Below are 72,089 nucleotides of genomic sequence, written 5' to 3'. Positions count from 1 at the left end.
TTTATTTTTTTTTACCGTACGCGTACGGTGCGCGTACTTTTTTTTTTTTTTTTTAAAAAAACACTAAAAATCAATAAACACATTACAAGGTCCTTGAGAGACTACAATTATTATTATTGACTTACCATATTCACTGAAAAAATATTTATTCATTTGTTTTTTTTAAAAATAGTTTTAAAAAAGTTTGTAGTTTTCGAAAATTTTCTATATCTATCTGGAAAAAAAGAAAAAAGTATTAATATTTTTAAAACATTTTATAATACAGTACACATATTTACATTTTTTTCCATAAAATATTTTTGCCTTATTTTTGCTGTTTTCAGAATATATTGCATTTCACTATAAATTGTGAAAGCAATTGCATTCATCATTTTACAGCGGGCAAAAAAAAATAACAATCACAAAGATTGTATTAAAAAAGCCCTGATTCTTTTTTTACTTAAACTTAACATTATAGAAATGCATAATATTCTAAAAAAATATCATCTAATACCAATACTTATTTCTTTAAAATACCGTCTGATATGTTTGTTTCAGAAGTATAATCACAATATTATATCTCAAATAACTCCAAAATACATCTGATTTCATTTCCTTTAGACCAAATAGTAATTTTAAAATTCTTTTTTGATTAAATTTCCAATGGTAATCCAATAAAATTCTAAAGTTTTATTTGTACAGATCTCACCGATTCTCTGTAACAATTCCTTTATTGTATTTAAATATAGTACTACATTTCTTTTCACAATAGTCACAAAACAAAATTTCTATGCCAATTTGAATGCACACTAACTGCTCTTTTTTTTGGGCAAGTGAAAATCACTTTTACAAACTGTCACATTATGAATCCACTTTTCAGATTTTTTAAAAAGCCCATGTCCAGACTGCTACACTACAGCAAGGGCAACCAGCCTTAGTGATGCTGAATGTATTTGCATTACAGACTGAAACCTGAAAACCCCACTCGCTTGTAAATACTGTGCATGACTATACATGGCAAGCACATGGGTGTGTGCTAAGACTCTGCTTCTTCCCCCAAAAATTCGCTCCCCCTTTCCATCTAATGCAACTGTGAAATCACCAGAGCAAGACGCAATAAATCTCTGCCTATAATTCCTCTCTGCACACAGAGTCATGTTTTCACATTAGTCCCAAAACGAAATTTCTTTGCCAATTTGAAAGCACACTTACTGCTCTTTTTTTTTCGGGGCAAGTGAAAATCACTTTTACAGACTGACACATTATGAAACCACCATGTGTAACTACAACAAAAACAATTTCCATTTCTATTATTCATTTCTTAAGTTACCACATACATCCCCTCTCAAACTGTAAACTCACCTTTAAAATTAGTTAGTTGTGAAAGAAATGTGACACTCAAACAGCAGATTATCAGAGCCAGGATCTCTGTTGTGTTCACCTCTCTCCTCTCAGCAGAACCAGATAATGGCAAAATTTCCCTCTATTTTTCCACACATATACTTGTAAGTTTCAAATCTCAGTGCTTCCCCCTTTTTTTCAAATGTAATCACACATTTCTATTGGTTGAAAACCAACCCTTTTCCAAAAGTACCCTTCCCCCAACTTGACTTCTGCCTAGTACCCTTCCCCCAACTTGACTTCTGCCTGCTACCATAGCAACAGCTCATGGAACACTGCTGTGTTGAGTTAGGTCAGAAGTTCGCCAAACAATGTTTCAATTCCACAGAGCAAGAGTGCTTGACTTTTCAAACCTAACAGCAAATCCATAGTACTGTTCTTTGGTTACACATTTTTTTTTACCAATACAAAACATGCTTCTATTAATTTACACATACAGCCTAGTTTTTATTCTAGAATGGTATGAAACAGCCAATCAGTTCTTTTTGTTTTGAAAAAAATATGTATGCCTCCATTTCCAAACTGTCTTTCTTTTCATATTGCCATTCTACTGAAAGACACCTCCTGAGTGCATCCAGTTCTCCTTTGAAGATGTTCACAGTGTGGATTGTAGGGCACAGCTATGTCTTCTGGAGTGAAAAGTTTGCAGAGAAAACAGGTATGGTGAGAGACCTTGCTTTGCCAAATGTAGACATTAAATGGATTGGTCAGAGAGGGTTAAAGTGGCACCAATTGATGCCATTGGTGAAATCCTTCATTCAAATCCAACACCCTGACCTCATAATAGTGCACTGTGGTGGCAATGACCTAGGCACTTTGACTGGGGTAGGTCTGGAAATGCTTATGAAGGACACCTTTGCACAACTGTTTACACTTTTCCTTAAAACTGCCTTTGTGTTTTCCAACATATGCCAAAGGCAAAAATGGAACTGGTCCAATCATTTCTGTCCACAGATTGACAAAGCAAGAAAGCACGTCAACAAATCTGTTTCTGCTTTCCTCCGTGACTATGGTATGGGTGCCATTTACCACAACAACTTGCGTTATGACATGCAAGACATTTATAGAGGAGATGGTGTGCACTTCAATGATGAAGGGAACAGAGTCTTCCTCTTGAACCTTAGACTCTGCATTGGTACTTACTTGTAGGTACCACTAAAAAAATGACTTCATAAACACAACAGCTCTTTTTAGAGCTCCCTAATTTCTAAACTCTTAAATCTGCTTTTCATTTATTTTTTTTTATTTTTTTTACCGTACGCTTACCGTAAGCTTACCGTACGCGTACCCCGTGATTTTTTTTAAAATCAATAAATGTTTTTTTTGTACTTTTCTGTCCTTCTTTGACCCCCTTACAAATGTTAGGGGGTCTGTAACTCTCCTCATTGCCCCCTTTCCTTGTTTTCACTCTTTTTTTTCAGAGTGAAATACACAAAATGGCGGCCGCCGCTTCCTGGTTTCGGCCGATTCGAATGTTTACTAAGATCTAAGAGCCAATCAGAATCGCGCTCGCGCACGCCACCGTACGCTTACCGTAAGCGTACGGTAAGCGTACCGTAAGCGGGCTCAGATATATATATTGATTTAAAGGCTATTTTCTCAGAATCTACTGAACAGATTTACACCAAACCTACAAAAGGCACTTCCTTGACCTAGGGACTACCTCTCTGCCAAATTTTGAGTAATTCTGTTCAGCCGTTCGGGCTGTAGCTCGTTCTAAAGGTCCTATGGAAAAATGCATGGGAAAAACGCGTTTTGGGACCCCCCTTTTATCTCAGCCCCCGCTTGACGGATCCCCCCGAGACTTTCAGGGTAGGAGCGGAGCGTAGCGCCCCACCTATTTTGAGAAATTCGCGAGGATTCGTCGACCGGCGCCAAAGTTATTCAAAATAGAATGTTGAGGTTTTCCTATGGAAACGTGGTCCTAACTATAACTACCTACTGGCGACCGCCAGTAGGTAATATATATATATATATTAGGGGTGGGCGGAATTTGCGAAAGTGACTTTTGCAAATTATCGCGAAAATGTTAAAAAATCTCCGCAAACACGCGGAAATATCGCGAAGATGCGGAAGATTTTTTCCCGCCCGTTCGCGGTATTTTCTGCGTGGTCGCGGCTCGCCAACTTACCCATGTGGTTGCTTGCGGGCGTGGCTATCTTGTTTTCACTCTTCTCGCGGTGCATGATCGCGAGAAGAAAGATGTGATCGCGCGACCAATGACATTACTGCGGGCGCGAACTGTCGCGAGACAGCGCATATGGCTACCAACAATCCAACATCTCGTGGAGAACGCGACCGGATCGGGAAAACTTGTCGGCGAACGCGGGGATTCAGGTAAGGCGATCGTGCGCGCGCGAGAATGTATTATTTTACAGCGCGAGCAAGAAACAAATTATCGCTAAGCTGCGGAATGCGTAAATTTTGACATTTTCGCGCTCTTCGCGGAACGCGAAAAGGTCAAATTATCGCAATTTCCGCGAGCGGAATGGAAATTTAGCCCAGGCCTAATATATATATATATATATATATATATATATATATATTATCTACTGGCGGCCGCCAGTAGATAGATATAGTTAGGACCGTGTTTCCATAGGAAATCTCAAAATTCTATTTTGAATAACTTTGGCGCCGGTTGACGAATCTTCGCGAAATTTTCAAATCTAATGGGGCGCTCCGGTCAGCTCCTACCCTGAAAGTCTCGGGAGGATTCGTCAAGCGGGGGCCGAGAAAAAAGGGGGGGTCCCAAAACGCGTTTTCCCCATGCATTTTCCCATAGGACCTTTAGTCGAAGGTACAGCCCGAACGGCTGAACAGAATGAACTTGAAATTTGGCAGAGAGGTAGTCCTCAGGTCAGGGATGTGCCTTTTGCATATATGGAGTCAATCTGTTCAGTAGTTTCTGAGAAAATTGCAGTTAAAAGCACATATATATCTATAGCCGCGCACCGTGCGCGCACCTTGCGCGCACCGTGCGCGCACCCTTACGTGCGCAAGCGTAATTCTGATTGGTCGTTACATGTCAGTCAACGCTCGAATCGGTCGAAATCAGGAAGTGTCGGCCGCCATTTTGTTTGTTTTTAGTGCGAGAGTGGCAAAGGAAGGTGGCGAACGAAGAAAAGGGGGCAGGGTAGAGAGTTCCTGACCCCCTAGCCTTTGTCAGGGGGTCCCTGAAGGACCCAGAAGGCAGAAATAAACATTAAATTTTTTATTTTTTTTAATCGCGGGGGTGCGCGCACCGTGCGCGCACGGTGAAAAACCATAAAAAAAAAATACATTTTAATACGTAGGTTATTGTAAAATAAATATATAAAAAAAAATAATACATACATAACTTAGCATTTAAAAAAACGTACAAATTCACTGAAAAAACCATAGGTTTCACACACGTTATAGTTAGGAATTAGCATTTAAAAAACCTTGCAAATTCACTTAAAAAACCATAGGTTTCACACATGTTATAGTTAGGTGGATATTTCACTCGTAAAAAACCAATGAAATTCCCCCGTTATAGTTAATTCAGATAACTATAACTCGCGCGACCGCCACTCTATCACAAGTATGACGTCATCAGTGATGTCAAGAGTGATGCAACTGACCATGTCATGAGTGATGTAATATGTGACGTCATGAACAGACTATTGCGGGCGCGCGAGTTATAGTTATCTGAATTAACTATAACGGGGGAATTTCATTGGTTTTTTACAAGTGAAATATCCACCTAACTATAACATGTGTGAAACCTATGGTTTTTTAAGTGAATTTGCAAGGTTTTTTAAATGCTAATTCCTAACTATAAAGTGTGTGAAACCTATGTTTTTTTCAGTGAATATATATATATATATATATAAATTACCTACTGGCGGTCGCCAGTAGGTAGTTATAGTTAGGACCCTGTTTCCATAGGAAAACCGCAACATTCTATTTTGAATAACTTTGGCGCCAGTCGACGATTCCTCGCGAAATTTTCAAAATATGTGGGGCGCTGCGCTCCGCTCCTACCCTGAAAGTCTCGGGGGGATTCGTCAAGCGGGGGCTGAGATAAAAGGGGGGTCCCAAAACGCGTTTTTCCCATGCATTTTTCCATAGGACCTTTAGACACAGCTACAGCCCGAACGGCTGAACAGAGTTCCTTGAAATTTGGCAGAGAGGTAGTCTACAGGTCAAGGAAGTGCCTTTTGTAGGTTTGGTGTAAATCTGTTCAGTAGATTCTGAGAAAATAGCCTTTAAATCAATATATATATCTGAGCCAGCTTACGGTGCGCTTACGGTGCGCTTACCGTACGCGTACGGTGACGTGCGCGAGCGCGATTCTGATTGGCTGTTAGATCTTAGTAAACATTCGAATCGCTCGAAACCAGGAAGCGGCGGCCGCCATTTTCTCTCTCGGACTCTGAGGGGGGGATGAAAAACAAAGAGAATAAACATGTAAAGGGACTGTTTAGACAGCTTCCAACCACCTAGGCTTGCTAAATGTGTCCCCAAAGAACCCCCAAGGCCAAAAAATTCATTTTAATTTTTTTACGCAAATTCGCCGATTACGCTTACCGTACGCGTACGTTAAAAAAATGTATTAAAAAAAATAAATATCCACAATCTCCCCACCCCGTGTGCAAATGGTGCCCGTAGGGCACCATTTGTCAATGGCATATAACATCTAATTTAAACTGTATATAAATATTTATCTTTCACAACGAAGCGCATAATATGTCCACCACGTGCGCACGGTGCACGAAGCGCATCGAGCGTACATGGCCCATCCACGGCACTAACTGCGTTAAGTGGGCGCGCACGCCACGAATGGCGTAAAGTAACTTAGCATTTAAAAAACCGTACAAATTCACTGAAAAAACCATAGGTTTCACACACGTTATAGTTAGGAATTAGCATTTAAAAAACCTTGCAAATTCACTGAAAAAAACCATAGGTTTCACACATGTTATAGTTAGCTGGACATTTCACTCGTAAAAAACCAATGAAATCCCCCTGTTATAGTTAGTGCAGGCAACTATAACTCACGCGACCGCAATCCTCTGCTGATGACATATGTGTCTTTATGAAAAAAAAATATTTGTAATATATGTATAGCTAAAATTTAATGGAAGAAGACATGGGCAAATAAGTGTCTAAATACAGTATTAGCATCAGCAGAGGATTGCGGTCGCGTGAGTTATAGTTGCCTGCACTAACTATAACGGGGGAATTTCATTGGTTTTTTACGAGTGAAATGTCCAGCTAACTATAACATGTGTGAAACCTATGGTTTTTTCAGTGAATATATATATATATGTACTGTTAGAACTGGGGGTCTCTAGTTGGCTGAGGTAGGTACCTTAGTCCAAATAGGGACCCTTGCTTCTAGTCAGGGAAAGGAGGGACACACTCTCATATAGCCCCTGCTCACCCCCCTATAGCTTGGCCAGGCTTATCTCCAAGGTAATGTGTAAAGTATTTGCAATCACACTCCCGGTAACACAGTGATAACACCACAAATTGACACCACACAGGTTTTATAAAAGCAGCTGTATCTTTATCAAAAAGGGATACGATGAGACCAAACAATAAAAATCAAACACATGCGTATTCGTAATATTTCACTTTGCCGGTTATTAGGCCAACAATTCACTTGTAGGTTCTTGCGGTATTAATGAGCAGTTCGCGATGATCTAATGCAGTCCTAATGCAATGCTATGCAATTCGTAATGCAGTTCGTAACATAGAAATAAGACAGTCCTTAATGCAAGAATAATGCAGTTCGTAATGCAAGAATGATGCGGTATGTAATGCAAAAATAAGGCAGTTCGTAATGCAAGAATCAGGCAGTTCGTAATGCAGCAATGATGAGGTTCGTAATGCAAGAATCAGGCAGTTCGTAATGCAGCAGTAATGCTATAAGCCAATCTGCGCGGTCAACTCGGGCACCACTAGGCCCCAAAAATAGAGACAATGGTAGTACACTTCACGAGGCAGCACCGGTGCTGCTGGGCAGGTACGGGCCGCTCGGGGGCTCAGCGGGTCTAAGGCGGTGCGGCAGGAGAGAGATTGGAGCACTCCGGTACTCCTCCTGCACGCCTCCCCAGGGGGGTGCGCTGCCTCGCTCTCTCTCTTCGCTCATCGGATGTCCTGCTGGGCGGCCCCAGGGACATTCAGCAACGTTGCTAGGCGACGCTGTAGCAGGACGGGTTACGGCGCTGCCTTCTCCTTCGTTGACGATCTTGGGCAGATTCCTCTTGGCGAACAGCAATCATGATCCCTTTCGCCTTACAGATTCCTGAGCTCCAAGGAATCTTTTAACACGTTGCGGCTCAGGCCGGCGGCGGGGATCCTCACTCACAGCCTCAGTTACGATGTTGGCTCGAGCCACAAACAGTAATGCAGCAGCGGGGACGATGTTTCCTGCTGCGGGGGCAATGTGGTCACCGGGCACTTTGGAAACAGTCCCACAGACCACACAGCAGTTTCAGGCATGCAAAAAGCACACGCACACAGCGTCGCTGAGACACGGTCCTTAGTTTCATGTAAGCCTTTAGCAAGTTGTGGCTTGGGCCAGCGGCGGCGATCTTTACTCAGCCTATGTTACGATGACGGCTCGGGCCATAAACAGTAATGCAGCAGCGTGGACAATGTTTCACGCTGCGGGGGCAATGTGGTCACGGAGCACTTCGTAAACAGCACCACGGACCACACGGCAGTCTCAGGTGTGCAAAAAGCACACGCGCACAGCATCGGGAGCAATGCAGTCATGGGGCACTTTGTAAACAGCACCACAGACTACACGGCAGTCTCAGGCGTGCAAAAAGCACACACACACAGCGTCGCTGAAACACACTTGGAAACTTTTATGTTCCAGAGTTTCCACAACAGGGAGCAAGCTCTCCTCCGGCACTTGGAGACAAGTTACTTCAGGACACAGCACACAGCAAAGACCTCTCAAGCAGTGGGACAAAGCACACAGGATCTGAGCCTGGTCCAAACCAGTTCTGGGTGTCTTCCTGCCAGTGCACACCTTCTTCCTTTGATAGTGGGGGTCTGGTCCCAGACACTCTGCAGGAGGTGGAGCCATTCCTTCGTGGCACCAGCACAGGCCTCTTCCCATCAAAGGGGCTACTCCTCCCCCTACACCAAATGCAGGCCAGCCTGTGTTGTCTAACCTACTCTTCTCTGGTGTCAGGACACCCCCAGACATTGTCACATTCAAACCCAGACAGTTAATGCACAACCAGGCAGAGAGACACAGGATGGTTAGGACAAGAAACCAGCCACTTTTTAAAAGTGTGGTTTCTGAACACACAATTTAAAAACCATCTTCATAGAAAGATGTGTTATCAAATTCTGAATCCAGGCACACTAAACTTCACCTCTCCATCATATGCCAATCAGAAGATATGCTGGAAGCATGTGACACAGCATTCCCCATTCTGGCCTATGGGCAAGATGGCCTTGCAACATGGAAAAACGAATTTGACAGTTTATCACTGTCAGGACATGTTACACACCTCAGTACACGTCCTACCTTTCACATACACTGCACCCTGCCCAGGGGGGTACCTTGAGCCTACTATAGGGGTGTGTGATGTGCATAAAAAGGGAATGCTAAGGCCTGGCAAGTGGGTGCACTTGTCAGGACAAAAAGGCAGTTTAGCCCCTTCACTGCGGTGCAAATTCCGCCGTGGTGCGGGGAGGCTAGGGTGTGGGCGTGGCGCTGCGGTGCTCATGATGGCTCCTGGCCGTCATAAATCACGGTGGTAGTGTGCTCATGACGGCCGGGAGCCGTCCGAACTCCGCCCACTAATTCTCCCACACAGGCAGGGAATGAACACCGCGTGGGAAGAAACGCTACATTCAGACGGCTCTCGGCCATCATGAGCACATGCCTACCGTGACTGGTCATGAGCACCGAAGAGGCTAACACATAGTGCACTTTACTAGGGACTTTACTAGTAGACAAACATACCAATTATGGACAACCAATTACCATAACCCTTTATACAGGGTGCACTTGCACTTTGACACTGATCAGCAGTGGCAAAGTGCCCAAAGCATCTAAGTTGGCAATACAATGTCAGAAAAAAAGTCTAGGAGGAAGGCAAAAAGTTCAAGGAACTTTAGCCAGAAAAGGGCAAAGTCCAACATGTATATATATATATATATATATATATATATATATATATATATATATATATATATATATATATATATATTTATATATATATTACCTACTGGCGGTCGTCAGTAGCTAGATATAGTTAGGACCTATTTTCCATAGGAAATCCGCAACATTCTATTTGGAATAACTTTGGTGCCGATTGACGAATCTTCGCGAAATTTTCAAATTTTTGGGCCAGCTCCGGTCCGCTCCTATCCTGAAAGTTTCACAGTGATTCGTTAAGCGGGGGCCGAGAAAAAAGGGGGGTCCCAAAACGCATTTTCCCCATGCAATTTCCCATAGGACCTTTAGCCGCAGCTACAGCCCGAACTGCTGAACGGAATTACACAAAATTTGGCAAAGAGGTAGTGCTTAGTTCAGACTTGTGCCTTTTGCTTAAATGGTGTAAATCCGTTCAGTAGTTCCTGAGAAAATGACATTTAAAAGTACATATATCTCTATGGCCTCGGAGGATCCGCGCACCCTATGCGCACCCAGCGTGCACGAACTGTATTCTAATTGGCTGTCAACACTCCAAATCAGGGAGTGTTGGCAGCCATCTTGTGCCTCGGTAGAACCGAGGCACAAGAAACCTAAAAAACAAACGCGAGAAACGCAAAAAGGGGGCAGGGTAGAAACACCCTGACCCCCTAGGCCTGCTCAGGGGGTCCCACAAGGACCCCCAGAGCCAAAATAAGCATTTTAAAAAAAAACAAATCGGCAAGATTCGCGCACCCAGCACGAATTTCAGCCGGAAAAAAAAAAAATGAAGCGCGGGCTCCCGGGCTTCTTTGGTAATTGGCCCCCGGAGGGGCAAATACCGGGGGCAATAGTTATGTAAAGGGGGGCCCAGAGGGGCCCCCCAGCCCCGGGAACTGCCACCCCCGGGGCTTTATTTAATTATGTGCGGGGGGCTCTCAGGCCCCCCCAGCCCCAGGGACCGCCACCCCCCAGGGCTTATTTCAATTGTGTGGGGGGGCTGTCAGGCCCTCCCAGCCCCAGGGACCGCCACCCCCGGGGCTTTTTAATATTTGTTGGGGGGGCTCTCAAGCCCCCCCAGCCCCGGGGACCGCCACCCCCCAGGGTTTGAAAAAATTTGTTGTGGGGGGCTCTCAGGCCCCCCCCTGCCCCGGGGACCGCCACCCCCGGGGCAACTTCAAAATGTGGGAGGGGGGCCACGCGGCCCTCTGCCTGGAGCCTTGTATAGGCCCTGGGGACTGCCACCCCCCAGGGCCGGGTCCTGCAGTGTCCCGGGGTGCCCACCCCGGGACACTGTAGTTTGCAATGACAGGGCGGGAGCCTCGCGGCTCCCGCCCTGTCATTGCAAACCGCTTTGCTTCATTGAAGCGAGAGCAGGGAAACCTGCTCTCGTTTCAATGAAGCAAAGCAGATTGCTTTTCCACATGGGAAGCAGCATTTTAGCTGCTCCCCATGTGGAAAAGCAATGCCGGCTCCCGCAGGACGCGGGGAGCCGGCTGGGACCGTGGGGGATTGGGGACCCCCCACAGCCCCCAACAAAGTAGGCCAGCCCAGGGGGATGGGGTCCCCAGGGCTAGTAGTAGCCCGGGAGGGGGGCCATGCGGCCCCCCTCCTTAATTGTTTTAAAAAAATGCAACAAAAAAAAAACTGACCTGGGGGATGGGGTCCCCGGGGCCATAAGCGGCCACAGGACGGGTCCCCGGGGCAAATTATGGCCTCAGGAGGGGGGGTACACGCAGCCCCCTTCCCGATTTTTTTTAAGAACAAATTGGGGGCAGGCCCTGGGGAATGGGGTCCCCATGGCCAATACATTAGAATAGGAAGGGGGGCTACACAGCCCCCTTCTAAAAAAAAAAAAAAAAAAGACGGGATCGGGCCGGAGGCCACGCTCCCTCCTTGCACTATTCTGCAAACGCGCCCCCTGGCACGTTTGCAGAGGGGGAACTAATTCCACTTGAATACTGGGGGTCCCTGGAGGTCAACTAGCCCACCAGGAACCTCCAGTATGGGCCAGGGGGCTACCTTGCAGAGAGGTGTTATGAGGCCACGGCCCTTTTTACACCTTTCTGCAACGCAGCTCTGTGGCGCTTACTGGAGGTACCTGGTGGGCTAGTTGGCCGCCAGGTGACCTCAGGATTCAAGGGGAGTAAATCACCCAACTTAAAACACGCCACGGGGCACGTTTGCACAGTGGTGAAGGTAGGGGGCGGGGCCTGAGTGATATGTGTGCAAACACGCCCTGTGGCGCGTTTTAAGTTGGGGAATTCATTCCTCTTCAATCCAGAAGTCCCCTAGGGGCCAACTAGCCCACCAGGTACCTCCACTAAGCGCCACGGAGCTGCGTTGCAGAGTGTTGTAAAAAGGGGTGTGGTCTCGGAACACTTCTCTGCAACGCTGCTCCCTGGCACATACTGGAGGTACCTGGTGGGCTAGTTGGCCACCAGGGGACCTCAGGATTCACGGGGACTTAATTCCCCAACTTAAAACACACCACGGGGCGTGTTTGCACAGTGGTGAAGGTAGGGGGCGGGGCCTGAGGTGATATGTGTGCAAGCACGCCCTGTGGCGCGTTTTAAGTTGGGGAATTAATTCCTCTTCAATTCAGAGGTCCCCTAGGGACCAACTAGCCCACCAGGTACCTCCAGTAAGCGCCACGGAGCTGCGTTGCAGAGTGTTGTAAAAAGGGGCGTGGCCTCTGAACACCTCTCTGCAAAGCAGCTCCCTGGCGCATACTGGAGGTACCTGGTGGGCTAGTTGGCCCCCAGGGCACCGCAGGATTGAAGAGGAATTAATTCCCCAACTTAAAACGCGCCACAGGGCGTGTTTGCACACGTCACCTCAGGTCCCGCCCCCTTCCTTCACCATTGTACAAATATTCCTCTAAAATCAGCCGAACTACGAATTCCGATTTACTCACCTGTTATCAGGAGAGAACCCAGTGCTGCATCTTTTTGCCCAGCACTGACCCTGAAAAGTAATTCTAAGCGTACTTACCAGTAACTTGTATTTCCTTCCATAGGAATCCATTGTGTGGTTTTCAGCAGAAAAGTTTCTAAGGGTCTATTTTCACAAACTAAAAATATTCCTAAAAAATCGTCTGTATGACTTAAACACATTCTTTCAACTGTTTACAGGAGATTCACTAGTGCTGAATCCAGTATCCACCACTGAGTAAGAAAAAGTAACGATAACACTACTTACCTGCTAAGGGAATTTTCTGCCATAGGATAACATTGGTGATTCTATTTGAAAATATTTCTGTCAACTTTTAAAATACAATAATATTCCTTAAAAATCACTACTGTAACCAAAACGCTTTTACTCAACTGTTAACAGGAGATGTCCAAGGACTGAATCTAGGATCCAGTCCTGTGGTTAGAAAAGTAATCCATAAAGTAACTAATTGCATTTGACTAGAAATTCAAATTGAGCTCAATGACCGTGTCATGAATGATGTAATATGTGACATCATCAGAAGTGGATTGCGGGCGCGTGAGATGTAGTTAGTACAACTAACTATATCGGAGGAATTTCAATGGTTTTGTTCGAGTGAAACGTCCAGCTAACTATAACACCCCTAAAACCTATTGTTTTTTTCAGTGAATTTCTAAGGTTTTTTAAATGCCAATTCCTAACTATGTCAGGCCTGAAACCTATGTTTTTTTCAGTGAATATATATATATATATATATATATATATATATATATACATATACCAACAATTTTTCTCCCAGGTTGAAAGAAAAAGCAGGGTCACACTCCAGCGAGTTGAATAATTCTTAATGTTTTATTCAAAATTCATTCCACAGGTTTCGAGATGCAAAAGAAAAACCAACGCGTTTCGTCAGCGTCCGCTGACTTGCTCACGGTTAAATCTCTAAACTAAATCAGGTGATTTAGTTTAGAGATTTAACCGTGAGCAAGTCAGCGGACGCTGACGAAACGCGTTGGTTTTTCTTTTGCATCTCGAAACCTGTGGAATGAATTTTGAATAAAACATTAAGAATTATTCAACTCGCTGGAGTGCGACCCTGCTTTTTCTTTCAACCTGGGAGAAAAATTGTTGGTATATTAGCGGTTGTCCAAGCCGCAAGGGTACCGCACCTTCAACTTGAGCGCCCTTAATCCGGAACCGTTGGACCCCTTTGGATAAATATATATATATATATATATATATATATATATATATATATATATATATATGTGTTTATATATCTATATATCTCCAAACACTTCCGGCACACAAAATCATCGAGCCAGACTTCGACACCGCCATTCCAGTAATCAAATAAGCTTTATTTTTCCGTTATCCTGGCTGTAACTTGTTTTGGCAGGATCCCCCGCCTTGTTCACACAGCAAGCTAGCATACAGCGATAGCTTTTAAGTTAATACAAAAACGGCCTGTCATATGATGTCATAGACATAGACAACATGCTTTTTAAATACTCATACTATGTTTTTCGTTAAACAGGTTTCATAATTTCTTTCATCATAATGCTTTCGTTATTTACACATGTTCTGAATTATTATCAGTCATATATTTTTATACTTCATTTCAATTTTTTAATTTTTCAATTTTATATTATTTTTAAATGTTTTCATTTTTGTTGGATTCTGTGTATTCTTATACCAAAGTCTAAATGTGTTACTTATGCGTAAATTAAATGCCTATTTGTGTCAAACAAAACCTCATGTGTAAGACCAAATCTTTTATGTACCTCATACTAGGGCCCACTGCTGTGTCTACATCAATTTCTTTTATGAGTATAAATTGCATTTGCCTTGTGTCCTGCATTTAAAGTGCAAGTGCTCAGATTGTCAATAGGTTTGTAAAGACTATTATTGCCTCAAAGTGTGCAAATATGCAATTGAAATGCAAAAAGTGCTGAGTGCAAGAGCTTTTCCTTCCAGCTGGTAATCTAGATTGTCAATGACACTGAGACACAGTGTCTATTCCATATGAAGTACTCATTTTTCATTTTCCGAAGTCTCAAAGTGCACATGCTTCCGTGCAAATTGGATTTTTAAATAAAGTGCAAATGCTTTTACCTTAGAATCAATAAAATACACAAACCAACTTATTGCTTCATAATGCTTATTTAAAAATGGTTGTCTCGTGTATACTAAAGTGCAAGTGCTTCCGTGCAATATCGCAAACTAAGGTGCAATTATAGGACAGAAAAAGTACTTCTGGGATTTGGTAAAGTGCAAGTGCTTTAGACCAATTTTAAATGCTGTATGTCAGTATAGTGTGATTTTTGTTACAAATAGCATTAGCATCCTCACATATATGTTCAACTTTCATAGGACTGACTACCTCATATACTTCTTAAGAAGATGAAGAACAAGGTGGTCTAATCCTAAAATTAAATTACTTGCATAAAATATTTTCTCCATCATTGTGGTAAATTACATCAAACATTAAAATAGTATACAGGCATACTTGGCATAAATCAAACAAATATTACATCTCATAGATTTAATTTCTCTAATATTGGGTTAATTATCATCATATTAATCTCGCTCGAGGTGGACATGCATGTCCTCATCAGAATTTAGGCCTCTAGGTGTTTTGCAATCAAACATGAGTATTTATCGAGATTCTAGCTGCCTAAGCTTGCCTTCACGGTTTCCACCTCGTCTGCTTTTGGGGACTGAATCTACTACAAAGTACGTCAGTTCTTCTATTTTTCCTGCATGACATCATTGATATGTTGGGCTACATGGAATGACTTGTCTCCGTTTTTCACTGCCCGGAGATGCTGCAGGACCCTAACATGAACCATCTGAATGGTACTCGACAAAGTAAGTGTGTAAGCAAGTTGGGGCATGACCACAAGGCAACGTGGAGGCACCTTCAGGTACAAAACTTTGATTGTGCAGTATGCAGCAGATGTATGGGTTATCGTGCTATGCTAATGCTTCCCAGAAAAAGGAACAGTGGGATGATATGCTATCAGCGCATGATTAAAGAACAGTGAGGAACTTTTTCCTGTCATCACTGAGATGTAAAAACGGTACGATGACTGTAATGTACTTGGATCAATGACATGCTATGATGGCGGCGATACAATCTGGAAGGACGATTGTGTAATGGTGGTCCTTTCTTTCATTCCACTGCTGGGGAGCTGATCAGAGTATTTAACCAACTGCATATAAATTAATTGTTTCACAAGGGGTATTTGAGAAAGGCTTGATGCAGAAACGCGTCATGCCCAGTGCAAATCAAATGAACATTGAACCCGCAAGAGTGCTCCGGTTATGTTCTTGGTGGAGGGACTTTGATGTATTATATATATATATATATATTTATATAAAAAAAATTTCACTGAAAAAAACAAAGGTTAAAGTAACGTCATAGTTGAATTTTTTAAGATTTCATCTCTAAAAACCACTGAAATTCATAAGTTAGAGTTAGAGTTATCTCACGTAACTACAACTCGTGCCCTAAGGTAACTATAAGTTGACATGCATTTTTCTCACAAGCTACAAGTAATATCTAATTATGAAACACTGAATGCACTGTCGATTATTGGTACACTTTGGAGACTCTGAAGAAAGACTGTGAGCTGGTAGATTAAGGGACTGATTATGACTACGGTGGTCCGATGGACTGCCGTAGCCACGTGGAGGTGTGGGCACTGCCACACCGGTGGTTCGACTGCCCTATTAAGAGCAGGGCAGATGGACTACCATAGGATCACTGATCCCACCAGTGTTCTGCGATTCCTGGCGTCTTGCAGCAGTCTGAGGCACCCAAAATGTTGGCAGTGCCGCTGCGGTACCACCAAGCATATTATGAGTTTCTTCACTGACACTGTTTTCATGCCAGTGAGCACATCAAGAAAAGTGTGATGGTGACGAAACTAAGGGGGCCCTACAGGGTCCCTTGTTGCCTCAGGGGTAGGGGCTTCTTGCAGGGGGCACAACATGTGCCCCCCTGCATGCACCCTCAATTCCTGCACGGCATGGACTTAACAGTCCATTCAATGCAGGAACAGCCTTTGGTGGTCATTCTTCGCTGCTTTTCTAAGGCTCACTTATGAGCCTTAGAACTGCATCGCTGTAGAATCGCCAAAGGACCTCCTGCCAGACCAGGAGAAAACTCCTAATCTGCCAAGCAGTGGAGTATGGCGGTGTGAGAGTGGGGCACTGGCATAGCGGCCGGCTCTCACACCGCCAAACTCTTAATCAGGCCCTTAGTCTTTCTTTTGTGGTTTCCTTTAAGAACAGTGAATGAAATTGACAAGCCTGTTTATGATTAAGGCTCATTGAGGGCGCACAAATGCATAAGAGGAATCGATGTGCCTGCTGCATTTTGTGATTTGAAATGAGTGTTCAGAATCAGGCATACAGTGTTTTCATGGTTCATGAAAATAGTCTGTTGTTAGCGGGTGTCTTTTTCCCACACGCTGGTGATGCCATGTGAGGGTCTGAGGCTTTCTCAATGGAAACTTTGTGTTGGGATGCTGTAAAAAAGTAAGCATGACCCACAAGCAGTTTTGGAAGCTGTTCGAACAAGAAATTGCAGAGAAGATACTGGTAAAGGTGACATGAGATCATATTGGTTCTTCCAGTGGATTCAATGGAATGAGGCAGTGTTAGACCTGGCATCCTTGGCGTGGGTTCCCTTATCTTTTTACCTCTCTGCCTCCTGTATTTTTGCTGTGTGTTGGATTTAGTTTTTGCTAGTCTAGAAGATTTGGGCCCTTTGTCACTGCTGATCAGTGCCAAAGGGCAAGTGTTCTCTCTGTAAATTGTGTTTATGGATTGGTGTTTCTGAATTCATCGAACCCGCACTGTCATAAGGAACCAAAACCTCAGCGCCACCATGACATCACCTACCCGACAACAGTGTGGAACCAACGCCTTACCGCCACTGCATCACAGTTAGGAACCCAATGCTTTACCTCACCTGTGGTCGTAAGGAACCAACGCTGCCTTGCGCCAACAAAGCACCACCTCCCAGACACTGTTCACCATGTTTAATTTCATTGTTTGCCAAAGTTCTGTTCTTTGGGGTCTGGGTGACTCAGAGCCTGATGCCGCGCACCTCACAGGACTTTGGGATTTTCATCTGTCACTACGTCGTAATAGTTCTAGGCGGAGTTATTTGTTGCTACAAGCTTTATTTGTGTGAATAACCTATTTTTGGTGATATCTGAATATAATTATTGTGGATTTTTGTTGTTTTCCTGTTTGGTTTAGATAAAGGATTCCTATTTTTCTAAACTGGTGTGGTGGCCATTTGCAGTGTTTTCACTGTGTTATTGTATGTGTGCACAAATGCTTTACACACTGCCTCTGAGATAAGCCTGCCTGCTTGTGCCAAGCTGCCAAGGGGGTGAGCAGAGGTTGTCTAAGGGCGTAACTCCCTTACCCTGACTAGAAGCAAGAGCCCCTACTTGGACAAAGGTGCAAACCATTGCCAACTAGAGACCGTCCACTACTAACAGGCAGGATATAGATTGCAATAATTGAGTTAACAGTGATGGCACACAGCATCAAATGGTTAATGACATTATTACTATGCACATTGTATTGACATGAAAATCAGTGACTGTAAGCACTTACATGTGTACTGTTTGATATTTCTCACAGCCAGCAAGTAATCTCTAATTATAAAGCACTGAATGCACTGTCAATCATTGGTATTGGGCCTTTGCCCCAAAGCATCCTGGTATGAGCAGTTCTTACACAGAAAATGACACACGAGTGAGTATGCTGTAAGTCGAATTATCACTATAATTTCAAAACCAAGTGGGTTGATTGAATGGCTAAGAAACTTGAACTTACAGCATACCCACTCGGGTGTCATTTTCTGTGTAGGAACTGCTCATACGAGGATGCTTTGGGGCAGAGGCCCAATACGGCGCTCCCACTGGGGCGGAATCTACTAATAAACCAGGAGTCCTACATGAAGTTTGCTGTATTTTTCCCTTATGGCTTGTGAACAAGGACTTCCGTCTGAAACGCGTTAAGCCAGTACGATGATGATTGAATTGGGTGAGCTGTTGCTGCTGCTGTCCCCACACATAGAGGTTAACCTTTCGAGTGGGCGCCCCCACAAGGTTAACCTTTTTTGCTGGAAGTATAACGGATGGCTCAGTTATGGGGGCGAACCGCCCTGTCTATACTGATCTGTGGCACTTGGAAAGCTGAACGTTGACAACAGAACGGAAGGCTCATGTTTGGTGGACATATTATTGTCAGCGTCAGCAGTTTCTTAGCCATTCAACCAACCCACTTGGTTTTAAAATTATGGTGATACTTGGACTTACGTCATACCCACTCAGGTGTCATTTTCTGTGTAGGAACTGCTCATACCAGAATGCTTTGGTGCAGAGGCCCAATACGGCACGCCCACTGGGGTGGGATCTACTAATAAAGAAGGAGTCCTACATGAAGTTTGCTATATTTTGCTCTATATTTTGCTCTTATGGCTTGTGATCAAGGACTTCCGTCTGAAACACGTTAAGCCGGTACGATGATGATTGAATAGAGTGAGCTGTTGCTGCTGCTGTCCCCACACATAGAGGTTAACCTTTTGAGTGGGCGCCCCCACAAGGGTAACCTTTATTTGCTGGATATATATACATATATATATACATATATATATATATATATATATATATATATATATATATATATATATATATATATATATATATATATATATATATATCTATATATATATATATATATATATATATATATGAATCAACAACACAGTCCTTGGTGGGGGGAGCACTGTCCAGCTGATGCTCACAGCAAGAAAAGGGCCATATCTTGCCAAAATATGTACAGCAAACTGAAAAAATACACCTGGCACTCTCCTAGGCTGATACAACCCTTTATTTAGACTATCACTCTCCTCCTCCTACGCGTTTCAAACATCAAGTTATTGATCAAGAACTTGATATGCCACGTATATTTTTTCAGTTTGCACCAAGTGAAAAAAGCACTGTTTCTGAACCAAGAGCTAACGTTCTACTAAATTGGGTGCAATTCCGTCCAGCCATTCAGGCTGTGGTTGTGTCAAAAATCCCTATGAGAATTAACATAGGAAATACACTTTTTTTCATGCGCAACAAGAATCATCTGCACACTTTTTTGGAAGCATCCCATGCTGCAACCACACCACAGAACAGCTTCAACAACTCCACTGGCTCCCAGACAACAATCGAATCACCTTCAAGCTCTTCTCACATTCCTACAAAGCTCTCCACGACGTAGGACCAGCAAACCTGAACCAATGCCGCTAATTCCACGTTCCCACCAGACAACTTTGCTCCACCCAACTTGCCCTGGCCACCGTCCCACAGATCAACAAGACCAGAGTCCTACCTCGCATCCAAGACCTGGAACACCCTGGCCCTCCAACTCAGGCAATACCTGTCACTAACCCAATTCAGGAAGGATGTCAAGACCTGGCTCTTCAACTAAACCTCCATGCCCAGACGGATCAGCAGCCTTCCCTCCTCCGTGCCTTGAGACCCTCATGGGTGAGTGGCCATGCTACACAAACTCCTGATTGATTGATTCATCAAATGTCACCAAAGATATAGGGAAGTCAAAAAACACTTTTCCTACTGATAGTCCTAACTATAACTAACCCTAGGTGGGAAACTCCGTTCCAACAGTGGAGTTTGTGGAGTTTTGCCAACTCCACACTCTGACGGGAGTGCAAAGTTGGTGAAAAAAGTCAGACTCTGCCACGTGGCTGAGTTTCTCCCCTGCCACCCACCCCTAACTTTATTCTGTCCCTGCCCGAGTCCTCCCCTTACCTGGATCTTGGCGCAAGGCATTGTCCATACCCGGGCTGCCTCCTCGGCGCAGGAGAATTCTTCTTCTACTCCAGTGGGCTGTGAAAGTGAAACCCCTTCCTGCAGGACTCGCATGCGCGCGCATGCGCAGTCCTCGCGATTCCTGCAGGAAGGGGATTCCATTTTACAGCCAGCCAGGACTGGAAGAAGAATCCTGCACTGAGGAGGCAGCCCGGAGTCAGTAAGGATCACCGACAGAGGTAAGTTGAGGTCTGGCCTAGGGTGGAGCGGAATTCCACTGAGTTTTTAGGCAACTCTGCAGAATATATATATATATCTCAACAAACATCTCAACAAACAGTTCCCCGAATCATAGAGAAGGAATTGGCGCACAAACAGGGTATCAGTGAGGCTTCTTTATTGCATTTTAGCATCACAACATCACCATTTGCAAGTAGGAAAAGACGTCCATTATATATATATATATATATATATATATATATATATATATATATATATATATATATATATATATATATATATATATATGTAGCTGTGATATGGATTTAAAGGTTGCTCAAACGAATAGCAAGATTAGATTCATGGAAATGGGCTACATGAAAAAGTGCATAGAAGCAGCGATCAGGGAAAGCAATATATTCTCTAGGAAGAGACTCCACTCAAAACAGACAAAGGCTGAGGAATCAAAGGCACAGGTTGCAGAAGCCTTTAGGTTTATTTTAAGATACAATAAACAGTAAAGGGCTATCAGGAACATTATAAAGAGAAACTGACCCAGTTATAGGTCATCTACTTCCCAACAGACCAGCCATAACGTACAGCAGCACACCTTCTATGAAGGAAATGATCCAGGTGGCCAATTGAAGGGCACATTAGCCAAAGAAAAGGGGTTCCCCAGATGCAAAGTGTGTAAGGGTTGCCAATACGGGGCCAGCAGAACCTCCTATAAAACGACCTTCAGTGAACAAGACAGGACCATCAACAAGGCATTAACATGCAAATCGGACTATGTGATCTATGTGCTGGAGTGCCCTTGTGGCCTGCGATATGTGGGCAGTACAATACTGCAGGGGCACAAGAGGGTACTCCAGCACCTAAGGGCGATCAGGAACAGCGACCAGTCCTATCCGGTGGCACGACATTTCAATGAAGTACATGATGGAGATCCCAAAGATCTAGACTCCATACCTCCCAACAAAAGCGGGGGTGATGGGGAAAAAGCCCTAAGACAAATCGAAATGCATTACATTCTAGATTTACACACATCCGGGAGGTTTGAACGCAACAGAGGACTTATACACATGTCTGTAGTGCCGAGTAGGAAGAAGATAAATAAATAGGAGCTAAGAAACGAATAAAAACTTTACATCGTCAAACTTAAAGATATTAAAAACATTGGGGTTTGCTACTGCAGCCGCCAACTAAATCCCGCTTTTTAGAACACACATGGGTTAGTGAGGTTTTAAATACATTTTGTAAGTAGTTAAGGAGGTAGCACATAGCACTTTTTTGCACTAGCACAAGTCACTTTGAGTTGCACGGTTTACAAAACTGAGGTTTACATCATAAGTACTGTATACGCACTAGCACTTTTTTTAGTGCTGCAAGTTAATGATATTCATATCATCAACAAGTTGAGGGTATTTATACCTGGACAATCTAAACAAACAGCGATAAAAAAGAAAAAAATATATTTTTAATCTAAATTAGATGTTACTTGCCTTTTTATTCAACACAGTACTGTATTGGTTTTATGGTTTTAAGATCACTGGGATAACATTATTCTGATATTTATACCCATATAGTTTTATGTATTTTTAAACCTGCAAGCAACTCCCATGCAAACCATGAAATCTGTTGTTTATGTCTATTGTTAAACCTGGCTACTTGATTGCACATGTCATTTTAAGAACAAGAAAAATGTTTCAAAAAAATGGTTTAAAAGGAGCCTACCTACCATGATGCGCATCATGTGATCAAGACCATTTCAGGGTCGAAACGCGTCATGGCTGTCGAGGTCTTCAAGAGCTGAAATAAAGATTTTGTAACTAGCAACGAATTGTGGTCCATGCTCAATTTTCTGGTTGAAACCGGCGAGGCAAAGGTGACGAATCCTCGCGAAATTGTCAAAACTAATGGGGCGCTCCGCTCAGCTCCTACCCTGAAAGTCTCGGGGGGATTCGTCAAGCGGGGGCTGAGAAAAAAGGGGGGTCCCAAAACGCGTTTTCCCCATGCATTTTCCCATAGGACCTTTAGTCGAAGGTACAACCCGAACGGCTGAACAGAATTACTTGAAATTTGGCAAAGAGGTAGTCCTCAGGTCAGGGATTTGCCATTTGCATATATGGAGTCAATCTGTTCAGTAGTTCCTGAGAAAATTGCAGTTAAAGTACATAAATATCTATAGCCGCGCACCGTGCGTGCACCGTGGCGCACGGTGCGCGCACCTTAACGTGTGCAATCGTAATTCTGATTGGTGGTTACATGTCAGTCAACGTTCGAATCGGTCGAAATCAGGAAGTGTCGGACGCCATTTTGTTTGTTTTGAGTGCGAGAGTGAAAAAGGAAGGTGGCGAACGTGAAAAGGGGGCAGGGTAGAGAGTTCCTGACCCCCTAGCCTTTGTCAGGGTGTCCCTGAAGGACCCCGAAGGCAGAAAAAAACATTTTCATTTTTTTTAAAAAAATCGCTGGGTGCGCGCACTGTGCGCGCACCGTGCGCGCACCGTGAAAAACCATAGAAAATAAAAAAAATAAAAATTTTAATACGTAGTTTATTGTAATATAAATATATAAAAAATATAATAATAATAACATAACTTAGCATTTAAAAAAACGTAGAAATTCACTGAAAAAACATTCTATTTGGAATAACTTTGGCGCCGAGTGACGAATCTTCGCGAAATTTTCAAAATAGGTGGGGCGCTCCGCTCTGCTCCTTCCCTGAAAGTCTCGGGGGATTCGTCAAGCGGGGGCTGAGAAAAAGGGGGGGTCCCAAAACGCGTTTTCCCCATGCATTTTTCCATAGGACCTTTAGTCCAAGCTACAGCCCGAACGGCTGAACAGAATTACTTGAAATTTGGCAGAGAGGTAGTCCTCAGTTCAGGGATGTGCCTTTTGCAGGTCTGGTGTAAATCTATTCATTAGTTCCTGAGAAAATTGCAGTTAAAAGCATATATATATCTATAAGCGCGCACAGTGCGCGTACGGTAAGCATACCGTACGCGCACGGTGACGTGCGCGAGCGCAATTCTGATTGGTTGTTAGATGTCAGTAAACATTTGAATCGGTCGAAATCAGGAAGTGTCGGCCGCCATTTTGTCTCTCGCAGTCTGAGGCAATGAAAAACAAAGGGCGAAAACTTGAGAAGGGGGCAGGATGGACAGGTCCTGACCTCCTAGCTTTTGTCAGGGGGTCACTGAAGGACCCCCAAGGGTAAAAAAAAAAAAAATATTTGGGCAAAAAATCACGGGGAGCGCGCACCGTGCGCGTACGGTACGCGCACGGTGAAAAAACTTTAAAAAAAAATACATAACTTAGCATTTAAAAAACCGTACAAATTCACTGAAAAAACCATAGGTTTCACACACGTTATAGTTAGGAATTAGCTCACGCGACCGCAATCCTCTGCTGATGACGTCAGATATTACATCACTGATGACATATGTGTCTTTCTGAAAAAAAAATATTTGTAATATATGTATAGCTAAAAATTAATGGAAGAAGACATGGGTAAATAAGTGTCTAAATACAGTGATGTAATATCTGACGTCATCAGCAGAGGATTGCGGTCGCGTGAGTTATAGTTGCCTGCACTAACTATAACGGGGGAATTTCAATGGTTTTTCACGAGTGAAATTTCCAGCTAACTATAACATGTGTGAAACCTATGGTTTTTTCAGTGAATTTGCAAGGTTTTTTAAATGCTAATTCCTAACTATAACGTGTGTGAATATATATATATATATATATATATATATATATATATATATATATATATATATATATATATATCCCAAAAAAAAAACTGCTGTGCTTAGCGGCTCACCAATCCCACGATGTTGGTGCCGGTTCAACGGTTACAGCAACTGAAATTATTTCCCAAAAATAGCTTCAAACGTCCTTCCACTGAAGGTGATAAAGCAAAGGAACGGCACACCAGGAGAATGTACAAGTTTTTATTGTACACAAACAACAAGACAACGCGTTTCGGCTTTAAGCCTTTTTCGAGTGAAATAAAATAGGCAAATTCCTCTAGAAATAGGCACCATTGTTTTCAAAGTGACTGAAAACATAGAAGACATACTATGATCGTGTACGGAGCTTCGATCTTTCAATCAACAATAAATTTCAACAATAGATTCGATTCTTTGCCATGATCTTTGGTATTAGTCCTGATTGTAAACATTAGCCAAAATTAATTGTTAATGCGATTAGATCGTGCAAAGTTGTGCTTTTAAACAAATGTGCATTTCGTCATGTACAATAAAGTTTTTTGGTTAGATGTGCAACCGCTCCGTTGCTATGTCTAAAATTGGTCATTTTTCATTTGTGCGAGCGTAAATGCCATGATTAGGCACTATTGACAATCCTGAATGACCATGTGCAATATACATAACGGATTGAGTTTCGGACACTCCTCTGCCATACTAATGATAAAATACCGTGTATGCGAGTGCTTGCCCTCTCAACAAAAATACAATCTGCAAATATGGGACCGCTCCGTTAGTATGTCTAAGTTTAACCCTATTTCATTTATACAAGCGTAGATGCCATGAAGAAGCAGCATTGACAATCTTGGATGACCATGTGTAATATACATAACAGATTTTGAATTAGGGACCGTACTCTGCCATACTAATGATAAAATACCATATATGCGAGTTATTGTCCTATCAACATGAGTACAATCTGTAATTATGCCATCAATGGTTATACATTCTTTGAGATTTGTAGCGCGACATATGACAATTACACATGTCAAAAAAGGAAATTATAGGTAATGTACCATGATAATAATACTATTTGAAAATCACATTTGAATTTTCAAATTTTCAAATTTTACAGCGCGATATATGATAATTATCCATATCAAAGAAATAAATTATAGGTAATGTACCGATGGAATAATGATCATAGTGACAATAATGGGTAATGTACCCACCATCTTGGCCATGATGTCACCTATGTGTTGTCTGTCTGCCTACTAATTCTCTTGGATATCCCAGGGGAAAGCCACTACAAAGTGATGTGCCTGAGGTGTGATAAGTGATATCTGAACTGTTTAAGTGCTAGTAGTGCTCATTAAGTGAAATGGACAGGATATTTGTGTTAGTCAAAACATCCCAATAAAAGCGCAATTTTGCGGAGAGAATTGTATATTTTCTTATTAAAGGATATGTACTCCTAGATGTTTCTTAGCCCTATTCTACAGGGAAAGCTAAGGGATAACTACTGTCCTAATTTCAATTAAAATCAGTGATACAGTGCAAATAATAATAATGAAAAGGAGAACAAGATACTACTGCTATGTCTGATTCAGCCTATGTGAGTGGCCAATTCTTCACCACTATTGAGACCATTTGGGGTTTTTGTGTTTAATTCAATTATATATCTGGATTCTTTTACTCTCAAATTACGCTCCCGATCTCCTCCCCGGACATGTGGCAAAATCCGGTCAATACCGAAAAAACGCAAGAGTTTGTTATCGCTCTTGTGTTTGTGTGCAAAATGGCGGGCTACTGGGTAATTACCATCTCGAATAGTTATTGCCCGTAAATGCTGAAAAATACGTGTTTTCAATGGTAATTTGGTGCTACCAATATAGTAATACCCGCATGGGCATTCCAAAGCATAGATGGTGTAGTCACTGTTGCAATTGATAATTTTCGTGATCTTCTTGGTTACCCCAGTTTTAGTTTGGTACTTAGTACGATTCACGCCATTTTTGCATGTCTTACATGATCCACATGTAGTGAATCCATTAGGGAGATTTAACCAGTTAAGGCCCACTGCTTCTTGAGGATAGCTGTGAACCAGAGAATCTCTAAGGGATTTAGCTCTCCTATATGTTATTTTGGGACTGTGGCCAACATGCTTGCCAATTATGGGGTCTGCTGTAAGTAAGCCCCAATGTGCCTTCATAAGCTTTCTGAAATCTGATGCCCCTTTACTGAATGTAGTTATCATTCTAGGTATTTTGTCATTCTTTTTGATGGGGTCTGATTCTTGTTTGGATAGATCTTTAAAACGTAGTTCCCTCTGTGTAATGCCTTTGAGTTTGTTTTTGGCCTTTTGCAAGGTTTTGGTGCCATAACCTCTGATTTTAAATCTATTTACCATTTTGGTTTGCTCTGCAATGTAGTTCTCGGTTGTGTTACAATTACGACGGGCCCGTAGCATCTCCCCATAGGGGATGCTTTCAATGAGTGGAACGGGATGATTGCTTGACCCATGTAGGATGGTGTTCCCTGCTGTTTCCTTTCTGTGGAGACGTGTTGTTATTTTACTATCCACTATCTGTATGCAAATGTCCAAAAATTCACAGTAATTTTTGCTAAGTTTGTATGTAAATTTGAGATTAAGATCATTTATTTCCAATTTGCGTATAAATTGCATGGCCTGTTCAACAGGACCATCCCAAATTAGAAATAAATCGTCAATGTATCTTATCCAAATGAGTATGTGATCAGTATATTGTTCATTATCTTCGGTTCAGACAATTTGCTCCTCCCACCAGCCTAGGAACAAGTTCGCTAGGCTGGGGGCAAAGCAAGTGCCCATCGCCGTCCCTGAGCATTGACGATAAACACTTTTCTCAAATAGAAAGATATTTTCTTCTAAGCAATATAGCATCATGACTTCTAGCATTGCATTATGTTCCCACATTGTGATGTGTCTACTTTTGAGAAAGTGCATGCATGCTTCTACACCTTTTTTTTGGTCAATACATGTATATAGGGAGCATACATCAAGTGCGATCATTGTGAAATTGTCCTCCCATTGCACATCGTAAATTCTTTTAAAAAAATCTGTGCTGTCCTTGCAATAAGACCTCAAATTAATTGTCAATGCTGCTTCTTCATGGCATCTACGCTTGTATAAATGAAATATGGTTAAACTTAGACATACTAACGGAGCGGTCCCATATTTGCAGATTGTATTTTTGTTGAGAGGGCAAGAACTCGCATACACGGTATTTTATCATTAGTATGGCAGAGGAGTGTCCGAAACTCAATCCGTTATGTATAATGCACATGGTCATTCAGGATTGTCAATAGTGCTTAATCATGGCATTTACGCTCGCACAAATGAAAAATGACCAATTTTAGACTAAGCAACGGAGCGGTTGCACATCTAACCAAAAAACGTTATTGTACATGACGAAATGCACATTTGTTTAAAAGCACAACTTTGCACGATCTAATCGCATTAACAATTAATTTTGGCTAATGTTTACAATCAGGACTAATACCAAAGATTATGGCAAAGAATTGAATCTATTGTTGAAATTTAATGTTGATTGAAAGATCGAAGCTCTCTACACGATCATAGTATGTCTTCTATGTTTTCCGTCACTTTGAAAACAATGGTGCCTATTTCTAGAGGAATTTGCCTATTTTATTTCACTCGAAAAAGGCTTAAAGCCGAAACGCGTCGTCTTGTTGTTTGTGTACAATAAAAACTTGTACATTCTCCTGGTGTGCCGTTCCTTTCCTTTATCACCTTCGGTGGAAGGACGTTTGAAGCTATTTTTGGGATATATATATATATATATATATATATATAGATATAGATATAGATATATAGATATAGAGTGAGAGAGAGAGAGAGAGAGGAGAGAGAAGGAGAGAGATAGCGAGAGAGAGAGAGTGAGAGAGAGAGAGACAGAGAGAGAGAGAGACAGAGAAGAGAGATGGAAATGGAGATATATTGAACACAAATATTACAATGTTGATCTAGTTTAAATAACGGCAAAAGCTGCAAAGCAATGAGTGGAAACATGCATGGATAAACATGTTGGTAATTTAGCTCAACCCCATCACCTTTCTTTACAGACTGACCAACATGATATACAGAAAAATATCTGAGAACAATTCTTCAACCCATATTGATGAACAGAAAAAAACTGTATGTAGTATGAAACATATGAGCATTCACAGAACAAATAAGATTGGGTACCTCTAAAGAGTCAGCTGAAGCATACTGACAACTTAACATTACAAGAACTTCTCGTTAGGTGGCCTATGGCATAACAGCCCTACAGCCACGGTGAAATGTAGTTGGGTACAGAGATTTGGTAAAAGCTAATCAACATACCTGGATAGTTAATAATAATTTATTTAGCATGTTTGTATAGTGCTGCTACACTGTACAGTATTATCACAAATTGCCTCAAATCTACAATTACAATTCATTGGCTAAAGTATGTTAGAACATTATGACAAAAATGCAAGGCAAGATGGCGTCCCACCCACGATGCTCCGCCGGATGGACCCCTAACAATGGCATTCCTATCCCCCGTGCACCCTTGAAATAAAATCATACGCACGCGGAGAGTCTGTCAAATCAAGCGGACCCTCTATCTACAAATTAACCTTACCTTCATCGATCTACACGATCTGCGAGAGCGAATAGAATCCAATCAACCATGGAAGCAAGCTCTCCTGCCAGTGTGTTCTGATGAAGGCTTCTCGGATCTGGCATCCCTGATACTTCCAGCCCTGCGGCGAGATTTCCTGGCCCCGCCGCCATGTAATCGGAAACTATCGGGGATCTATACTTTCCTGCCGCCCTCGAAGCAAGCTCCCCTGGTGTGTCAGCTACATGAGCAGTGCACCAGCTTCCCCACAACCTGCAATGCTTACAGGATACATTGTGGCAGCAAGAGACATTTTATCATACAAGTAAGGATGGCTTGGCGGGGGGCAAAAAAGCGCAAAGGCAAAACTTTACAGTGCCCTAATCCAGCAATCTCCACAGCGCCGCAGCCCACCCCTGCAACGGCGACTGCCGAAAATCGTCAAAAAGGGCTTGACTTACGTGGGGCTGAGAACAAGGGGGGGGAGAGAGGTGAGAAGGGGGAGAAAGGAGAGAAAAATGAAAGCACAGGCAAGACGGACAAACCAGAAATGTCCAAAAAAGCACAGATGAAAGTGCCCAGGGACCCTGGCAACAGCCAACCATTAATCACCAGCAGCTTTGGTCCATGCGGGGAAGTGGGACACAAGGCTCAGGATGAAGCTCAGGAAGAGGCAAAAAAAGGGGGATTGATAGCGAATAGTGAACCTGAATCTGATGAGCTAGTAGCTCCCTCCAATTTAACATGTAAGGACATAGTACGCTCTGATCTTCATTCTACCCCAATCTCCAGCCTGGAAGCCAACCATGAAGTAAATACAAGGATAACCCACAGCCTGGGCTCCCCTGAGGACCTACAAAAGCATAATGACAACTTAGGGGAAAAAGCAGAAGCTACTAGCTGCAAACCTTTTACCAGCAAAAAGGTCCCTGGTGAAGGAACGCAAACAGTGACTGATAAATCCCTTTGTCCCTTACTTAAGACGCCTGACAATATGGCAAAGTTTTACTCCTTAACGTATTGGTGGGGGCCACGACTCAAAACTCGCAGACATGCGGTGTTGCAATTCTAACATCCAATCGCTCTTTACAATTTAGCCGCACACTAGTGGATCAGTTCAGGAGGTGGGTATCACTGAATGCCGTAGGAATAATGAATCTCCAATCACGATATGCTCCATTTATGGCAGCAACTTAGACGATCCAACAGTGCTCCATCATATTAATAATGAATTAGCTGCCTGGCCGCTTCCGATAATAATCTGCGGGGACCTCAATATTTCCTGCTGACAAGAATATAAGTATAGAATCAGGTTGGGTATATAGTGGCCGCAAACCAAAAGTATTTCGGGCACTAAGGGCACTCTGTATGGAACACTTGCTTATCGATCTCTGGACCTGGCAGAATCCTGCAGACCCCAGGTTTACTCACTTTTCGCACCCACACAACAAACATGCAGGACTAGATTTGTTTTTGTGTCTCACACTCCAGTGCATGATTGTTCAATTGAGAAAAACCCCCGGAAATTGGCAGATCATAACCCTCTAATCGTATAGATCAAGGGGAGAGGGTTGAAGGAGGGTAGTCCTTTTTCATGGAGCTTTGAACGTGTCCTTCTTCTTAATGAAGAGTATTGTGATTATATGCGAGGGTGGATACCTCAATTTCTTAAGGAGAATATAGGGACTGCTGGAGTCGAAATTGTTTGGGATACACTTAAAGCAGGCATACGGGGGGGAAACACTCAGATTTGCACTATCCCTGAATAAAAAAAAAACGCTCAGCGATAAATGACTCTCAAGGCAGACTAGCAGCTGCAGAAGAAGAATTGATCCAGCATTACAAACAGGGGGTGATTATTCCGAGGCACAGGCAAAAGTTATAGTTGCAAAGGTGGCAACAATCGAGATAATAGCTAAGGGGGCTATGGACAAACTTGCCGCTTGGCGAGAAGAAGCATATGAGTGTAGCGAGCAAGTGGGTCATCACCTTGCTATCAGAGCCAGACAAATAACAACTCGGAATATAATTGCAGAAATTAAAGACCCCGAGAAGGGGATGATCACAGACCCAGCAGACATTCGAAAAGTATTCTACTCTTACTACCAAAAGCTATACTGTGAGGACATGCCAGGTAATTCGGAAGATGTGGCTGCATATCTTAATTAGAGTTCTTCTGAACAGCTCTCACAGGAGGACCAGCTACAGCTGGAAGAGCTCCCGCAATGGCTAGAAATACTACTGTGCATCAACAGTCTCCCTGGCGGCAAAGCTACTGGCTTAGATAGTATACCCCATGAGGGATACAAAAAATTTGCAACACAACTAAAAGAGTGCATAACACAGCTATTCACACATGTATTTATGGGAGGCAAACCGCCATAATCCTGGACAAAAGTGAAAATTGTAGTCTTTCTTAAAAAGCATAAAACGCCGTCAGAACCCGGGTCTTACCGCCCCATAACATTAATTAATAGCGATAGCAAAATTTACTCAAAAATACTTGCCATACATTTGGCCTCTGTAATACATAAGGTTATTTCCATTCAACAACATGGGTTTATACCTGGACGGGGGACGACGGATCATATTAGAAGGGTCATCCCTCTTCTGGATGCAGAAAACATCTCTAGGGACCCAATCGCACTAATTTTGTTAGACGCAGAAAAGGCCTTTGACAGTGTCTCCTAGGGCCATATTCACAAGGACTTATCTCCGATTTATCACCACCTTAACGCAACAAAAGTGGAGATAAATTTAACACCCCATTCACAAGCAGGTGCAAACCGCAGACAATGCCAGTATTCCTTCGATAACTGACCCAAAATCTTACACCACGGCGGACACCACCAGCTAACTCATGAGATGTAAAGTAGGCGTTCCCGTGCAAAAACACACGAAAAAACCACACCACTTTCACAACGAACTGACAGAACTGCGAAGCTGCGTTGTCCGCAGGTTTTTAACAGGTGTAAAGATGGACGCCTACCTGCAGTAGGCAATGGAGCCCCGCACACAGCCATACCCGAAGACCAAACGACGCCATGGAGCTACTCTACATGCAGCTCGGAGCCCCAACATGTCCACACCACCAACTGGACTGACACCACCCCCAGAACCCGGACCCCCCCCGTACCACCACAGAGGCAGCACAGAGTGAGACAGCGGACCTACCCAAAACGCACCACTCTCACAGACCTAATACCAGTGGAAGTCATTGCCCACTACAGGCTCAAAAGATCAACCATCCTCCGCATCATGACCCACATTACCCACAGGCTGACGGTCCCAACACAGCGGAGAACCAACAGCCCACCTCAGACAAAGATGCTGGCTGTGCTGCACCTGTTGGCATCTGGGACATTCCAGCCAACAACTGCCAGATTCGGAGGGGTCTCACAGCCAGGCCTATCAAAGTACATCACACCTGTCCTAGATGCCATCCTCAGCTTCATACCTCAGTACCTTCACTTCCCCAACACTGCGCAGGAATAGCTGGAGACCAAGCAAGGCTTCTACGTCATAGCTGGATTGCCGGCTGTGTTGGGTGCAATTGACTGCACACATGTCCCACTTGTGCCCCCTGTGGATACTGCACAGCACTGCTGCAACAGAAAGCACACGCATTCCATCAATGTGCAGGCAATAGTAGACCACCGCGACTCTTCACCAATGTTGTTGCCAACTACCCAGGCAGTGTGCACGATTCCTTCATCTTCTGACAGTCCATCATCAACCAACGCTTCCAGGATGGCACATATGGAACGGGACTGCTCGTTGGTAAGTACCAAATCAGCACACCACACATTCCACAGACACCAACGCACAAAGCACATCAGTGGGGATGCACATGTATTCAAGTCACATTCGATATGTCAGACTATACGACCACCTACAAGACATGACTACACCACTCCATGGTAATCCGGGGCTACACCCTGAGGGCAGGCTTATGCTCACCCCACACACAGCCAGCACAGGCGTCACTGAATTTGTGGGCATGTCATCACATCCTGACGAACAAAGTATTGACTCTTTTCTCCCTGCACTGTCACAGGTGATCAAGGATATGCACTCTGCCCTTGGATGATGACACCCCTCCGAGTCCCGAACACACCCGCCCAGAGGCACTACAATGCGGCCCACCAACGCACCAGGGGCATCATTGAATGCACATTTGGCGTGTTGAAGTCATGTTTCAGGTGCCGGAATGGCACAGGTGGCAAGCTCCTGTACTGCCCGGACATCGTGTGCAAGATGATCGTTGCATGTTGTGTGTAGCACAACATCTGTGTTCGCACCAGGGCCCCATGGATTCCAGTTCCAGAGGTACCGAACGATGATGATGGTGAATGGGCAGGTGGGCCACATCCCACTGCAGCTGCTGCTGGAATGGCACGTAGGAACTCCATCATTGGCACCTACTTCTCATGAGCACATTGTGTCAGACCGTGGCAATCATGGGACTGTAGTAGCTGACCAATTGCACTGCATGTGTGGATTAAACATTTTTGCAGGTTAACGTTTGGAATTGTGCATTGTCATGTTACATATCCCTGGGGTGACAGATGTGATTTGCCTGGTTGTGCACATTTTGCGGTCCAGGTGTGTCCTGTGTTCAGTTGTGGAGGGGTTGCTGTTTGTACCGGGATGTTGTTAATGTCGAGGTGCACTTCTGCTTATGTGCGTATGCTGCACGGTGGGTGTATCACTCCAGCGTGTCAGATTTGCCTACCACTGGTCTCTTTCATGCGGTGTGCCTGTCGGTTCTGTCCGTCCACGGTGCTTGGATGTTGTGGTGTGCATGTTGTCCTCTGCAGTTGGCCTGGGTGCATCCGTGGTACTCCACTGTTGCTGTATTTTGTTCAGTGGCATGTTCAGTATGATATTCTTGTGCTTGTTCATGCATTGTGCATGATTATTGCTGCCCTCGTGCTGCTTATCCCTGCTTTCCTCATCGCGGAAGGGCTCATCTGAGATTTTCTGGTGTTGTGGTTTGTGTTTTTATCTCCGTCGGGGTGGTCGTATCGAAGACATTGTCCGCGTTATCTGGTGCTTATCGCATGGTACCACCTTGTGAATTCCACGTTGACATGGGGTTATTTTCCCACGATAGGCTGCGATATTGAAAGTTGCGTTGCGCTACTCTTGCAGTAGTTATCACACGTTCTTGTGAATATGGCCCCTAGTCTTTTCTATGGGAAACTCTGTCAAGAGTCGGAATCGGAAAAAGACTTCTACAGGCTTTCAAAATGCTTTATTTTCACCCCTCTGCCAGACTTTTTGTTGATGGAGAACTCACAGACACTTTTATAATAATGAGGGGTACCTGGCAGGGTTGCCCAAGTTCGCAGATACTCTTCGCAATATACATAGATCCCTTGGTATGCCAACTAGAACATAACAGGACTATTATGCCTATTGTAACCCGTGGTTGGGAAGCCACAGTATTGGCACACGTCAATGATATTGCTCTAGTGACTCACAATCCAGATGCGGCTATAGAAGAAATCGAAGTAGAGGCGGCAATATTTGGGACACTCTCTGGGAACTCCCTCAATCGAAACAAGACACAAATCGTCTGTAATGAGAATGTAACGATGAATGTTGCTCAAGTAGTAAAAAGTGCAATATATGTTGGTGTTGATATCTCTGCAAACATCGATAGCATAGTAAAAGTTAATATCAAGCCACTAATTGCTAAAACGAAACAGACCTGATGAGATTGCATAATTTACACTTATCCATTATCCGTAGGTGCAATATTATTAAAATGTTGTTTTTTCCCCAATTTTTTTTACCTGTTGTGAGCGATACCGCTTGAATTTGACTCTAAGGGGTCTATTAGGATGGCGGGTGGACTTTCGTCTGCCCGCCACCCTAGCGGTGCAGGGACCGGCCACCAGTGGTGCGGCGGTCTCGCACCGGCAATTAGAATGCCGCGGTGGCATCCCCCATTCACAACATTGTGGTGGGCGATGCTCACAGCACCGCCCACCACAATGCTGTGGATGCACCTTGAGCATTTGCATGCACAACTTGGCAGGCACCGCACGGTGCCTGCCATGTTGTGCATGCAAATGCAGGGGGTTACCATAGGTACCCCCCATGTGCAACCCCCAACACCCTGGGGGCCGGCAACGAGCCCCTACATTCAGGAACCGCATGCCTTTGTTTCCGCCATGGAAAGGCACTTCTTCGCCTGTATTGTAATATGAATGGCGGTGTCTTGCAGACCCCGCCACCATATCCAGCCCCTTTTCCGCCCGGTTGACTCGCCGACGGACGGAAAACTGTCAGACGGTCTTTCCGTCCGCCGGGGTCCCCAAGCCGTAATATGGCGGGGGGAAATGGGAGGCGGGCGGCAGGTAATGGCAGGTGTATCGCCACCGCCATACCGGTGGTGGCGATCCGCCTGCTATTATAATAGATACCTAAATGTCTAAAAGGAATATAGGACCTATTCTCCTGATTCATTTGGGGATATGCTAAACCTAGAAGGGCATATAAATATCTCTCTTTACCCAAAGAAAAGGGAGGACTGGCCCTACCAAATATTAGAATCTATTATTGGGCTACTACAATACTATACAATCTAGTGCTTTTACAGGAAATGCCGAAAGATAGCGAGACTGAAGAAATTCTGACCCCGCTTGAACTTATAATGGGTGTAGAAGCATGGGGGTGGCTCTGGAGATATTTAAATGGCAACTATGACAAGAAAGTTCGAAAACGCTACAAGGGGGCTTTAGAATTATGAAATCTGTCCAGAAACTAATTGGTCTCGGTCGTCTGAACTTCTACACTCCACTTCGTAACAACCCCAATTTGCCAGAGATCTTTAAAGGATCAATTATAAAATGATGGGGCGAGGCGGGTCTGACTAAGCTTAGAGCCTTTTTTTCTCCAAAACGTCTTGTTTCTTTCGAAAACCTCAGAGAATGGTATGGGTTAGATAGGAGAGACTTTTACAAATACTTACAAATCCGAGATTTTCTAAGTAAGAAAGGGGGGGGGGGTCCGATAGGGTTCACTAATAATGATCTTATTGTTAAATTAAGAAAGAACAGAGATTTATCTATTGGAGTTGCGGCGAGATTTCCTGGCCCCGCCGCCATGTAATCGGAAACTATCGGGGATCTATACTTTCCTGCCACCCTCGAAGCAAGCTCCCCTGGTGTGTCAGCTACATGAGCGGTGCACTAGCTTCCCCGCAACCTGCAATGCTTACAGGATACATTGTGGCAGCAAGAGACATTTTATCATACAAGTAAGGATGGCTTGGCGGGGGGCAAAAAAGCGCAAAGGCAAAACTTTACAGTGCCCTAATCCAGCAATCTCCACAGCGCCGCAGCCCACCCCTGCAACGGCGACTGCCGAAAATCGTCAAAAAGGGCTTGACTTACGTGGGGCTGAGAACAAGGGGGGGAGAGAGGTGAGAAGGGGGAGAAAGGAGAGAAAAATGAAAGCACAGGCAAGACGGACAAACCAGAAATGTCCAAAAAAGCACAGATGAAAGTGCCCAGGGACCCTGGCAACAGCCAACCATTAATCACCAGCAGCTTTGGTCCATGCGGGGAAGTGGGACACAAGGCTCAGGATGAAGCTCAGGAAGAGGCAAAAAAAGGGGGATTGATAGCGAATAGTGAACCTGAATCTGATGAGCTAGTAGCTCCCTCCAATTTAACATGTAAGGACATAGTACGCTCTGATCTTCATTCTACCCCAATCTCCAGCCTGGAAGCCAACCATGAAGTAAATACAAGGATAACCCACAGCCTGGGCTCCCCTGAGGACCTACAAAAGCATAATGACAACTTAGGGGAAAAAGCAGAAGCTACTAGCTGCAAACCTTTTACCAGCAAAAAGGTCCCTGGTGAAGGAACGCAAACAGTGACTGATAAATCCCTTTGTCCCTTACTTAAGACGCCTGACAATATGGCAAAGTTTTACTCCTTAACGTATTGGTGGGGGCCACGACTCAAAACTCGCAGACATGCGGTGTTGCAATTCTAACATCCAATCGCTCTTTACAATTTAGCCGCACACTAGTGGATCAGTTCAGGAGGTGGGTATCACTGAATGCCGTAGGAATAATGAATCTCCAATCACGATATGCTCCATTTATGGCAGCAACTTAGACGATCCAACAGTGCTCCATCATATTAATAATGAATTAGCTGCCTGGCCGCTTCCGATAATAATCTGCGGGGACCTCAATATTTCCTGCTGACAAGAATATAAGTATAGAATCAGGTTGGGTATATAGTGGCCGCAAACCAAAAGTATTTCGGGCACTAAGGGCACTCTGTATGGAACACTCGCTTATCGATCTCTGGACCTGGCAGAATCCTGCAGACCCCAGGTTTACTCACTTTTCGCACCCACACAACAAACATGCAAGACTAGATTTTTTTTTGTGTCTCACACTCCAGTGCATGATTGTTCAATTGAGAAAAACCCCCGGAAATTGGCAGATCATAACCCTCTAATCGTATAGATCAAGGGGAGAGGGTTGAAGGAGGGTAGTCCTTTTTCATGGAGCTTTGAACGTGTCCTTCTTCTTAATGAAGAGTATTGTGATTATATGCGAGGGTGGATATCTCAATTTCTTAAGGAGAATATAGGGACTGCTGGAGTCGAAATTGTTTGGGATACACTTAAAGCAGGCATACGGGGGGGAAACACTCAGATTTGCACTATCCCTGAATAAAAAAAAAACGCTCAGCGATAAATGACTCTCAAGGCAGACTAGCAACTGCAGAAGAAGAATTGATCCAGCATTACAAACAGGGGGTGATTATTCCGAGGCACAGGCAAAAGTTATAGTTGCAAAGGTGGCAACAATCGAGATAATAGCTAAAGGGGCTATGGACAAACTTGCCGCTTGGCGAGAAGAAGCATATGAGTGTAGCGAGCAAGTGGGTCATCACCTTGCTATCAGAGCCAGACAAAAAACAACTCGGAATATAATTGCAGAAATTAAAGACCCCGAGAAGGGGATGATCTCAGACCCAGCAGACATTCGAAAAGTATTCTACTCTTACTACCAAAAGCTATACTGTGAGGACATGCCAGGTAATTCGGAAGATGTGGCTGCATATCTTAATTAGATTTCTTCTGAACAGCTCTCACAGGAGGACCAGCTACAGCTGGAAGAGCTCCCGCAATGGCTAGAAATACTACTGTGCATCAACAGTCTCCCTGGCGGCAAAGCTACTGGCCTAGATAGTATACCCCATGAGGGATACAAAAAATTTGCAACACAACTAAAAGAGTGCATAACACAGCTATTCACACATGTATTTATGGGAGGCAAACCGCCATAATCCTGGACAAAAGTGAAAATTGTAGTCTTTCTTAAAAAGCATAAAACGCCGTCAGAACCCGGGTCTTACCGCCCCATAACATTAATTAATAGCGATAGCAAAATTTACTCAAAAATACTTGCCATACATTTGGCCTCTGTAATACATAAGGTTATTTCCATTCAACAACATGGGTTTATACCTGGACGGGGGACGACGGATCATATTAGAAGGGTCATCCCTCTTCTGGATGCAGAAAACATCTCTAGGGACCCAATCGCACTAATTTTGTTAGACGCAGAAAAGGCCTTTGACAGTGTCTCCTAGGGCCATATTCACAAGGACTTATCTCCGATTTATCACCACCTTAACGCAACAAAAGTGGAGATAAATTTAACACCCCATTCACAAGCAGGTGCAAACCGCAGACAATGCCAGTATTCCTTCGATAACTGACCCAAAATCTTACACCACGGCGGACACCACCAGCTAACTCATGAGATGTAAAGTAGGCGTTCCCGTGCAAAAACACATGAAAAAACAACACCACTTTCACAACGAACTGACAGAACTGCGAAGCTGCGTTGTCCGCAGGTTTTTAACAGGTGTAAAGATGGACGCCTACCTGCAGTAGGCAATGGAGCCCCGCACACAGCCATACCCGAAGACCAAACGACGCCATGGAGCTACTCTACATGCAGCTCGGAGCCCCAACATGTCCACACCACCAACTGGACTGCCACCACCCCCAGAACCCGGACCCCCCCCGTACCACCACAGAGGCAGCACAGAGTGAGACAGCGGACCTACCCAAAACGCACCACTCTCACAGACCTAATACCAGTGGAAGTCATTGCCCACTACAGGCTCAAAAGATCAACCATCCTCCGCATCATGACCCACATTACCCACAGGCTGACGGTCCCAACACAGCAGAGAACCAACAGCCCACCTCAGACAAAGATGCTGGCTGTGCTGCACCTGTTGGCATCTGGGACATTCCAGCCAACAACTGCCAAATTCGGAGGGGTCTCACAGCCAGCCCTATCAAAGTACATCACACCTGTCCTAGATGCCATCCTCAGCTTCATACCTCAGTACCTTCACTTCCCCAACACTGCGCAGGAACAGCTGGAGACCAAGCAAGGCTTCTACGTCATAGCTGGATTGCCGGCTGTGTTGGGTGCAATTGACTGCACACATGTCCCACTTGTGCCCCCTGTGGATACTGCACAGCACTGCTGCAACAGAAAGCACACGCATTCCATCAATGTGCAGGCAATAGTAGACCACCGCGACTCTTCACCAATGTCGTTGCCAACTACCCAGGCAGTGTGCACGATTCCTTCATCTTCTGACAGTCCATCATCAACCAACGCTTCCAGGATGGCACATATGGAACGGGACTGCTCGTTGGTAAGTACCAAATCAGCACACCACACATTCCACAGACACCAACGCACAAAGCACATCAGTGGGGATGCACATGTATTCAAGTCACATTCGATATGTCAGACTATACGACCACCTACAAGACATGACTACACCACTCCATGGTAATCCGGGGCTACACCCTGAGGGCAGGCTTATGCTCACCCCACACACAGCCAGCACAGGCGTCACTGAATTTGTGGGCATGTCATCACATCCTGACGAACAAAGTATTGACTCTTTTCTCCCTGCACTGTCACAGGTGATCAAGGATATGCACTCTGCCCTTGGATGATGACACCCCTCCGAGTCCCGAACACACCCGCCCAGAGGCACTACAATACGGCCCACCAACGCACCAGGGGCATCATTGAATGCACATTTGGCGTGTTGAAGTCATGTTTCAGGTGCCTGAATGGCACAGGTGGCAAGCTCCTGTACTGCCCGGACATCGTGTGCAAGATGATCGTTGCATGTTGTGTGTAGCACAACATCTGTGTTCGCACCAGGGCCCCATGGATTCCAGTTCGAGGTACCGAACGATGATGATGGTGAAGGGGCAGGTGGGCCACATCCCACTGCAGCTGCTGCTGGAATGGCACGTAGGAACTCCATCATTGGCACCTACTTCTCATGAGCACATTGTGTCAGACCGTGGCAATCATGGGACTGTAGTAGCTGACCAATTGCACTGCATGTGTGGATTAAACATTTTTGCAGGTTAACGTTTGGAATTGTGCATTGTCATGTTACATATCCCTGGGGTGACAGATGTGATTTGCCTGGTTGTGCACATTTTGCGGTCCAGGTGTGTCCTGTGTTCAGTTGTGGAGGGGTTGCTGTTTGTACCGGGATGTTGTTAATGTCGAGGTGCACTTCTGCTTATGTGCGTATGCTGCACGGTGGGTGTATCCCTCCAGCGTGTCAGATTTGCCTACCACTGGCTCTTTCATGCGGTGTGCCTGTCGGTTCTGTCCGTCCACGGTGCTTGGATGTTGTGGTGTGCATGTTGTCCTCTGCAGTTGGCCAGGGTGCATCCGTGGTACTCCACTGTTGCTGTATTTTGTTCAGTGGCATGTTCAGTATGATATTCTTGTGCTTGTTCATGCATTGTGCGTGATTATTGCTGCCCTCGTGCTGCTTATCCCTGCTTTCCTCATCGCGGAAGGGCTCATCTGAGGTTTTCTGGTGTTGTGGTTTGTGTTTTTATCTCCGTCGGGGTGGTCGTATCGCAGACATTGTCCGCGTTATCTGGTGCTTATCGCATGGTACCACCTTGTGAATTCCACGTTGACATGGGGTTATTTTCCCACGATAGGCTGCGATATTGAAAGTTGCGTTACGCTACTCTTGCAGTAGTTATCACACGTTCTTGTGAATATGGCCCCTAGTCTTTTCTATGGGAAACTCTGTCAAGAGTCGGAATCGGAAAAAGACTTCTACAGGCTTTCAAAATGCTTTATTTTCACCCCTCTGCCAGACTTTTTGTTGATGGAGAACTCACAGACACTTTTATAATAATGAGGGGTACCTGGCAGGGTTGCCCAAGTTCGCAGATACTCTTCGCAATATACATAGATCCCTTGGTATGCCAACTAGAACATAACAGGACTATTATGCCTATTGTAACCCGTGGTTGGGAAGCCACAGTATTGGCACACGTCAATGATATTGCTCTAGTGACTCACAATCCAGATGCGGCTATAGAAGAAATCGAAGTAGAGGCGGCAATATTTGGGACACTCTCTGGGAACTCCCTCAATCGAAACAAGACACAAATCGTCTGTAATGAGAATGTAACGATGAATGTTGCTCAAGTAGTAAAAAGTGCAATATATGTTGGTGTTGATATCTCTGCAAACATCGATAGCATAGTAAAAGATAATATCAAGCCACTAATTGCTAAAACGAAACAGACCTGATGAGATTGCATAATTTACACTTATCCATTATCCGTAGGTGCAATATTATTAAAATGTTGTTTTTTTCCCAATTTTTTTTACCTGTTGTGAGCGATACCGCTTGAATTTGACTCTAAGGGGTCTATTAGGATGGCGGGCGGACTTTCGTCTGCCCGCCACCCTAGCGGTGCAGGGACCGGCCGCCAGTGGTGCGGCGGTCTCGCACCGGCAATTAGAATGCCGCGGTGGCATCCCCCATTCACAACATTGTGGTGGGCGATGCTCACAGCACCGCCCACCACAATGCTGTGGATGCACCTTGAGCATTTGCATGCACAACTTGGCAGGCACCGCACGGTGCCTGCCATGTTGTGCATGCAAATGCAGGGGGTTACCATAGGTACCCCCCATGTGCAACCCCCAACACCCTGGGGGCCGGCAACGAGCCCCTACATTCAGGAACCGCATGCCTTTGTTTCCGCCATGGAAAGGCACTTCTCCGCCTGTATTGTAATATGAATGGCGGTGTCTTGCAGACCCCGCCACCATATCCAGCCCCTTTTCCGCCCGGTTGACTCGCCGACGGACGGAAAACTGTCAGACGGTCTTTCCGTCCGCCGGGGTCCCCAAGCCGTAATATGGCGGGGGGAAATGGGAGGCGGGCGGCAGGTAATGGCAGGTGTATCGCCACCGCCATACCGGTGGTGGCGATCCGCCTGCTATTATAATAGATACCTAAATGTCTAAAAGGAATATAGGACCTATTCTCCTGATTCATTTGGGGATATGCTAAACCTAGAAGGGCATATAAATATCTCTCTTTACCCAAAGAAAAGGGAGGACTGGCCCTACCAAATATTAGAATCTATTATTGGGCTACTACAATACTATACAATCTAGTGCTTTTACAGGAAATGCCGAAAGATAGCGAGACTGAAGAAATTCTGACCCCGCTTGAACTTATAATGGGTGTAGAAGCATGGGGGTGGCTCTGGAGATATTTAAATGGCAACTATGACAAGAAAGTTCGAAAACGCTACAAGGGGGCTTTAGAATTATGAAATCTGTCCAGAAACTAATTGGTCTCGGTCGTCTGAACTTCTACACTCCACTTCGTAACAACCCCAATTTGCCAGAGATCTTTAAAGGATCAATTATAAAAAGATGGGGCGAGGCGGGTCTGACTAAGCTTAGAGCCTTTTTTTCTCCAAAAGGTCTTGTTTCTTTCGAAAACCTCAGAGAATGGTATGGGTTAGATAGGAGAGACTTTTACAAATACTTAAAATCCGAGATTTTCTAAGTAAGAAAGGGGGGGGGGGGGTCCGATAGGGTTCGCTAATAATGATCTTATTGTTAAATTAAGAAAGAACAGAGATTTATCTATTGGAGTTGTGTATAACTTTTTTAATTCGCTAACGCTAGATGACATGGAAGAACGGGCGCAAAAGTGGAAAGCGGAGTTGGGTATCCCGGAAAGTCTATTCTTTCACTCAGTTAAACTAGTATAGAATATTTTAATTCCAGCCCGGCTCTAGGCTTAATATTATAAATCATGCTTTTAGCTTTATTACACCCTGCAAAGGATTGCTAAATGGGGGTAGGGGAGAGGAACGTTTTGTCTCGGTGCTCTTTATATCAGGCAGACCTCAGCCATATCTTTGTCTCCTGTGATGCATTGATTAAACTAAAACAAGAAATTACCAGTTTTTTGAAGAAGGCGTTGGGCATCGTTTGCTCTCTCTCTCTGACGTTGATTGGACTTGGGGTTTCCCAGGACATGCAGGGGAAGCCCGGAGAAGAACTAGTGTTTATTTGTATTGCGATCTTGCATCTATGTCTAGCATCCGCCTGGCTGGATCCTAATCCCCCTGGGTTACAGCCTTGGCTTTCTCGGCTACTTGCAAATTATAATTCTGAAAAAGCTATATATGCAAAAAGAGGACAACGCTCCCGAATAAGAGGCCGGGAAATCTGGGCACCATTGACTAGATGGATAGAGAAGAATGGGTGATTTATATAGTACAAAGTAACCTATACCTGAACTAAAGATTACATAGTGAGGCGAACTGCCTTTGGGGGTGTGTAGGGTGGGGAGGGTTGGGCAGACAAAATTAATCAAATGCATTACTTTGATTTCCTTTGCTACTCTTTTAGTTATTGTAACTTCCTTTTCTTTACAATGAATTGTAATTGTTGAATGTACTATTTTCCTTTATGCATTAAAAAAAATATATATATATGTTAGACCATTAAAATGAGATAGCCCATTGAAGAGCATAAACTAGCTCCGGAAATGCCAGTACGGACCTTCTGCTCCAACATTTAAATGCTTTTCTTTTTTGTTTCTTGCTGTTTGTTAGCACTTTCTACCCCCAGTGAGTGGAATGTTCTAATAGCATTATAGCCTTTCTACCTCTGTCTACAATAGCTGTTTCCCTCCTTTATTTCCTGTACCTATGGCCTGGGCCTAAAACTCAGGTTTGGAGCTATTACAACTGTTATACCCCTCAGGAGCAGTCTACAATTCTTAATTAGACCATGGACACGATGGGAGCTCTGTTGAAGGCCATGAAGTCACTCAGATTTGCTATAATGGCTGGTAAAGAAAATCTCCTCCAATTATCTGATACTTGTCTTTCTGTTTCTGCCTGTTTATGTTAGAGCATTCTACCCTCAGTCTCAGTGGGTTGTATGTCCTGATAGCTTGATAGCCCTTCTGCCTCACTCATACTGTTTACCATAGGTGCTCTCCCTTAGTCCTTTGTATTTAGGTACTCCCTATGGACATACTTTTGTGGTTACCCGAAGCCACCAGCAGCAGTACTCCTCCTGTATTGGACTGTGATTTTAAGGCTAGACTGGACTGCATCTGGTCTCATCCAGAACTGTGTCCCATTGTAGAAAACAGCAACAAAATAACCAATATATTCTGTTTTGAGAAGTGGCCCATTGACGTCGCACCTGCAATATCAACATTGACTTGAATGGGATACCTGCTTTTTTTGGTTGGGGAGTTTTTGGGTGATTTGGAAATGTTGTACTAGTTGTACTATTTTCCTGGTGTCTCAGTCATTAGGGCTCAGTCCTATTGAGGTCCCAGCTTTGCACACTGGATAGGCTATGATAAGACAAAGAAAAGCAGCAGTCTTATTTGATGTAGGCAAATTATGACAAATGACCTGAAAAATATTCTATTTCCTGTAGAAAGGGGGCTCTCTTACAGGCAAAGTTCAATTTTGCCTGGAGGATTGGAATTCTTGAACAGTTCTTCCATGTTGTTGCTGACAAAATATTGCAGACATATTATTCATAGATAACTTTACAAAAATGTGTATTCTATTTTCTGGCACCTCTCCTCCATTGACTGACTGTAAAATGAACTCTGCCATGTAACCACAGTGGAAAGACCTTGGTACACTAGAAGATTCATTTTAAAAAGACCATTGTATATTGAACAAGAAAAATGTATTACATCACTTTTCACTGAGCCTGTGGAGAGGGGAGAGGCGCATTGGGCCCTCAATGAGAGGGCTGAATGCAGTAGTGTAGACACAGGGACAGAAACAACATCTATTGGAAATAATATGGCAATTCAGCACAATATGGTATAACTAAAACATATTAACAAACATACTTCTAAACCATGCATTAGACTTATTTCAACAACATAATCCTATTTCATCGTTTACGCATTTAATTCAAAATAACATTTATTAATACTCAAGGTTATTTCTCAGGCAAAAATACTAACCTAAAAAACCTCTACACACCATCACCCTGAATTCTTTTGGGATTTTGACATCACTGCCGCTTCCAGTGCCCGATTGTCCCTCAGTGGGGACACGCAGTTTATTTCTTCATCGTTTCAGCGTTCACATTCATCCAGTCATTTCTCAACATTTCTTTCCCATGTAGCCTTTGCACCATTCCATTTACCATTGTACCGGTCATCTTATTCATTCCAGACTGAACAAAATTCCTATTCAAACGCATCTGATTTTGAGATCATTATTCAAATAGGTGTGTCTGAGAAATCAGCTTCTCTTCAAGCTTCCTCTGTTATACATCAAAGTAATCACTACTATACTTAGCCAGCTTCAATATCTAATCAATAATATGTGTCTGCCAGCACGATACACTTGACTAAATATGATTACTAAGCTATGGCCTCAAACCCATGACAAAAGCAGAAACAAATCTACTAAGACATCTTTCTTGGGATCATAGCCTCCACTCTGCTTCTTGAGATCAGCATAAGTCTTTCATAGTAAGCATGCACAGACTGATCAGCTCTTGTGAAGTTCTCAAAATCTTTACTCATTTATATCCTTTTCAGGCACTCTCTGTTTCAGATACTTATATACCTATCTGTATTTAGCAGGCATTTCTTCAGAAGGAGCATTAGTAGGAGCATCTCTAGCTGGTACCCAAAATCAATAAAAAAAACACAATTTCAAAAGATTAATACAAATCAGTCCACAGCCTTTGTGATATGTTTGTTAACCTGTGTACATCTTCAAACCATTTGCGTGGCTTTTCTGGCAATTTAGGATGATTCATAGGGAAAGGCACATGCACAAGAATCCCTCTATGCACTGATCTCAAAGGAAACTGATGAACCATTCCTGTCCCAACTTCTGGATCACTCGCTGTTCACCTTGCCTCTGTCTGCTTTGCTTTAATTTTACTATGTGCCCATTTCTTCCACCTTCCTTTGTAGTTTTTCAAATCAATCCTATCCCTTGTTTTCTGCAGTCAATCTATAGTATGAACTCTTAAAGTAATCGAACCCATTTCTCTAATCTCATCATGCGTCATGTCCATTTTGTAATTTTGTTCAACATTTTTCATTTTACTAATTTCAGCTTCGCATTCATCAGTTACTCTTCTAGCTTTTCATGTGCTTCATTTTCACATACGGCTGATTCTTTGTTTAAATATCTCATTCCATCAGCATTTCATGTCAACAGTCTGTTTAAATCAATGTTTCCCTGTAACAGCTTGCCAAATTCGATTTTCAAAATGCCAGTGTTAATAGCTTTCCACTACCATTCTTTCATTTGGATCAGCTTGAACCCGAGTAACAGATTGGACATGGGCATCCCTTCGTCTTGCCACACCCCCAGGAAAAATCCACTCAGAGGATTCAAATAGCTATATTATATCTGCACTAACCAATTTCTCCAGCTCTTTTTCTACCTCTTCTCTGAGAACAATAGGAATGTGTCTCACTTTATGTGTTTTTTGGACAGGCATTCGTTTTTTAAACAATATGGCGCTCAAAACCTTTTAACATGCCAATTTCTTCACTGAAGACTTTGGGAAAATGTTTCCAACATTTCTTTCCTAACATTTGCCTCACCATCAACATTCTTAACAGGTTCGGGCTATTTGGATCAAGGGTAATATGTAAATCAACCTGGTCTCTCCATCCCAGCACAGAATGACTTTTTTTTTCCTTTATGCAATTTGTCAACAGATTTCCTATTCTTAAATTTGAATGTTAAAATTCTGTACCCAGGAAGTCTTTTTTTTCTCCTGAAGATCCCTCCGGACAAATGTCCGGTTCCAATAGGTTAAATTCCTATCTTCTTTTGAAATTTAGAACTCCAAATTTTCACTTTAACAATAGTAAAGGACGATCCCGAGTCAGCATACATTTGCACCTTCACCCCTCCAAGAGTCACTAGTCACAGGTTGTTTTTCTTGTCCTCCTCCTAAATTTTCGATAATTTTCAGAACAAATAAATCCTATTTATGTTAATACATGCAACACTGTTCACATTACAATGCATGACCTTCTTAAAATTACTCTCAGCCTCACTAGAACTTCCACTTCCATCATTCACACACTTCACTTTAGGGTCCTTCTTCTTACAAATTCTGGCACAATGCCCAATTCTTTTGCATGCTGAACACTTCTGTTTTATCTCTGGGCAATATTTGCTAGTTGCTAAATGTGAACTACTATCACATCTGTAACATCCTAACCCATCTTCTTCACAAGCTCATGCACTTTAACACTTTCTCTCGTGGGTTTAATAAATCCCTTGTTTTCAAGGATACTAACTACCTCCTCACAAGACTCTTTAGACTCTGCCTTTAATGCTTTTGCACTACAAATAGATGTCTCTGTTTCCCTAACAATGGCTAATACGTCTTTTAGATCAGCATCCCCATTTTTCCAAAGTCCTCCTGAATAGCCAGTCAGTCAAAAAGCTTTATTTCGATAAAAAGTTATCATAAAAGCATATACATACAGACATAAATGAACAGACAATTCATCGGGAGAGCAGTATTTGCAAAAAATCACAATAATTGTAAGAATGCTCTCAATCTAATGGCTTAATGACTAGTTGGGTAGATTCAATATAAAAATGTTAAAATTGTTTAAGATAAAGTTAAAAAGACAATAACAAATACTATATACAAAATCATCTACTGGAGCTAGTAAATTTGCTTCTGATAATCCAGGACCAGCCCAAGAATTTGGCCACGGCACAAACTAGCACCAAGCTTGTGTCAGATCGTAAAATGCGTAAAGCAACGCGATAGTTTGGAATGCCCAGGAGACGGCAGGCAGGGCCTAACCATCTTCTTCTCGGATTTCTGTACGCTGGGCATTCAAACATAATGTGGGCTGTACTTTCGACCTTCTCCACACAAATCAGACAAGTATCAGGTGTCTGGTGGGGAGGCTTCCATTTGTTGGTAAACTCTCGAGTTGGAAGAATCTCGAGTCTGAACTGGAGATACAATGATCTATCCCTTGGTTTTTGTACAAACTCAAGATAAGGCTCGAAGCTAATAGACTGTTTGTGTGTGTAAAAAGCTTCAGTTAACCTGCCTACATTGGGATTGCCAAGGTCCTGATTGTCAATCCAAGCCCAATATGCTCTTTTGAGATCCGCCTTGCTCACGGGCACTCCGTGCTCCCAGGCATCGTTTAGACCAAGCTGGTTAAGAGATTTTTTGATGTTGCGGAGCCAGCTTATTTTATGGGAGCCTGCAGTGTTCATAATTTCTCTCAGGCCCTCAGTATATTTTACTAGCTCCGGGGTACGCCATAGGCGGGCCCAGAATAACAATGGACGCAACCTTGCAATATCTTTAATCGAACGCCTGCCCAGATCACTAAAGAGTGGTTTCAGAGGGGTGCCCCTTGGCATTGAGACTAAGTCTCTCAAGAATTTGTTCTCGGACAAGATAATATCTTCAAGATTGTCAAAACCCCATAGTTCAGCTCCATATAGGGCCGAGCCAACTGCTTTAGCCTGATAGATCACTAATGCGGGAGTGATTGGCTTGCTCCTCGAGGAGCGGTGTTCTTTTGCAATCACTCCCGTGGCTCGTTTGTAATTTAGCAGCATCTTGTTAATATGGGGTCTCCAGCTTAAAGTGTCGGAAATTCTGATTCCTAGATAGTCAAATAATTTGACATATTCTGGGGGGATTCCGTCAGACGTGATGGATACGCTGGGTGATTTATGTGATTTGAAGGAGAGAAGCTTGGTTTTTGATGTATTAATAGCTAGACCTCTCAGTGAACAGAACAAATGGAATCTATCTAGGAGCTTCTGTAACCCTGCTGGTGTCTTAGAAATCAAGATGGTGTCGTCCGCAAAGAGGAGGGTGGGGACCTTTTTGCCCGCCAGGGCGGGGGCGTCAGCTGGAACATCTTGCAAAAATTTCACCACTCCATTCACAAACAGAGAAAAGAGGGTGGGCGCCAATACGCAACCCTGGCGGACACCTCTGTTGACTGGGATCTTTTCAGTTCTCTGTGCCTGGGTTCCCCACCGCACCCTTGCAAAGTTGCCCTCATGGAGCCGGACCAAAAGATCAAGAAGAGGAGACGGGAGACCCATTTCCTGAAGAACAGACCAAAGGCGGTCACGAGGGACCAGATCGAAGGCGGACTTCAGATCTATAAAAGCTAAATGGAGGCAGCCCCTACCAATCGAGACAACCTTCCAATGCAACAGAAGCAATCTGAAGACCTGGTCAATCGTGCTCGTATTCGGTCTGAACCCAGCCTGGAAGTGCGACAGGACACTATACTCAGTGGCCCAAGACAGAATGCGCTCCAACAGGACCCTGCCAACCACCTTCTGGCCAACATCAATAAGACTTATTGGTCGGTAGTTGGCAGGGTCGTCCCTGGAGCCCTTCTTGTATATTGGTACTACCTCCGCTCCTTTCCATGACTCAGGGATTGGTGACCCCTTGAGGAGAGCATTAAGTAAGATGGTAAAATACACAGCCCAAGATTTAGGGTCGGAGCGGAACAGGTCACCTGGCAGGCCATCGGGGCCTGGGGCTTTAGCTGGGACCAATCTATTAATAGCAGTCACGACTTCTGTCTCTGTAAACGGATCGTAATTGGCCAAGGTGGAATCTGTTGGGGCAGTAGAGGGAGATATACTCGGACTTTGGTTATCCTCGCCTGAATAAAGATTTGAGAAGTGAACAAACCATTTTTGGCTTGTAATGTGGTTAACAATTACATCAGGGTCAGGGCCTCTTGAATATCTACACAGGTTCCAGAATGTAGTTCCATCCCTGGCTAGACTAGCGGTTGTTAAGGCCAGCCAATGGGATTCCTCCCAGGTACACTTTGCTTTAGTAACAGCCTTCCTGTAAACAAACCTGGCGTGTTTGATTAGGGAACAATCCTTAGTTTTAATGGCAGTTGCAAGCTCTTTCCTGCTTGATCTGCACTCAGAGTTGAACCAAGAGCCAGGTGATTTATGTTTATTAATTTTATTAGTGGAAGAGGATATAAAAAGTGCCCCGATCAGCTCGGTTGTAGCTGCATGTATAGATGTGGCCCTTAGACTCTGGTCAGAATCCTCACATGCTTCCCTGAGTTCTGCAATTTTAGATAGCAATATTTGTTTTATACAAATGAGTTTTTGTTCATCTAAGGCGATTTTGGGCCATTTAAGAAATCTCTTGAAATTCGATGGAGTAATATCTTTGGTGGGCAGTGTAAGACAGGGATCAGGAATTGGTTGATCTGATGGCCACGGATTCTTTAGTGTGAAGCACAGGGGATTATGGTCACTATCGATAGTTGGAATTATGACCAGGTCCTCTGCATAACGCCAGAGTCTGCGATCGATTAGAATATAATCGATTCGGGATGGGCTGGAGACTCTATTAAAAGTAAATGCTGCTTGGAGGTCGGAAGGAAGTCGACCGTTGGCAGCTCTCAGCCCAAATTCCATAACCAAAGCGTTTAATTGAATTATCACTGGTGTCCATCTCTTCACTGGAGGGACAGTCAGGGAGGGTATCCCCCACCTGGCATCTTCCTCATCAACCTCTAGGATGTCTTCAGAGGCAAGGGGCTCATAGGTACAATTCAGGTCCCCTGCAACCAGGATGAGTGAACTAGATGGACAAGAGGAAAGCTCTTCTTCCAGGGTGGTGACAATAGATGACTTAGATCCTCCTTGGGTACCTCTGACATATACGTTAAAGAGCTCAATAGTGGGCCCCCCTTTCAGCCCACTCAGAGTTAAATGCATCACGTCCGGTGAAGGACTTAGTACTTCACGGACTCTACAGAAAAAGGCAATATTTGTCCATATTATGAGGCCTCCAGAGGGACGACCACGGCCAGTGGATAGGGCGGGAACACAATGGCAAGTATAGCCAGATGTGTACAAAGGTGTTAAACTCCAAGTCTCTTGGAATATACAAATATCAAAGATGGCAATAAAATTGTTCCAGTCCGGCAATGTAAGTTTGGCTTTCAGGCCAGCGATGTTCCATGAGATGATTTTAAAATTCATTTGTGGAGCTGGAGATAGGGAAGTATCAGGGTCCAGAGTGCATGGGATTGGAACTATAGGTTGTGTCCCGCCTTCCCCCCTGGCCCCACTGAGATTTGCAGAAGGGAGTATTTGGGAAGACAAACTGCAATTGGCAATCGGGGCTGCATAAGGCACTCCACCAACAATTGGTGAAGTATTTATCACCGGAGGTAGTCAGTCAATTTGTTCCAGGGTAGATGCACCCTCAGAACCATGATTTAACAATCCACCCCCCCCTCGCACAGTCTTGGCTTGATGTAAGAAAGCATCTAAATTGAATAGAAGACGAGTCCGGGGAGGAGGATCTATACTCAAGTGCTATGAGGCCATCAGCTAAGAGATGGTTAGCTAGGGTCAACTCTATTGTATCTGTAGAGATGTTGTTAGGTCTACGTCTACGGGCCCTTAGTAGGTCATCTCTTATAATTGATCGACAGCCTCTGACATGGCGGATCCAGTGGATGACCTTGTTCTTTAGAGATTCTTCGTTCTCATGCCCGGCAGTCGTGGGAACACCCACCATGTAAACAATAGGCCGTAAACTAGCCCTCGGTCTTTGCACTGTGGGAGGTGGGAAGGACAGGGCGTGGGCTGTGTTTCTTTGAGCAGGATAAGGCTGACTAGTGATAGCATGGGAGTTCAGAATTGAGCGAGACTTCATGTTGGTATTAGAAAAATTACTCCCAGCTCCAGTAAGTGGAGGAGGGTTTGGTTTGTCCTGCTGAAGTGAAGATGACGGCTGAGACAATGTGAGTGCACTAGAATCGGTATTTGGAATAGAAGGTGTTTGTGACTTTGGGTAATAAGCAGTGACAGGTAAAGTGGTTGGTGGTTGCAATGGTTGAATAGAAGATTTTTTGGCTATTAGCAGTAATTCCATTACTAATGCTTTTAAGTCACTAATTTCCACCTTCATGGCCTTGATGGTTTCCATGATCAAACCTGTATCTGGGGCTGTTCTTCCTAGTAGTTCTTGGTGCAACCTATCCCCATCTGGCACTGTCCCAGATCCAGAGGCCAGTTCTGTGCATGAGCTAGATGTTACAGGTACCCCGGAAATTGCAGTACTACCAATAGGCTCAACATAGTCATTATCAATATCGGCTAGTGGCTCAAAGCGATTTGAACAGACAATGACAATGGGGTCAAGAGGGACTGGGTTAACAAAAGGGGCACAAGAGCTTGCTTCTTCAGTGGTTAGTATAGGATTGACAGTGTGACTCTGCAAAGCGTCCCGTGCTGTAGATTTTTTACTAAACATTTGGAGAATAGTAACCGGGCTTGGGCGTTGGTTAGATGGGAGCAATGAGGGTGGGGGTGTAGCAGATAAATCTGATTCTAGGATGGAAGTGCAATCGTCAACTAGAGAGTCAATACGATCTAATGTGGTAGCAGACATAGATTTTTTGCTCAGCTTTCTGGCCTTGTTCCTCTTAGCCATGTTGCCAGAAAGGCTAGCAGCACCCCCATTCACATCAGACATTTTTCTTTTGCCCATCGTAGCCCTCGCTCAACCACACGGTAGATGGTAAACTGGTATACTGGTATACAGATTCCCCGAATCTACAGTCACACAAGAGACCCCACAATAGCAACAGAGTACCTTATGGTAGGGTAGGCGTGGATGGTGATAAGTGCCACCTCCAACGTGGAACACAGACGTTAGGGAGGTAGCCCAGTCCGGCCTCGTCTGGCCCCGGACAGCCACAGACAGTCCCGCCCTTGTCCCGGGCTTCGCCCGGGCGCGGCTCGCGCGCATCCCGCGCTGCGGGTGTGGAGGCGGGCTTTAATCCCCCCTGGCGCAGCCTGATGATGTGGATGACAGGCGCCGGGGACCGGGGATTATGGGAGATGAAGTATCGCTGGCCGTTCCCCTCACGGCGATGCGAGAGATTCGCAGCCCTCCAAGCGGGAGTCGATGGTGGAAACGCCGTTCCCCTCACGGCAGGACCAGCAGCCTTGGCAAGATAGCAGCAGGTAAGATTTGTGCACGTCCCGCGCTGCGGGTGTGGAGGCGGGCTTTAATCCCCCCTGGCGCAGCCTGATGACGTGGATGACAGGCGCCGGGGACCGGGGATTATGGGAGATGAAGTATCGCTGGCCGTTCCCCTCACGGCGATGCGAGAGATTCGCAGCCCTCCAAGCGGGAGTCGATGGTGGAAACGCCGTTCCCCTCACGGCAGGACCAGCAGCCTTGGCAAGATAGCAGCAGGTAAGATTTGTGCACGTCCCGCGCTGCGGGTGTGGAGGCGGGCTTTAATCCCCCCTGGCGCAGCCTGATGACGTGGATGACAGGCGCCGGGGACCGGGGATTATGGGAGATGAAGTATCGCTGGCCGTTCCCCTCACGGCGATGCGAGAGATTCGCAGCCCTCCAAGCGGGAGTCGATGGTGGAAACGCCGATCCCCTCACTGCAGGACCAGCAGCCTTGGCAAGATAGCAGCAGGTAAGATTTGTGCACTTAAAACTTCACTCCTAATGTTATACGTGAGTATCTCTCAAAAGAGACGATGCCATCAAGAAGAGAAGAAGCGGAGTCTTTATAAATGGCAAAAACAGGCAATGAGCGTCTCGAGGCGCTGCCTGGTGTATCTTTACGTTTCACCACAGGTGCAGAGACAGCTCCAGCAGCAACTCCACGGCCCCTTCCGTGCTGAAATGAAACCAGTGGTGCGCACGCACCACAGAGGAGCGGGGGCGGGAATCGAAAGCAGTGGTGCGCCCACACCAGTGAGGAGCGGGGCGAGGGAGCCTGTTGTCTGTGCCGTGCTGATGCGCGTAACAGACACTGACGGGAATAGATGTCTCTGCTTCCCTAACAATGGCTAATACGTCTTTTAGATCAGCATCTCCATTTTTCCAAAGTCCTCCTGAATAGCTGCATTGTGGATGTGCATGACCACCTGATCTCGAATTAACTGTTCTTGCAAATGGTAAAGTTTACAGTCCCATGCCAACTTCTTTAAAGCCACTACATACTCATCAACTGTTTCCTCTGACTCTTGCTTCCTTTGGAAATATTTGTACCCTAAAATTCCAATGCAAACTTGAGGAGCGAAATGGTTATCAAAGTCTCTTAATGCATCATCAACATTAGAATCCCACCCTGTCGATTTTATCCTAATACACTTTTAACCCTTCTAGACCAACAGAATGCAAGAAAATCTACTTTTTCCTCTCCATTTTCATTTTGCCTTCCTCATCAATAGTTTCCAAAAACTTTTTAAAACCCAAGCATTCCACTCCACCCATTTCATACACGGGTTTCCACAAGCCAGCCAGAATGCTTGCGTGGGCTGGAGTGCGACATTTTGTTTTGCCATATTGAGAAAGAAAATTAATACACAACAGACAGTGTCCCTTCTTCACCCAAAGGGACTAATTCACTGAAAATTGTGTAAAACATATGGAATCACAGTGTCCTTACTTCACCCAGCAAGGGACTAGCTCACTGTGTGCACATCCAAAATAAGGTGCTAAAATTCTCCAACTTACTGGACAACAGCACTCATTCCCTCCAGCCACCGAACTATTGGCCCAATTACTGAGCAAACTGCCAAAAGCTCCCATTCTCTCCACCTGCCAAACTATTGAATATGACTAGCACAGGAAGTGGGGCAAAACACGCTGTGCAGAGCTGCTAGACCATGACTAAGCCGGCAAGTTACTTCCCAAAATGGCATCCCATAGCGTCATGACGTCAGAGACTCAAAGATTTTGGAGAACAAGAGTGAGAGCTCGTATACGCTCGTATATGCTCAATATGGTCACAGGCACAGATGGGATAAAACCATGCTCAGTATGTGACTGAGACCACCAGGAATGTTGTGTAGAGACGTTCACATCTGCCTTGCAGAACTAACAGTCCTCAGCAATAATGGCATGTAGTCAACACCCCTGAACCCCAGCGCCGCGCCATGCCGCATGCCAAATCCAACAGATGCGACTTTGCAAAATACCATATCAACAGGTGGCATGAATCACCAACGTGAGAAGGACTACACAGCACCTAAAGTATTTTGTCATTCTAATCCCAGGGTACAAAATCCTCAAGAATCCCTACACAACACTTTTCATCAGCAACACGAACAGCACTCTGTGTAAATGAATTCAAAGCTGGTCGGTATGTCCCAATAAAAATGAGGAACATCCACCAAAAGGCACCGCAGGTTCTTCTCTGGCATTCCAATAATTTCAGCTCATCGCCAAATTTGTAAAGTCAGGAACCAAGTTTAAGAGTCATTTATTCCAAAGTTGAAACATCATTACACACAGTCGCGGCTCGCATGACTTGCAGGTGGGGGTATGCGTGGGGATTTCCCCAAAAAATCGTGCCTTACCGGGACCCGGCAGGAACACGAAGCAGGCATCCTCCCTCCCCTACGCGAATCACAATGCTGCAATGGCAGCGTTGTGATTGATGCGGACGGCGCCCAGCTGGGCGCCTGTAGTGAGGCCATTCTCTCTGAGTAGGCTGCATGCAGCCTACATTTAGAAAATGCAGAGTGCGCATGACTGGTTTGGTTGGTGCCAGAGGGTCGACCAAACAGTTAGGGCCCAGAGCATTGGGCAAGCCACTCCTCCCTGACCCGCCCACCCGCCCGTCGCCAACCAGGCATACTGTTCTGGTTTCTAAGAGTGTGAGAAGCAGAAACATAAAATGCTATTTAAAATGCAATTTTATGTTTCTGCTTCTCGCACTGCGAGAAAGCAGTAGGGCGATGCTCCTCCGCCCTATTTGAGGAGCCGCCCCTGATTACACAGTTTGAAGGAAACGTCTTGTCAAGGGCTCCTCATTCCAGCAGCTGCTCTCTAAAAGTTCCACAAAACAGAACCTGGAACTTAGGGAATGTGCATGGAATGAGGGTGTAAATACAAAAGTAAACATTTTATACCAGTATATAATTAGACCATTTACATACATTGTAAAACATAACACTACACAACAAATAGAATAAGATAAATAATAAATAATTAACCATGTAAGTATCAAAGCACATAACACAACACAAGACCTTTATCTTCTACTTATGGTTTTGAATTGTGGACACTGGTAACATTTAGGGCAAAAAAATATTTGCATTCTGAGATATTTATTGTGCCTTCTGAGAATAGTTCCTGTAACATGCCCATCAGTAAACTATTTTGGCATTTCAGTTTAGCTTTACCAGACCAACCCAGCAACGGTTACCAAAGACCCTTTTCACCGATGCACTTCCATACATCACTCGGCTTTCTTTGCCTAAAATGTGACTTTGAAAAAAGCTAAAAAGTCCTCCTCTGATCCTGCACTCCTTCCTGCTTGCGCAAGCCTAAGGCTTTTTCTTCCAGAACCTTCTTTGGACATTACAACGCATTACTGGCTCTTGGCAGAGACACCAATTTTAGCTCCAGGGAGCATTTCCATGGCTACCTTTACTGGGAAGATTCTGTTCGGCACTGTAGTCATTAGAGGCCGGCACTGGGAACAGGAATGAAGCTTCCCTCTGGCTGTAACCTCATCTGCAGGAGTCTTTAGCAAACACCGCCTAAATATGCTTTTCTAATAGCTCTTATCCGCAATGTTTACGGTCAAATAGCAACAGATTTCACTTTTTCCAAAAGGGAGCCATGAAGCATAAAGTCCTTTTTTGATTTTGGTTGCAGTTTGTGGGTCTCACATCGCTCTCTTTCATTCCAATAAATGTACTTTAAAGCCAGTACTGCTAATGGAGTGGGGTGGGTGCCCCGTGCCTTATTGAAAACAAGAAAAATTGGCTCCTCTGACCTCCGTTTGGGTCAGAAAAGACAGCAATAATTGTGACGCAGTCTGCCTTTCAGGCCCTCGGGCCCCGGTACCACTGCACCTACTGCACCGATCATAGCAACGCTCTTGAGTATATCTATAATGGAACTCATCCCCCAGTGCTTAGTTTGTAAAAAAGTAAGTTGTGGACTCAAAGATTTCATTTGGTGCCCCCTACTCAATGCTAGGACGGATGAATACTAAGGCTACCCAGTCTTGAGTCCACCCCATGCTTCTTTGTTCCACTACCTTATACGTCCTGTCTCTATACTTTACTCTCCTTGGATTTTATTCCCTCTCTCTCTCGCTCTCTCTCTCTCAGGACGCAAAATGACTCGAACCCCGATAAATGAGTACAGATGCATCATGCCCACCACCTACAACCATCATCAACACATCAAACAGTGTTTTATCTTTCAGACCTTGGAAAGTGTTGAAGTTCTGGCAAGTATGACAGAGTAGTCCATGTACCTGTTCAGGTGACTTTTCATACTATCGAGGGGTGGAATGTCTCCTGTGAGTTGCTGTAGGACAGGAAGAACGTCATTGGTGCACAGACCATTCAAGTGAATCCCTGTCTAGTTAGCCTTCCTGTAACATGACTATAATATGGATCCTGGTGAGTAAATTATATCCACGAGATAAGTACAATTATATTTTACGCACCTACCTCTTACGCCACCTCCATCATCATACGACTATGTGCTGTACCCAAAGCCAGATTACCCAAACACAACACCAAAACACTTGTCACATAGGATCACAACAGATACAACATTCTTTCAATTAGAGACATCCCCACGTGAAGCATACTGCCCACCCAAAAATGCACTTTGGTACCACACAGTGAGGCATGAAGCACTATATAATTTATGCAACTTAATTGGAATGGGAAATAGACCTCAAGGGCACCAGCAGGCGTCCCTGCTTCACACCTACTATCCACGTCAGCTCAGTGTATTTTCTGTTCCAAATTACACATGCACTATTATTTCTCTGTGTCTGGTCAGTCATTGTACACTGTGATCAAAGTAGTAGAATGATTGGAACTGGCACTGCCACACATGTCTGCTTCATGTGCAGAGAATGGTGCTAACCCTCTAATGTCCCTTTCTTATCCCTTTCCCATCCCATCTCTTCTGTCCAAGAGTTAATCATTTAATTGGTCCCCTTCCTCATCGCAACCATAGGTCAGGAAAAACTGACCAATCGTAAGGTTCTGTGTTCCTCTACTTTAGTAGTTTATTAGGGTTGGGGGCCAGGAAGAATGATGATTCCCGAATATCCTGTGGTTAGGGAGGGAGAAAATGAGGCTTCTGGGAAATGTCTATTGTGAAGTGTGTTGGAGTTGGGGGGGATGTAAGATGGTGTTACAGGAGAATGTTAATTGAGGGGGGTGGTGTGGTTAGAGTGAGAACATTCAGGGTGACTGCATCCACTGATTCCTGTACGAATGCTCCTTATGTTTCTCAAGAGAGAGTTCACCTGGACTGGCTTCCGGTTATATGAAAGAGGCTGTTTCTGGTTAAAAATAAACCCTTAGCATAAAGGTTTCAGCTCTGTCAGCAATGGAGAGATCTCCATTCTAACTCCCAAATACTAACTGCAGTAATTTGGAATAAAAAGATAAGACTGGGAGTCATGGCTTTGTCACCTTTTGGATCATTGCCTGGAAACGAACTCCTATTTAGGATTAAATCAAATTAGCTCCTATATGTAATTTCAGAAGGCTCTGAAAAGTTATTTTTTTTATTTAATCTCTACTCTTTTTCAGCTCTGCTCTACTGTTACAGTTTTTTGTTGGTCTTAGTGCCAAGATTCCTTTTTGAGGTGAACGCTCTCGCATCATCAGTGGCTTTCTCCTCTCCTCTCCTCTCCTCTCCTCCTCTCCTCTCCTCTCCTCTCCTCTCCTCTCCTCTCCTCTCCTCTCCTCTCCTCTCCTCTCCTCTCCTCTCCTCCCCTCCCATCCCCTCCCCTCCCTTTCCCTCCCCTCCCCTCCTCTCCCCTCCCTTCCTCTCCTCACCCATCCCCTTTCCTCTCCTCTCCTCCGTCACCTCTCCTCACCTCCCATCCTCTGCCTTTCCCTACTCTCCTTCAATCCCGTCCCCTCCCCTTCTTTCTTCCCCTCCCCTCCCCACCCTCCTCCACTCCCCTAATCTAGACTCATCTACTCTCCTCCTCTTTTTTATGCATTTTTCATATAGCACATATAGCGCACAGAGCATCCTATCTTTGCCAAGGTGAACAGCTTCCTTATAACACATTTAATAAAAAATTTTTATGTTGCCACTTACAAAGAAAGGTCGTTTTATAGCACTTTTAAATATAATCCCTTTGAGGGAGGTTTTAAGAAATTGAATTATTGGTTGACTGGTGTGTGAACCCTGGTCAAACAGCAGCCATAATTCTTGTCAGGGTAAGGCACAAGTCAACCATAAATCAACATGTGATAGGTTGGCACAGAGAAGTCAGGTTTTTACTATGAGGCAATGTGTAAAGTATTTGTGCAACACTTCAAACAGTACTAAAGTGGAAACATCACACAAAAAGGATCCCACACCAAGTTAGAAAACTAAACTGTTCTTTAATAAATGGACCAAGACCAAAACATCTAAAATCTAATCAGCAGAACCAAAGATATGCAACTTTAAAGATTTCAGTGAAAATAGCTCCAAAAAGCACAAAGCACCAACTGTGGATATCTGGTAGAGGCAGACCGGGACAAAATTGCAAGTTCAGGCTGACTGCAATGGAGCCCGGGATGGTTACATGGACCCATTTAAGCCTGCTGAACAAAGTACCTTGAATCCTGGTTTGTGGAGCATTGCGAAGATCTGCGTTGAAGATGCATTATGAAGATCCGCATTGAAGATGCATTGCGCAGATGTAGTGATGCATTGGTTCCAAGATGCGGTGAGGCTGCAATGCGAGGGCATGCGGCATCGAGGATCCTGTCAATGGAGTTTGCGGTGCGAAGACTGGCATCCGATATGGCGTGCAGTTGGGCGATGTATTGGTTCCGAAGAGATGCAAGGCTCCGATGAAGAGACCAGTGTTGTCATTGATGTGGCTCTTGATGAGGGATGCAAGTGGCTGAGCTGAAGCTGCATCCCGGAGTGGGGGTTCCAATGGGGCAGCAAGGGCAATACAGGTCTTTGTGATGGGTCCAATCAATGCAGCACCTGCTGGATTGACAGAGGCTGGCAGAGCACCCTACGCCCACTTGCAAGTGTCCAGGACTGGAGTGGCACCACAGATATTTGATGGAGGGTAGACTCACGAATGACAGAGTCTAGGTGCCGGAGCAAGGTTGTTGGAAGCCTATTGGGTCCCTCAGGCTTCTGATCAGGAGGCCAGCCAACTAGCTCTTGGTGTCACTCTGGGTTCTGGGTTAACGTGATGCAGATCCGGTCCTTTCACCCAGGCAGATTGGTAGCAGGTCAGCACAGCAGGTCTGCACTCCCTCAGAGGAACAATCCAGCAGAATGGCAGTTCTTTCAGCTACACAGCAGTCCTTTTTCCTGGCAGAGTATCCAAAAGTGCACTAGTGAAGTGGTGGTGTCTGAGGTCCAGTATCTATATCCATTTGTGCCTTTGAAACAGAGAGAAGTTTCTAGAGGAATGCCTTTGAAGTGCACAAGTTTACTGTCTTCCTGACTCTGCCTTCAGACTATCTACAGGGGGTATGCAGCCTGTTGTGTGGAGACATGACACAACCTATTCAAGTGTAAGTGTATCTGGGGCCAGCTTCTCCCTCCCATCCTGACAGTGATGGCCTATCCAGTGACATGTAAACTCTCCATTGTATGTGGCTGTCTAGGAGGAATACACAAAGCCTAGCTGTCAGCTAAACTTAGTCATGTGCCCCAGAGACAGGTGTAGGCACCAAATGACTAAAGTAAAAAAAATGACAAGTTTCTAAAAGTGGCATTTTCGGAATTGTAATTTGAAATCCCACTTCACCATAAGTTACGATTTTTCATTGAAATTCCAGAGGCACCAAACATAAACTGGTTACCTGTTTCCATTTGGAAATTACACATATTAAATGTAATCAGGTAACTCCAAGTTATACTATGGTGGAAGAGGTAAGCCTTGCAGTAGTGAAAAATTAATTTAAGTGTTTTTCACTTCCAGGACATGTAAAGCTTTGCAAAGCATTGTTGTGGTCTGTGCCAGGACGGTGTTCCACTGTAAAGTCCATTTCCTGTAGGGAGATGGACCACCTCAACAGCTTGGGATTCTCACCCCTCACTTGCATTAGCCATTTGATGGATCTGTGGTCTGTCTGAACTGGGAAGTGAGCACCAAACAGGTATGGTCTCAGCTTCTATAGTGCCAAGACCACCACAAAGGCTTTCCTCTCTATTATACTCCACTTCTGTTCCCAGGGAAGTAACCCTCTACTGATTAAGGTTACATATTGATCCAGGCCCTTTTCATTCAGCTGCGAGAGCACAGCCCCTATGCCATGCTCTGAGGTGCCCGCCTGGACAAACAATTCTTAGGAGAAGTCAAGGGCCTTGAACACGGAGCTGTGCACATGGTCTCCTTCAGAGTGCTAAAAGTGTTCTGGCACACGTCTGTTCAGACCACCTGTCTGGGCTGCTTCTTCGAAGTCAGCTCAGTCAAAGGTGCAACAGTGGTGCCATACCCCTTAGCAAATCTCCTGTAATGACCAGTGAGGCTAAGGAAAACTCTCACTACTGTCTGGGTATAGGGGGGCTCCAAGCCAGAATGGTCTCGATCTTGGCCCAGAGGGGCTGCACTTTGCTTCCTCACATTTTGTGTCCCAAGTAGACCACTGATTCCTTCTCTATCTGGCACTTACCGGCCTTGAACGTCAGGCCTGCTCTCTGTAGACCCTGAAGCACTTCCCTGAGATGACACAGATGGTCCTCCTAGCTGGAGCTGAAGACTGTATTGTTGTCTAGATAGGCACACTGAAGTTCTCCAACCCAGCCAGGACCTGATTGACCAACCTCTCGAAAGTGACAGGGGCATTCTTCAAACCAAAGGGCATTACCCAGAACTGGAAGTGCCCTTCTGAGGTAGAAAACGCAGACCTCTCTTTAGCCTCCTTGGTCAAGGCAATCCGCCAGTATCTGGATATTAGGTCAAACATATTGAAGAACTTGGCAGCTCTTAGCCGATCTATAACTCATCAGCTTGGGAGATGGGGGTGTGAATCAGTCACTGAGCCAACGGTAGTTCATGCCGACCCTGAGTTCAGGGGTGGCACCTGCAGGGTCAGCCTTGGGGATCAGCACCACTGGGCTGGACCAAGGGCTGTTTGAGGACTAAATAACCCTTAATTCCAGCATCTTGGAGACCTCCTCCTTCGTGCTGGATCTCACCTTATTGGACAACGTGTACATTTTACTTTTCAGAGGTGTGCTGTCCCCAGTGTCAATATCATGGGCACCACTGATGTGTCCTTGGGTAAAGGTGACTAAAGAGACGAACTGCCTCAGCCAATAGCGGCAGTCTCTGTTTGCTCTAGAATCAGTGAAAGGGTGAGGCTGACACCCTCCACCAAACCATCCTGCTTCTTGGAAGAAAGGAGGTCAGGTGAGGTTCACTCTCATCTTCCACCTAATCATCTGTGACCGGAAGCATGGCTTACTCAGACCTCTCAAAGTTGGTTTCAGATGATTGACATGCAAAACCCTTAAAGGGTTCCTGTGGGTCTTGAAGTACACCAGGTAGGTGGCCTCCTTCTTGTGCTCCATTACCCACACTTTTTTGCCAGGCTGAAACTCAACTAAAGTGCCCTTCTGGTCCTACCATTGCTTCATGACCTCCTGGCTGGCTTCTTGATTTGCCTTAGCTTGGTTCCAGAATGGTGGATGACAAGTAATAGTGTCCAAATATGAGACCTCTGTTAATGCTTCATTTGAGAGAAAGTGACTCGTTGAGGTCGGGACAGAGATTACATTGTGAAAGCCTATAGGCACCTCAATGCTAGGATTGTGGTGCATGAGAGTTAAGTTTTGAGTGTCCTATATATTTCTTGAGTTTTACAAAATCATGCCTCACGCAGGAATGGATAAGTGTAATGTAAAAGATTCGATAGTCGAAAGGATCAATATAATAGAGTAAAAGGTTTAGGGGCGCATGCATCAAGCATTTTTGCCTTCGCAAACGGGCAGATACTCTAAATCGGCCTGTTTGCGAATGAAAAAAATGCTTTTCAAATGCAGCACACCCCAATTTGCGTTTTGGTAACCTGTTACTGAATCACAAAATGGGTTTGCGATTTGGTATTTGGAAGAGGCGTGTATAGGGCGTCCCTTCCAAATACCGAATCCTAACGGTCTGCATAAATGTTTTGTGACTGTGAATGCAGGCGCAAAACATTTGCATATTACTCCATTCGCAAATGGGAAGTGGTCCCCAAAAGATCCCTTTGTGAATGTTTGTAAGAGCATTTTTAAGAGCAGCCTTGTCTTAAAAAATGAAAAGAAAACTTTTACTTTTTGTAAAGTATCTTGTTTTCCTTTATGGAAAACGGGCTGCTTTACAAAAAAAAAAAGATTGCTTTATTTAAATGCAGTCACAGATATGGTGGTCTGCTGACCTCAGCAGGCCACCATCCCCGTGATTTTTGCGATTCCTAGGGGCCGCAAATTGAGATCTCCCTCCTTAATAATAATGAGGTGGAGTGATTTGTGACCCCCTAGGAATCGCTATCTGAAACTCTTTGAGATTCATACAATGGAAATTGCGATTACCTAATTGTGATTCTCAGGAATTCGTAATTAGGTATTCGCAACTTACAATGTTTATGCATGTAACACTTAATATTTATTATAACAACTGTAGTAAAAAACATGTATATTTCCAACATATGCCATTTGTAAAAAAAATATATTGCCTGTTTTATGCCTCTGCAGTTTCTAGGCGCTGAGATTTTGGAACTTGGGGCCACATGCATCAAGTTCTTTTCCGGTCGCAAATGGGCTGATTCGACCCAAAAAGCCCTTTTCTGATGCATGAACCCGTTAGCAAATTAGGGCATCGCAATTTAGGTAAATTTGCGATTCCCTAAAGGCGATGCATCAAGCCTTTCCTAAATGCAAACTGTGCATTTAGGAAACGCTAATTACCATCAACTTCAAGATGATGGAAATTTTTGCATTCTTTGAAAATGCACAAAAGTGCATTTTTCAAAGTGACATGTGGCAAACACACATGCCCTTAGGGCATGTGTGTGCACCACATGTGCATACTTACCTTTTTGGGGGGTGCATCAAGGGGGCCTTAGGCCCTCTGGCACCCTTGGAATTGCATTTGCATTTTGTGATTACCAATTTGGTAATCACAATTTGCGAATGCATTGCCATTCATTCCTATAGGCCTATTGGCCCATAGGAATGAATGGAGTGACATTACTTGATAGCGAGTCGCAATTTGCGAATCGCTAATAGGTAATGTTAAGGAATTGCAATTTATTTTGCGATTCCCACATGCATAAGGATTTGCGATTCCCAAACAGCTATTCCTTAAAAATCGCTATTTAGGAATCGCAAATCCTACTTTAGATGCATGTGGCAGTTGATGTAAGAGTACAAATTTAACCTGTGCCCTGAAGTAGGACAAAGTGGCAAAGGACCTAATATTTTATGGAGCCTATCCCTGATGAAAAGGCCCTAATATGTAACATACCCTGTTTTAGTAGATGAGAGGTTACATTTAGGGATGGCCAGGAGTTTCTGTTTGGTTGATATTAATGTTCTAGGAAACATTATGAAGATATTTTTCTCTTAGATAGAGAAACCACCTCCGGGAGACGTTTGTATGCTAGGCTGACTACATTGTAGTAGCTTCTAGGGGCAACTGGGCATCACTGAAGCAAAGATCATGTTGTAGAAATGTAACTATACAAGGTAAGAAAATAAAATGAAATGTCCTAGCTTGTATTCCCTGAAGTGTGAATGTGGTAAGGTGACTGGAGGTGAAGCCAGGATGAAAACTGTTATAGGAAAGGATGATGGTATTTATAGGAACTCAAAAACCATGACTATATTTATTTTTAGTGTAGACCTGGGTAATTCTTCTGTGATTTACTTTAAAAATAAACTTTATACAGATGATACTTTGGGGCTGAACACATATCTAAGTCCATGGCATTCGGAGTTTTACCTTTTTTAATTTAAACATTTTTTATTGAAAAAACACAACTCAGCAGCAGTAATGACATTTACACAGTGACCTCACCAGGAGGATTATACATTTGGGCATTGTAAATAAAAGACAATACATCAGGGGTACCAAAAATAACACAGAGCAAATGGTAGGTCAGTACAAAGAGGGTTACATGTACATGTTTGGATCGGGGAGCACCCCGCTCACACGCTGTTTCTGTTGGTCCGGAGGTTTCATGTCACAGCGCCTGCCCCTGCCGTCTCCAATAAAGCCAGTCTATCCCGTCTAAGTTCCACCGTAGGAGAAATACAGATGTCCCCCCGGTATTTGTTCCACCGTCCCCACTTTTGATCCCATTTCCGCAGGCAGCCTCGACCTTTATATACAGTTTTCTCCGCTATCATAGCGTGATCCATATCATTGGCCCAATCTCGTAGCTGCGGTATAGTGTCTACCCCCCATTTCTGGCCAATATTCCTTTTTGCTATGGTCCATCCCATAGCGGACCACGTTTGTTCAGCTTGGGTGAGGTCCGTAGCCTCCCAGACATTAAGGAGGCAGAGCTGTGGAGATGGGAGTATGGATTTGCCAATGGACCTTGCCATTTGTCGGGTAATGTCTGCCCAGTATTGCTGTATGTGGGGGCATTCCCATAGAATATGTATAAACGTACCTATTTGGTCACAGTGCTGTAAGCAGAGCGTGTCCAGTCGTCTCCCTAATTTGTGCAACAGTTTTGCATCAAAGTATACACGGTGTAAGATTTTAAGCTGGACGAGCCGGAGCCGCATCGGTATTGCTACCTCTCGGGGGGAGGCTAGTGCTTCAGTCCAGTCCTCGTCAGTCATTTCCCCCAAGTCCGCCTCCCACTAGCCCTTACTTTCTGCATTAGATCCGCCCGGTTATTAATTCGTTTCTTGTATGTCAGGTAGATAGCCTTACGGTCCATTGGGTCCAGCAACAACCTGTCTTCTAAAGGCGAGGAGTCCGGGAGGGGGGTGTCTGTGGGGAGGGCACTGTCAATAGCATGGCTAATCTGAAGATATCGGAAATGTTCTGGCGGTGCGAGCTGGTATTTGAGTTGGAGTTCCGCAAATGACGCCTTCTTGCCTTTGATTCATACATCCCCTACCGTAGAGATACCTATTAAGTCACATTTATCGAACCCTGCACAAGCGCAAAATCGTCCCAGGATGTCAGGTTCCCAAAGCGGGGTGGCCTTCGTCAGAAGCCCATGCCATCCCATGCGCCGTTGAAGCCCGTGCCATACTTCTACCGTTCGGGCCATAGGGCCAGTCAAGCCTAGTTTTTTGGGGTTCGAGTAGAGCGCTCTGGTATAGCCTCCCTTTCCCATTAGCCATCGATCGGTACGGAATTTGGGGTCAGCCTGGGATCCGAACACCCACCTGTTGATGGCAATCAGTTTTGATGCCTGGTAGTAAAGGCGCATGTCCGGCAGTCCGATGCCTCCATCGTACCATCCCATGGTGAGTTTATTTATGGAGATACGAGGCGATCCGTTATCCCATAACAAGTCTCTAATTGCTGCCTCGATCTGCAAAAAGTAAGATTCGGGGATCAGGATGGGCGTGTTCTGCAGGGCGTAAAGAAAGCGTGGCAGGCCAAGCATCTTGAATAAAGATGCCCGACCCAAAAGTGTAAGGAGTAACGTCTTCCAGTGGACGACGTCTGATTTGAACCTCTGTAACGGGCCCGACAAGTTCTGATCATAAAACATGGCTGGGTCCAATGTTATAAAGATCCCGAGGTATTGGAAACCCTGTGTTGCCACTGGTATGGTGTATCCCCGGGGACTTTGCGGCGGCTCACCCCAGAGGGAGTACATCTGGGATCTGGACCAGTTGATCTGGTAGCCGGAGTGGGCCCCAAAGATGTGGAAAATGTGGAGAACACGGCGGAGCGAGCGCGCCGGGCAGGCGAGATAAAGTAAAATGTAATCCGCATATAATGAGATGTGGTCCTCATGTTCTACCGTCCATTTAAAGCCTCTGATTTCAGGCTCCCCCCTGATCCAGACCACTAGTGGCTCAAGGGCTAGAGCAAAGAGAAGTGGTGACAATGGACAGTCCTGTCTCATACCGTGGCCAAGGGGGAAGGAGCCCGAACGGTGATTGTTCACTGAGACGTGGGCAGTGGGAAGGTTATATAAAAGTCTGACCCATCTGATCAGCTTAGGCCCAAACCCCACGCGAGCCAGGATCGCAAAGAGATACTCCCAGGCCACGGTGTCGAATGCCATTTTGGCGTCGAGCGCAAGCAAGATCACTTCCTCTTGTAGTGTTGCCACGCGACCCAATGCTCCGTGGACACGGCGTAGGTTACTTGCAGTATTGCGGCCCGGCATAAATCCCGACTGATCAGGGTGGATCAGTTCAGTGAGATACGGAAGCAGACGGTTGGCCAACAGCTTAGCCAAAATTCCGGCCTCCACAGTGATCAGGGAAATGGGTCGGTACGACGTGCCCTCATCCGCTGGTTTACAGGGCTTGTGGATGACTACTATGGTGGCGGTGCGGATATCAGCTGGGAGGAGGCCGGTCTCATAGCACTCGTTATACAGATTCAATAAGTGGGGAGCGAGTTTCATAGCCATGGGTTTCAGGAGCTCAATCGGGAGCCCATTGGGGCCCATAGCCTTGCCGGCTCGGATATCCTGAATGGCTTTTTGGATCTCCTCGACCGAGTTATCTGCCTCCAAGGCCTCTTTCTCTTGCTGGGAGACACATTGCACCTCAATATTGGCAAGGAGTTCTGCCGCCCATGGTGCCTGTGAATGTTGTGGCATAGTGTAAATTTGTTCATAGTATTTCGCGAACTTTTCCGCAATGTTCTGAGGGTCAGTGGTCCGGCCCTTTAATGGCGCCCACCCACTCGCCGATTGTTCCTTACGTTCCAGCCATGCCAAAAGTTTGCCAGTGCGCTCGCCCTGCTCATATATTCTGTGACGGGTGGCAAGAGCACGCCGGTTGATGTTCTGTAAGAGCAGTTGTCTATAATCTTGTCTCTTAACATTTAGTTTGTGTTGAGTCTCATGGTCAGAGTTCTGCGAGGTGGCGCGTTCAAGATGTAAGATCTCCGTTTCCAACTCACTTACTCACCGGTTGCGTTCAGCCCTGTGCCCCACTATCATCGACAATGCCCTCTCCTTTATCACTGCCCCATACTCTCCCCAGAGCGTTATCACTGATGTCATGGACCCTGTGTTTTCCTCAAAGTAGTAGTCAGTGTCTTGTCGTAAGGCATCTCTAATATGTGGAATTTTTAGCAACCAGGGCTGGATCATAATGGGGCCTGGTTGCATAGCTCGGTGAGCCCCAAAGATTGCTGTGACCGGGGAATGATCTGATGTCCCCCGCACAAGGCAAGCGGAATCTGTGAAGTGCTAAATGTGCTGTGCTTGGGTAAAAAGGTAATCAAGCCGTGAGTGACTGCCATGAACACCAGATTGGAAAGTGAAGAGTATGTCTTGGGGGTGTGACCATCTCCAAATGTCCACGAGCCCCAGGGCATCAGTAAAGTTGTGAAGTTGCGAGCCGTGCGGAGCGTCCCGTCTAGGTGGAGAGCGGTCCATGTTACCATCTATTGTCAAGTTAAAGTCACCACCCATCACCAGAGCACCCACAGGTAAGTTCATCAATAGCACCCCTATATCTGCTAGCGTCATGCGTTGGAGGCCCGGTGGGGCATATACGGAGATCACGTTAAGGACCCTGCCCTCCCAGCTGCCTGAGCAAGCAACATATCTGCCCTGTGGTTCAGTCCACGTAGTATGAATCACATAGGGGCAGCCCTTTCGAAGGAGGATCCCCACCCCTCTGGACCCCGAGCTAAAACCTGAGTGCGCTGCCATACGATACCCCTTTCTGTCCAGGGCCTTACAGGAGTTACCTATGAGGTGGGTTTCTTGGAACAACACTAAGTCCAGTCGCTGACGATGGATATATTGTAGCACTATACCACGTTTGATTTTGTCCCCTAATCCATTGGAGTTTTAACTTTGAGGTTATGATAAGTATTTTTTCCCAGCAAGGACTTCAACTTATTTCCTAAATATATATTGTTCTTGGTCTGGAAAAAATGTAACCTCTGCCTTACTGATGCTGAGTTGTAGACAGATCTCTGACACCCACAGTTTTATTTTGTTATGATTTAATGTCAGATAATACAAAGGACCTTTAATATTTGTAATATTTTTAGTAGAGGTGCTAACAATGTTTACACACAGCACCCCCGAGTTGGGGTATAAAATGGATGCAAAGTTCCCACACCACTGTAAGGTGGAATCTTGTAGGCGGGGCTGTGTTGGGAACACTCCTGAGCTCAGACGTTTGGGCAATCTGCAGTAGATAGTGCACTGAACAAGCTGAGAAGAACCAAAATGGCTGGATGAGCCTCAACTACTGTTTACAATGGGTCACCAGGCAAGCTGGAGCAGACCCAGTTATTATCTCAATCTGGCTAATGCTCTAGTGACGGCTGCTTTAAAGACTTCGGGGGGCTTCTAATGCTGTTTTAGAACACCATCACTGCAGGTGTTCACATTCTTCCCTCCTACCAACCTCTCTTAAGGCACACATCCTTCACATCAGCCATGCGGAAGACATCTTTTATGCTGCATCTCTTGAGTCCCAGTCAACTAATACTGGTTCTTGACAGGTATCTATGCAAAACGTATGCTCCCAATGTTCAGAATGGCACGAGAAAAATCTTGCATGGGTGGCACAATGCATGTGTCTGGGCTGCTTGAGGAACCGTGCCCAAGCTGGTCACATGCTGTCCATATGTGGCAAATAGTCTCACCCACTCTAGCACCCCACCAGAGCAGCTCAATGTGGTGTGCACTTTTTTTGCCGCAATCTGTGCTACCCCTCTGCCCTCCCAGGCCAGACTTCTACCACACTCTTCACTCTCTGTCGCTTCATCATCCACAACAAATTCCTCTTGTGAAGAGAGTACAAGTGGAGGGTATGCAGGCACCCCACTCATTTCACATAAACCGCCTCTTCTTCCTCCTTCGCCTCCCTCTGCTTACCATTTGAAGAGAAGATGAGCCTTCTGGTCCTCAACATCCCTACCCAAACCTCTTTCTCCCTTCTTATGTGAGGACTGTGTGGGCTCATTCTTTATAGTTATCTTTTTTCTTTTTTTTTCTCGTGCCCATCACAGTTATGTTATGTTATGTTAGCATTTTTTAAAGCACCTGGTTACTCCAATCCAGAGTGTCCCGCTCCGAATTCCAACTGTCAATCTGGTAACGGCATCCCTGCATTGTTTAAGATGGAGGCCATTTCTAAAATGCCAGGGGGCGCAAGGGGCTCATAAATCTGCCCCCAGGTTTTTAGAAGTTTCTGGAAAAGGACTTCAGGAGAATATAGTTCTAAGATTGAGCAGGAGTCGGTTCCATTGTTTGGCTGCCAAGAACCTAAAAGAGCTACCACCAAAACAGTACCCTGCTCCTGTTGGAGTCTAGCAGAAGGTGTTAAGTGAAGATAAGTTGCAGTTCAATTTTTGTACATGCGGTGCAATGGCCCACATGTATGTGCAGTCATTGTGGTGGTACTTTGGCCCGCTTAGCTCCTTTCTTTGCATTAGTGGAGGTTAGCCTGCACTAGACGCCATCTTACCTCTCCTCACAGATTGGCAATGGGCTCAGAATGACGTTTTTCTTTCAGTTCCGCCTTCTCTTCTGTGTGGATTTAGAGCCGGCAGTGCATCGGCCACCAATGTTTGGAAACTGCATGGAATGTCAGAGGATCGGAGCTCAAACCCTTCGACTCTCACACTAACTTGGGAAGAGTAAATGTAAACAATGGGGCTGGTGGTCCATTACCTTATAACATTAAAAAAGGTACATGAGAGGGCTATTGTTTACTTTTACCAAATTTAGAAAATCCTTTGTTACTCCGCCAGTTTCTATAAAAAAGAAAAACGTTTGTAAAGAGAGTGGTATGTTTCCTTCTTGACTCTTTTTTAGTCTGGGGCCATTTTGATTCTGCAAAACTTGTCCATGCATTTATTAATATTCTTTGCTTGTTTTGCTTGACATCAAAGTGCTCATTTGAGTATTTTTTAGACATAGTTGTTATTTTTCCAGATACAAATATTGTGGGAAATTATATTATTGCCCCAAAATTTTCAGGTAGTTAGGTTGTCAATTTTGATTAGGACCCCACTGCCAATTTATCTTAGAATATTTCAGCTTGGCCCTATTAATTGTTCCTCAGTCTTCAGTGAGTAGTATGGAGAAAAATTCTCATAAGAAGAGTAATTCTGCTAATATTGCCTTCCCTAGTGGGGATCATGAATTTCAAGAAGGATTCCCCAAGCGAAGTCTGTTTTGGAAGCATACAATATAAACAGACCGAGAGGTATGCACTCTCCACTTCATCAACATTTGCCTACAGATTCTTGTGCCTCCTATTTTTTCATTCTCTTCTCTTACTTCTGTGTCTTCTGCATGGTCATTCCCAGAGTACAAGGAGTAATTTGGGTTTCCTGGTGCACTGTAACTTCCTAGAGGAAAGTATATTCATATATTAGACCTGCAGTGCTAATTCCATACTTGTTGACAAATTTGCCTTTGCCACCTGATGGAATAGTAACATTATGAAAGATCAGCAGTACCTCAGTTTATTGGAAGATTGCATCCATTATCAAAGAGTGACCTCGAGTTTCCATAATCTATAATTATTGATCCAAGTTTGCCAAACCTTTTGGGTCAGGCAGGGTTAATGACAGAGAACACTGCCATTTTTGAAACAGATGATAAAAAGCAGAGGGGACTCTGAAAACGGCATACA

The sequence above is a fragment of the Triturus cristatus genome, chromosome 7, assembly GCF_964204655.1.
Source record: "Triturus cristatus chromosome 7, aTriCri1.1, whole genome shotgun sequence".
Classification (NCBI taxonomy): Eukaryota; Metazoa; Chordata; class Amphibia; order Caudata; family Salamandridae; genus Triturus; species Triturus cristatus.
This window is presented reverse-complemented; position numbering follows the sequence as displayed.